General features: G+C 37.2%; 4 protein-coding genes across 5 annotated transcripts; 3 read left to right on the forward strand and 1 right to left on the reverse strand.

Moving 5' to 3' along the window:
- The first annotated feature begins 8,977 nt into the window (after positions 1 to 8,977).
- On the forward strand, positions 8,978 to 10,376 carry LOC111889953 (uncharacterized protein At5g19025). Its single transcript, XM_023886107.3, has one exon. It carries the CDS (start codon positions 9,469 to 9,471, stop codon positions 10,195 to 10,197), a length of 729 nt encoding a protein of 242 aa, XP_023741875.1. The 5' UTR covers positions 8,978 to 9,468; the 3' UTR covers positions 10,198 to 10,376.
- A 3,755-nt stretch (positions 10,377 to 14,131) lies between these two features.
- On the forward strand, positions 14,132 to 20,045 carry LOC111889945 (glucosidase 2 subunit beta). Its single transcript, XM_052764663.1, has 15 exons — positions 14,132 to 14,501; positions 14,607 to 14,732; positions 15,095 to 15,190; positions 15,328 to 15,567; positions 15,645 to 15,835; positions 15,923 to 15,991; positions 16,093 to 16,411; positions 16,486 to 16,590; positions 16,832 to 16,933; positions 17,039 to 17,096; positions 17,204 to 17,272; positions 17,369 to 17,456; positions 17,539 to 17,600; positions 19,606 to 19,657; positions 19,809 to 20,045. The coding sequence occupies exons 1-15, from the start codon at positions 14,396 to 14,398 to the stop codon at positions 19,869 to 19,871; spliced, it is 1,746 nt and encodes a 581-aa protein (XP_052620623.1). The 5' UTR covers positions 14,132 to 14,395; the 3' UTR covers positions 19,872 to 20,045.
- A 9,482-nt stretch (positions 20,046 to 29,527) lies between these two features.
- Positions 29,528 to 31,973, forward strand: LOC111889921 (pyruvate kinase, cytosolic isozyme). Its single transcript, XM_023886066.3, has 3 exons — positions 29,528 to 30,122; positions 30,366 to 30,827; positions 30,936 to 31,973. Exons 1-3 carry the CDS (start codon positions 29,871 to 29,873, stop codon positions 31,752 to 31,754), a joined length of 1,533 nt encoding a protein of 510 aa, XP_023741834.1. The 5' UTR covers positions 29,528 to 29,870; the 3' UTR covers positions 31,755 to 31,973.
- A 95-nt stretch (positions 31,974 to 32,068) lies between these two features.
- Positions 32,069 to 34,130, reverse strand: LOC111889929 (E3 ubiquitin-protein ligase SIRP1). 2 transcript variants are annotated; one of them, XM_023886086.3, is made up of 3 exons: positions 33,837 to 34,112; positions 33,635 to 33,741; positions 32,069 to 33,452 (listed from the first exon to the last, which is right to left on the reverse strand). In XM_023886086.3, exon 3 carries the CDS (start codon positions 33,450 to 33,452, stop codon positions 32,262 to 32,264), a length of 1,191 nt encoding a protein of 396 aa, XP_023741854.1. In that variant the 5' UTR covers positions 33,635 to 33,741; positions 33,837 to 34,112; the 3' UTR covers positions 32,069 to 32,261. The 2 variants fall into 2 exon arrangements, with proteins under 2 accessions (XP_023741854.1, XP_023741844.1); XM_023886076.3 differs by lacking the exon at positions 33,635 to 33,741 and having other exon boundaries at positions 33,837 to 34,130.
- Between the last annotated feature and the right edge of the window lie 37,959 nt (positions 34,131 to 72,089).

Consider the following 72,089-nt stretch of genomic DNA (forward strand, 5'->3'; position numbering starts at 1 on the left):
CTTGGAGTACGGTTCTCACCCTAAGTACAATCATGGCAGTGTTTGTGTGAAAGACTAGTTTGAGAAGCATGGGTTGCATGGGACTTGTGAGAGCTTACTTGAGCTATAAGAAGTGATCTTGGGCTCTTCATTTAAGCACCAACTCACAAGGTATTAATCTCTTACTCTCCCCTCTCCATTCTTATTCTCTCTCTCTCTCTCTCTCTCTCTCTCTCTCGGTTTAGAAGCATCACCGGGAACCACCACTGGAACCACCCATCTCCACCTGTTTTGTCAAGAAACAACAACACCAAACACCCCTAATCACAACACCTTGCCTCTCTCCCTCCCCCCCCCCCCCTCCTCGCTCATTGCTGATAGAAGAATTAAGAAATGGCGGCAGCAAGGGTGCTAGTGCAATTGTGCCAATGTCAACAATCCACAGCCACCACCTCCTTATCCCACTTTATGTAGCAAATATTTGGTGGTATTTTCCTAGTTAAATACCTGATTTTTAGAGTATAATGTGGTGTTATTTCGGGTCCAATGCGGGTTAAAAGTCATTGCTATTTTGGTGCTAACTCGTCAAGTTGAAATCTGAATTCACATATCTAAGGTGAGTGCTTACGTCCAATTTTTGTAGTTTTTATTTATTTTTGGGAGCAATACATGTGCTCACATAATCCGTTTATGCAAAAACACTCTTGAAAAACATACTACAAAATGCTATGATTTTATGTGAAAAATTATGGTCCATTCAAGACCTATTTTGCCCATCTTAAACCCTATGGTTTGCAAAACTATTTTGCATGAAAGTATTTCAGATCGATACCTTTTCAGTGACTACTCACACACATTCATACGATCTTTATATAATTATTATTCCCTCCATCCCAAAATTATAGTCCATCTTTCCTTTTTGGTTTGTCCCAAAATAATAGTCCACTTCTAAAAATAAATAACATTTTTACCAAAATACCCCCTCATTATTACTTAACCAACTAAGCATTTAATTGGACATTAAATGCAAAGTAAGGGAAAAACTATCATTTTATTATATAAAGTTAGTGGTAATTAATGCTTTTCTTAATCTGTGTGTTTTTTGTCTATGGACAATAATATTGGGAAGGAGGGAGTATTATTTTTACAAAATTGCATATCTGTAGTCCTTTTCGGACCAGTCTGTAAAAATGTTCATTTTCACCTTAGTTAGGGTTCATATCAGGTTAGGGAAAAAACTAGGGACAAATTAGACTCAATTTCTAAACCTTGAGAGTTTACGGATCCAAATTGTGACTCCCGATGAATTTTGTAGAATTTTTCTAAAATAGGGACATAATCAACATTCTAAATTAATTTTCCTATTTTGTCTTTCAAATACATACAGATTATAACATCGTGTTTTGAGGTATTTTCATTTTTGACCCTTATATTGAGATTTATTGCATTTTGGTCCTTATAATGAAAGACTTGTGGATGGGAGGGGCTGTTATTTCCACTTTTGGATTGTTGCGGGGGAACCACGTATGTTGGGTGTACGCATTGTGTGAGCAGGGCATATGCGGTAAAGTCCCAAACCCTAATCTTTAGGGTTTGGACCCTATTTATTCATCATTAACTCCCAACATTGGCTCCTTGCATCAGCCTCCATCCTTTCAAAGGTCCTTGCAACCCTAATCCACCTTGTGAAACATTTTTAAGCTTGTGTATGTTGTGCCTTTGAAGAAGGAAGGAAGGAAGTAGAGACCATCTTGGAGGAGTAAAGCACTTTAGATCTAGAAACACACCATCATTTGGCATCACTTGGAGGTATAAAGTTCTGAACTTGGTTACGTTTCATTTAGATCTTGTTTTGGGCTTGATTTTAGGTTCTTTTGTCCCAAATGTTGTGTTTCTTGAGCATAGAATGTTATTGACCCAATAAGTCATCCCTTCAGACCTTTAGAGGGGTCTTAAGTCATAAAAATGTAGTATTGGGGGTTAGTTTCACTCCATGCATTCCTTATAAGGTCTAAATGCATTAAGATGTTGAGTTAAGAACTTACTGAGCATGTAAAGTCATAAAGTTGGAAACTTTATGACTCATAGCAGTATTTTGGCCTTGGATCTGAAAAGATGGATGTGAGAACTTAATGCATTAAGCTCTTAATGGAGATTTGAGAGGTCTGGACTTACGCCCTGCGTAACTGGAGTACCCAGCATGTACAAGGTCAACCATCCCGACTGCAGTCAAGGCTTGAGTACGCCCATCGTACCTTCAGAGTATGCCTCGCGTATGCTTTCTGTGTTGACTTGACTAAGTTGACTCGGTTGGGTTGACTCAGTTGACTTGTTAGCTTTGACCAAGTGTGACCAAGGTTAATTTAGGAAATTATGATCATTTTTATTAATGGGAAATGTTTGGACATTTAGGACTTGGGTGGAGTCGGTATTCGGGATCAGAGTATTGATCAATTTTCTTTGTCAGAATGTGAGATGTTTCTTCCTCACTATACTGCAGGTTGAAGGCACCAAGTCCGGCCCGATAGATTGTATATCCTGTTACATGATAGTACGTTGTTATGTTGTAGAGATCTGTTAGATCGGTATCCTGTTATATAGTATGTTAGCATGTAGTAGTGATTTGTGAATCTGCATGTTTATCTGATGCATGGTTATATGTTTATTCGCTATGTGTATGACGACATGTTAAGGTTGGTTGGTTTGAGGCGATCCTGCTTTGTATTGAAGGCCAAGATACCCAAGGCGGTCCAGATAGACTGTAGGCCCCACGAGGCGGTCCAGTCAGGCTGAAGGCCCAACGAGCGGTCTGGATAGGCTGTAGGCCCTGCGAGGCGGTCCAATCATGTCGAAGGCTCGGGAGCAGTCCATATGGGCTATAGGCCCTGTAAAGCGGTCCAGTCAGACTGAAGGCTCAATTATGCATGTTGTTGTTTGATATGTATGGTATGTGGTATTTTAGGGAACTCACTAAGCTTTGGCTTACGGTTTTTAGTTGTTGTTTCAGGTACTTCTGATAATCGCGGGAAGGTGAAGGCGTGACCGTACACATCCTATGTTTATGGCTTTATGATTTTGGGATACTTTGATATGGATAAACAGTTTGGAAACAATGATTTATTAAACATTGTATGACTATGGGTTGCTTTTAAAAGTTTAAATTTTTTGTGATTTTTGGGATGCTACAAGTTGGTATCAGAGCCTTGGTTTTGAGTGAATTGGAGGAACACCCGTGTGAATCCAGTCTCAAACTAAAGAAATGAAAAGGTTTCAAAGATTATTTTCAATTTTTTTTTTCAAAATAATCAAGAGAGGATGCGATGTGTACGATCAATTGGAGCCAATAAGTAGACCCCAAATTACCACCCTATTATTTGATATTGTGATATGTTAAAACAACATGCTAGTGATAGGCTAGGGATCTTCATGAATTGCATGATAGAATTGCCTGATTATATAATGCCTGCTAGCTTAGGGTTTTCCTTATATGAAATTGACATCATTATTGTAGTTGCTTAGTGTATGCATCAAAACTGTACATAACTAAGATTTTATATCCTGAGAATGTTTGATTTATCCTTATTTCATGTTCCTTGTTTGGTTGTGGTCTTAGGATAGAATTAAGTATTCAACTGTCTATAGGATCCAGTGTTGTGTATGATTAGCATACACGAGTGCTGCAGGGTTGTTGGAAGTTTCATGGATGAGTTATGTGGGGTCAGCCGTCCAGTCGACAGATGTCTAGCCTTTCTCTAAGAAGTGATAATAGGGTGTATGTGTATTTCCATGAGTGTTGTTAGGGTGGTTGTGATGATCCTCTGAGACAAATACGGGTAGGTGTAGAAGGTAGTATGGGCACGTAATACTAGAAGCATAGGACCTGCACGCGTAGCAGGGAAGTCACAATCCCTAGGGTTTTGTTGGGAGTTGGTTCCTACGGTATGATATGTGTTTATCTGATATCTCCCTGTTTTATTTTCAGTATGGTGGTTACGAGGCGATTTGAGTCAGGATCCGGATCAGGAGTCAGGATAGGTGGCCAGGATGGGTTGGGTTTGATTGAAGATCTGGTTAGGGAGATCATTCGGGAGGAGGTCGTTTTTATTGTTCGGGAGCAGATACCAGAGCAGTCTGGGTCTATCAAGAATGCTTTGATTGAGTTCTTCAATAACCGATACGTTGCACTTTCTGAGGCTGCTGCTGCTACAACCACCACAACTGTTGCTGCTGTAGGGATTGGCGTTGGGAGGGCTTTTTAGTACCGGGACTTCGATAGTATGAAGTCCCCGGTATTTGACGGAGTTCAGGATACAATCGTATACATGAGGTAGCCGTCTGACATCGAGGGATGTTTCTTTACATGCTCTTGCCTAGCTAACCAGAAGTTCAAGTGCGCTCTGAACCTTCTTTAATTCAGAGCGAAGGATTGGTGGAGGTTAGTTACTAGTTCATACACAGTAGAGTTGCGGGATGCAGTTTCATGGGAGAAGTTCTCTGATATGTTCCGCTCAAGATATGTTCCTTTGGTAAAGCTGGAGAGGCTAGCCTAGGATTACTTGGATTTGAGGCAAGGGGACTGAGTCGGTGATGAAGATCACCAAGATGTTTACAGAGAGAGCTATGTTTTGACCCGAGTTTACTGCTTTTGAGCAATCTCAAATGACTTGGTACTTGAGCATGCTTAAGACGGACATCCGCCAGTTCGTATCTACTCAGCTCTATGGATCAATCCTTAATTTGTAGGAGGTCGCGAGGCAACGTTAGATTGAGATGGAGCTCCAGACAAGGGAGCAGAGACAAGCCTCGATGCAGTCGCAGCCTGCACCAAAGTGGTTCAAGGCCGCTGATGTTAGATCTTGGAGTTAGAGGGGCCACACTTATGGTAAGTGTGGCAAGGTGAGTGAGGGTTCTTGTCGACTTGTTTCTGGATGCCACAAATATGGCAAGGATGGCCACTATGTGAGGGATTATCGACAGCCGGCTCTAGTATCGAGTGCCAGGATTTGCTACCACTATGATCAGGTTGGTCATATGAAGGTCAACTGTCCCTTGCTTGTAGCCAAGCCGGCGCAGGCCCCAACGCCAGCCACTTTGTGGATTACTGATGGGCGCCATGGGAAGGTGGAGACCCAAAGGGATCGGGGTCATGCTTTTCAGCTCACTGTCGAGAAGGCCAGGGCAGCGCCAAACGTTGTGACCGATATGTTTCTATTTATTGTCTGTTAATTATTTTTATGCTATGCTTATGGTTATGCTTTTAATAGGTACATTCTTAGTGAACTGTTTGCCTGCTCTTGTGTTATTTGACTCGGGCGCGAGTCAGTCCTTTGTGTCTCGATCTTTTAGTAGAGATTTTAGTATGCCCATTGGTGAGTTGTAGTGTCCATTGCGGGTTTCTATCGCCAACGAACATGAGGTTTCTGCATCCAGAGTGTATCAAGGTTGTGTATTGGAGATTTTCGGGGTGTCTTATCCGATTAATTTGATCCCTATCCCCATGGGGGATGTGTACATGATAGTGGGGATGGATTGGCTAAGCAGGTTCTGTGCTATGATCGATTGTGAGGGTCAGCGAGTGGTAGGGCTAAAAGTACATTACACTTTTACGTATATACCAAACATACTCGACTTTTATAAACTTCATACAAATCATTATGCCTAATGACGTATCCATATATATGTTAGGGCTGATAGCCACTCTCGTACCATAATTAAGGGCTTTATAGTGAGACACTATTCATTAGCTAAGTCTAAACACTTAGTATACCCATACTACTATAACCGTTAATTCTCAGAGCGAGATACATATGTATAGATTTATACAGGGTTGACATCCCCACCTGCGGTTGCTAGCTACAACTTCGACCGATCAATCGAAGCGGGTGATAAGTATCTACAATCGTTACTACAACGTACAATGAAGCATTTTAGGGGTACATTCAGTCACATAGCTCGGTTATAGGACTCACTATAAATATTAACTAGAATCTCTCTCTCTCTCTCTCTTTCTCTCTCTCTCTCTCTCTCTCTCTCCCTCTCATTACAAAACCATGGATTTGGTTTCTCTCAAGCACATTTTTAAGTATGGATTATGTATGCGAAGAATTTTTTTGGTTTTCAGTAGTTATTCAAAGACTCTTTACAAACACAATTTTAATTATGGATTTACTTATGCAAAGACATCTTTTGGTTTCCAATGGTTATTCAAAGACTCATTATAAACACAGGCTTAAGTATGGTTTTACTTACAAATAAAATACATTTAGACTTTTTAAAAGTATCACTACTGTTACCAGAAAACCTGTAACTCTCACCAACCTTGTGTTGACCCTCAAAACTACATGTATTCTCAGGGAATCAATAATCAAGCAATTCAGACGATGGATTAGTCGTGGATTCCAGGCTATCTTGTTTACTATTTTTGTTATGTCTGCCTATCTATTTAAGGTAATTCATGTACTATACTATTATTTGTAAGAACAATGTATTAAAACATCAAGATGAAATACAAATGTTGTTTTGTTTATTGTTGTACTTGTGCTATATATTCAGTTTATCTGTAATCCATAAACTAAGTGGCACTACCCGACATGTTCCACCGCCTCGGCCGGGGGTGTGATAATAGGTGTTCAAAAAATACCATTATTACCAGGTATTGAAGGTTTCTGGCGAGTATGTCATTCTGATAGTCTTCTCCAGCGAGTTTCTAACCACCGTGAGTTTTCTGGCCAAATGTAGATAAAGAAATGGGTTTGTTTCAGAGGCTCAAACATGTTTGTGCGTTCTTCATCTGTTCAAGAACATATATTGATGAACTCAACTCAAACACCAAAAATTTGATGAACTTAAACAAGATAAGATAAGAAATCTGATGAGCTAACACAAGACCAGAAATCTGATGAATTTGCCTTCATCTTGGAACGATTTTCAAAAACGTTTTTGTTTGAACACAAATCTTCAAGTTGTTAAGAATTTTATCGTCTTCATCTATGTTCATCAAAACCCATCTCATATTTTTAAGGATTTAAGGATTTCCATGGTTTTTTCAAGTTTTGAAGTTCAAGTTTTTTTAGTTCAAATGTGCTCATCGTGTTTGTAGACACACATACACACACTAAATCTGAAAAACGAAAAAAGTACTTGAAGTTGAAAAACAAAAAATAAGCTTGAATCAGATTTGCTCATTCGTGTGTGAGACAAACATACACCCATACACAAATGAAAAACGAGTTTGAATTTGAAAAACGAACCAATAACTTGTTCTTGTGTTCATATGTAGAACCCAAAAAAGCCCTAAATCAATGGTTTCCTTTTCCTAAAAAACCCTAAATCGAGATGTCTCCTTGTCCATTTTGTATGGGAGAAGAAGGATAAAGCCTCATATTAGTTCTGCAAAGGAAATCAATAGTGTTCATGTTTGAAATCTGCAAAGGAAATCAATTGTGTTCATGTTTGAAATCTTCAAAGGAAATCAATTATCTTGAAAAGAAGCTCGAAATCTGAAATGAAGCTTGAAATTTGAAGCCTGAAATTTGCATGTTTTCATGTTCCTGATCATAATACCCCCCTCCCAAAAAATGTTCCTGTTCATATGTAGAACCCAAAAAATCCCTAAATCAATGGTTTCCTTTTCCTAAAAAACCCTAAATCGAGATGTCTCCTTGTCCATTTTGTATGGGAGAAGAAGGATAAAGCCTCATATTAGTTCTGCAAAGGAAATCAATAGTGTTCATGTTTGAAATCTGCAAAGGAAATCAATTGTGTTCATGTTTGAAATCTTCAAAGGAAATCAATTATCTTGAAAAGAAGCTCGAAATCTGAAATGAAGCTTTGAATTTGAAGCCTGAAATTTGCATGTTTTCATGTTCCTGATCATAATACCCCCCCCCCCCCCCCCCCCCACACACACACACACACAAAAAAAGGCTGAAAAAGGTGTGTCCTTCAAGAAATTCATTCGTCGGGAAAACCATGTTTAGCCGGAGAAGATGACCGGAAAATTCATATTTGGTCGGAAAATCGTATTTGGCCGGAAATGATGTCGGAAACAGGCAAAACCCACTATACCCGGTCATATTGGTATTCTTTTTACAGTTTCAACAACTTCAATGGTATATTAAGCATACAAATAAATTTAGTGACTAAATGTATAAAAAAACCAAAATTAATTACCCATACAAGTCATTATTTGAATGACCAACTTTAACGCCTTGTTCCCGAGTTCTACTTAAGGAGAGAAATGGGAGGATACTGAGGGAAAGTGAGGGGTGTCGAAAGAAAATCGTGTTCTCGAGTTTCATTAATGGAAGGAAAGTGAGGGGAGGGGAAGGATTTTGAAGTCATATTTTCCTCCCAAATTGGGCGGATTTGGGAAGAAAGTGAGGGGAAGAAAAATTTTAAGTTTTATTTTCTTTTTCCTTCTAACTCGGGAACACAAAAACTAAAAATTTTCCTCTCCTTTCCTTTCATTTCCTTCGAACTCGGGAACACAAAATACTGAATATTTTCCTTCACCTCCCTTTCTTTCAGTCAAAATTTTTCTTCCCTTTCTTTTAATGAATTTACAAAAAAAACTCGGGAACAAGGCGTAAGAACTAATTTAAAGGTGTTCCGTTCAAAAACTTATTCTGTGTTAGTGCATGTTCAAATGTTTAACATAAATTAAAGAAGCAAATTAACAAGATCTAAACTACCAACAAAATGATTATGGGCGGTTTTTAAGGTGCACATGTGCAATGTTTTAGAATGACATGACATATTTCACTTTATGCATTATAAATGTGCACGAATGAAGTCTATCATCAGAATGTTAAAGAAATCAGAATATTTATCCTGGAATAAATTTTCACAATGACAATAAAAGCAAAAAATAAAATAAAAATCAACATGATGCATTGATGTATTGTCATTTTCATATGTAATAAAAGGAAATAAAATATTTACGAGGCAAAAATGTAATAATGGTACTTTAGGGGCCAAATATGCCATTTCAAATTAGTAACTAAGCCACGGATTATTCTTCGCCGTGTTTATATCTCCCACTGAATGTCATCATCTTCATCGTCATTAATCCCTTCTTCGCAATCACAATCACAATCTCGCCTCATAATCCACGCCTCACGTTTTCTAGCTCAAATTCCGCTGATTCCGATCGTCCTCTCGTATCTCGATTCAGTTAGCGATTGGTTTGTATGGTGGTTTTTTCATCCCCTTGCCCTTTTGGTCAATCATTTCACCGATGATGGCGAATTGTTATCTAATCGATTTGCGTTCATATTCGGCTCTGTTCTTTGAAGATTGGCCTGTTCTTCGTTGATTGGTTTGGCGTCTGCCCGTTATAGATCTCCATTTGATTAGTCAAATTAGGTGAACTTGTAAATCTCGAGGTAGATTGGAAATTCTTTATTGGCGCACTAGTACGGATTTGAGATTGATCGAGATTGAAGATATAAATTGCTAAGATAAAAATAAATAGGGATCGGAATCCGAATGGCTATGAGATTACCAATGGTTGATTGCCGTAGCTTGATTGAATTTTGCCGAGCCTTCGAACAGCACAAAAATATGACACCGACGATGAATAACAACAACAATCACTCTCGGAACAATAGGAAGTATGGTTCCAATTCCAATTCTAATTCCAATTCCAGCTCCAATTCAATAAACCCTTTGTATCATCCGTTTTGCGAGCGATCCCCCTTTGCAGCGCTCGATATTCTTATGCTGATTCTCGTATTAGGATCACTCGGATTCCTAATCATACCATACATGAATACAATCTATCATGAAGCAATTGAGATTCTCCCATTGGTTTTTGAAGTGATCGGAGATATAATATCAGATGCACCAATTGCATATGTTGTTGGTTTGGTTGCAGCTTTCAGCGGAGTGATAGCTAGTATTGCCGCTTGGGAAATTCTCGAAGTAAAATCAAGGAAATGTGGAAAGCCAGATTGTAAAGGGTTGCGTAAAGCTGTTGAGTTTGATATCCAGCTTGAGTCTGAAGAGTGTGTCAAGTATTCATCATCAGGAAGAACAACAGATTATGGCGTGAAGCCATTGGAACTAGGAAAAGATCACAAGGAGCTGGAAGCCGAGTTGAAGAAGATGGCACCTCTTAATGGTCGAACTGTTCTTATTTTCAGAGCACCATGTGGATGTCCAGCCGGAAGATTGGAGGTATGGGGTGCTAAAAGAATCCGTAGAATCAAGAAATGATTTTCTTTTTTTTTAATCTTATGCTAGATTTCTCTTTAGATAGAATAAACATGAGCTGATATTATTATTTAAGTCTCCTTGTTCACCTACATACATAATAACAGATCCCTGAAATCTGCATCTTTTACTTGTTATACTTATCAAATTTGATGAAAAAAAGTAAGAACCTTTGATGTTTATATTCAGGATTCAGGATCATCTACCTTGAAACTATTGACATGTATAACTTTATGGTTAATTTTTATGTGTAGTCAGTAATCGTAGTTTACATACGGATACCACAAATTTTAAATATTCTGAGCTTGAGAGCCTACTCATGTATGAGTATTTATTTTTATAACACAATTAACATTGCATTCTCGAATTATTTTTGAAGAAAAAATGAGTGAAAATCATATTATTGGTGTTCTTGCTTGAAAAAAAGAGAAGGCTGACATCTTTACAATATTGTCCTTGTAATCATGTGATAATTGCAAGAAGGCATATACAGTACATTACTATTTACTATAAAGAGGACGGATATTTATATTTTTATAAGATTTTATAAAATCTTTGCTTTCCCTTTCACAAGCTTTTACGGCAAATTGCTAAAAATATATTTTGCAATTTATGTTTTAACGTATAATCAAATAAAGGATCTGATTTCTTATGTGATTATGAACTTATAATATAACCATTTAAACATTAAAATAAAAAGTATGTTTTTAAAACAGAAGCGACTAAAAAATATATTATTATATGTGCGGTTATTATAGTAATTTACTTGTAAGTTGTAATGTTATGTAATTTTAATACACAATCAATTGAAATTTTTTGTTTTACTTTTGTCGACTGTTGATACCCTTTTGTTTGTTTTGTTTGTTTTGTTTGTTTTTTATTATGCAATAATAGTGAAACCTATATCTTTATTTCATTTTAAATGAAAAAAACGCATGATTTGTTTGACTGAGATAAAGATCATAACAGTGATGCATGACAAATATGGGTGAGGGGCTGAGGGGTTCCATCTCATATCCCCCATCCATACAGAGTAGGGACAGCCCACGGTTGGTGTTTGGTTTTTCTTACCGACCTTGGCCCATGACTTTAAAGGAAAAAAGAAATAGAAACAAATTACAATCATCACAAACAACATGATAAGATATTAAGAGAGAAGAGGGTACAATGATAATCGACATAGATTGCGTATGATACTATCTTTATGTAATATTTGGATACTTCTATTTCGATACTTACTTCTTAGACAGGTAGACCCGACAAACATGTTGTGTCGCGTCGAGTTTGTATCGAGGTGATATTGAGAGAACTTTACCATAGCCCGACCATTTCATTAATGTGTCATGTTATATCAACCCGTTTATTTTTGTGTTGAGTTCGTATCGGGTTAATGGGTTATGATGTAGACCTTGTAAATGTGTCGTTTCATGTCAGAGAAATACTAACCAAATTGAAATAGTAGGAGTTGGGGAAACGGAAAGCAAAAAGTGAAAAAAAATGGAAACGGTGGGAGTTGGAGAGGTGAAAGGACGATGTCATAAAGAGGAGGGAGTTGTGGGATGGAACTGTGGAATATTTGAGAAAAATGAAAAACTAAAATAAATTTTTGACCTGGATAGCTAAGTTGTTTTCACATTATGATTTTGGATTTGGATCTATCCAATTTATATATGGGCGGCTAAGTCGTTTCCATATTGTGAATTTTACAATCGTCTCAACCTAAAGCTTTTATTTTATATATGGATTTTGGATGAGATTGTTCAATTTATCCAAAAGATTAAGAAAACTTGCATATGAATAAACATGACGCTTTTAAGTTACAAAGCCTATAGAGTATCTTGACTTTGATAAAATTTATGAAAAGATCTTACAAGACAAAAAAGAATGAGACTATTTAAAATCCGTAAATCTAGAAAAATGGTCAAAGGGTATATATATATTCCATGGTCTTCGTTATAATCATATGACATTAAACAATATAGAGTCCATCAACAAGTTATCGAGAGATGCGCGTCGTTAATGATGCTTGTAGAGTTTTTCCGCATGAGAATGGAACAATGATGTCGTTAATGATGCTTGTAGAGTTTTTCCGCATGAGAATGGAACAATGATATTTTGAACGTTACAACCAGGGATAAGTAGTTAGTACCAAATCATGATTACGTACTGGAACCAATATTGAACCGGTACCCGGTTTTATATACATGGGATGATATTTGGGACTTGAATTGGCAAATAATCGATACTCAGTACTCGCTACTTGGGACACGGTGCCAAACTTGTTAGGTCATTTATCAGACCGACCCAAGTAATTAAAGGGTTGTGCATCTAGCCTTGGGGAAAGGATTCGATATGTTATCTTCATGTACATGCCAAAATATTAGTTGTATCTATTAATTTGGACAAATTTGCCCTTATGTTTTTGTTAACATATTTGGTTGTATGAATGCTTCATGTGCTTCCTTAACTTAATGGCAAAATATTAATTGTTGGATAAATTTTCCATTCAATGTTCTTTTTTCCGTTCCTTATTTGTTCGTTGCATACACCAACAGAGATCCCTTCGTAAGTTGTTGCTTAATTCTACTTTCTTATCGTATCATATTATAAAATGTATCCATATAAAAAATTATAAAATGACAACTAGTCTAATATAACAAGTTTTTCTAAACTTGACTTGGTCATGTCTTTCTAGTTCTATTTGCTTTCAATTTAAATTTTAACATTATTTCTGATTTCATTCTGATTTTTATTGTATTTTTTTTTCTATTTCCACATTTTTTTTTGAAATTTGCAATAACAATCTAACAAAAAAATTAATGTTACATTTTAGTATCATAAAACAAAAATATTTTTAATAAATTTATGGGATAAATGTTACCTTTATCAGGATCAGTTCTGAAAGTTCTTGTAGATGATATATAATTTCTTCGTCCGTAAAATCTATTTTTCAGCAACATCCATGCAAATTGATTAGGTGCATCTTGAAACGTATTTGTTTTGATTTCAGACTAATTTGTACATATCTGGTTTAATGCAAATGAATATTACTTCTTAATTTAAAAATATCAAGAAAAGAATTTCGGACGGACATTCTGGAATTATTCTTCGTCTTTCAGACAAGATTAGTTTTACGAATTTCAAACATTTCTTCATTCCGTAATCATATTCACTACGTAATCTACACTTATTTCCTTTATACGAAGTGTTATTAAAATATTTTAAATTCTTATATGGTCCAATGGTTGAAAGTAATAGTAAATTTACATGCAATATGACATTTCAGACATGTTCAATGAATTTTGGACATGTTATATGCAATATGGAGTTAATAAAATCGATTAAAAACTTAAATGCAACTACATAAATCTGTACAACTAGTTTGGTTTGATGAATCCATGATATGAAATGTGACAAGAACTTCAATATTTGGTTGCCAAAAGTTCGTAATGAATACTTTCTAGAATGGTATATCCGATATGTGAATGTATGAGACTCACATTTATATAATCGAACTATACAGTATTAGGCTTGATTAGTTTATGGGCGTGTTCAACAAAACTAGCTGGTAACGGGTAGCTAACATTTGATATTTGAGCGTTTTGTTAAAAGCTATTCCATGTAGCTTTTGATTTTGAAGCGTTTTATTTAAGTTAAAAGCTAAATTCTCCAATCGCCGAATGAAAAATTTTCTTTTTTACTAACGTTTTCTTAAAAGCTAGAAGCCAGAAGCTCCCAAACGCTGCGTGCCGAACACACCCTTTATCTTTTTGAATGCCCATTCCAAAGAAAATAATTATTTTTGAAAGAAAAAAATAGTTATTATATATAAAAAAAACCTTCTAATTTTGGTTAGATTATTCAATTTCCTTCCTTTTTTTTTGGTTATTCTAATAAATTTAGATTTTTTTAAATAACTTTCACTTTACTGAGCCATGTATAAAACGAACAAAAAGAACGACGGCGTTATGCTGTCTCCTCCGTTCACCACCGCAACACCGTCACTCTTGTATCCAAGGACCCGTTGGGTACCGACTCTCCTTAGTTCGAATGTACCAACTATTTCACCTCTGATCTTTCAGCGGATGATCTGAAATTGGCGTCCTCAGGTTCTGTTTACGCTTCCGCAGTGCTCACATTGAGTCCGTGTACATTACGAGATTAGGTCATTGTGCTTCTGTAATAGCAGTGGAAGATCACAATGAAGATAAAGTCACCAGTCTTCGTGCTCTTCGTATTGAGCTCTACGTTGGTTCTCAGATCGGCTGCTATTCCACTAAATGATCTCCTCGGAATTGCTCCTGAAGGTCCAATACATGTTCTGATGTGCGCGTGTTTGTAATTGTTGATCTATCAGTCGTAATTTTAGTTTGTTGTGTAATATGCTCTGAGTTCTGTTTTTCTTTTACCAGATGAGAAATATTACGCGGGATTATGGTCTTCAGGAACGATTAAATGCAAAGATGGATCTAAAACATTCACAAAGTCACAGCTTAATGACGACTTTTGTGATTGCTTTGACGGCACCGATGAGCCAGGTTTAGTAGTTTATCATCAGTTAATATGAACTTAACTCATGTCCTGAAATTCTCTACTTGAATGTAGTTGAATATATTTCTTATTGTTCATTGGGGGAGGTGTTTGATAATCTATATGTAAGGTATAGAGGCTACAAATTCAAGCCCTTCTTGTATCCATATGCTGATCACGTTTTGCCTTTAGTTTGACTATAATTGGGGGTTGATTTGTTGACTAACAAGAGAGAAAAAGATCTTTGAGCCTTGAGGACTATAAACTTGATAGTTGATACTTACTCTCTTACCAGTCTATTGAAGTACATCATTTTGAAAGTATGCACTGTTATCTTAACATTAACATAATAGCATATTTGGCCTTTCAGGAACATCAGCATGTCCTGCTGGGAAATTCTATTGCAGAAATGCTGGACATAGACCCCTAACTGTATTTTCTTCTAGAGTAAATGATCGTATCTGTGGTAAGAAATGTTCTTACTCAAAACTCTCATCATCTAGTCTTTACCAGAATTGATAGTTGTTAAATCCTTCCATGTTCTCCGTTTCACCACCAAATTTTATGCTCCATCTGAAAGTTTAACCTTTTTTTGTTGAACAGATTGCTGTGATGGAAGTGATGAGTATGATGGTAAAACCAGGTGCAAAAACACCTGTTGGGAAGCTGGAAAAGTTGCAAGAGATAGATTAATGGAAAAGATTAAAATATATGTGGAGGGTGTTTCCATTAGAGACAATGAAGTTGAACAAGCAAAACTATCATTCGAACAAGACAAGGAAAACTTGTTGAAGCTCAAGCATGAGGAGAAAACTCTCAAGGGAATTGTCCAAAATCTTAAGGGTACTTCTATCTGTAATTGTTACATATACTTTTCACATACTTCATTAGGTTACATGAATTTAACATGGATTTTGTAGACCACAAGGACCGAATAGAGAAGGCAGTGAAGAAAGAACGAATCCAGAAAGAAAAAGAAGAGCAACAGAAGAAGGAATCTGAATTGAAGGAACACAAAGGTGAAGAAAAAGTTGATGTTGCAGAAAAAGAATCCACAAAAAGTAAGAAAGATGATAAAGATGGGATTCTTAATAACTCTCCTTCTGGCCAGGTTTGAAATGACTGCAAACTTGAATTTGTTAATATATAAAATGTTTAATTGTGATACTTAAATCTCATACTCAGATTCTTCTATTAGAATCTCAACAAAGACCCTGCTGCTGATGTGGCACAAAATGCTCATACATCTCATGACAATGTACAACAGGTAAATGTTAAAAGTACAAATTAAACTCCCATCAAGAACTTTCCATGTAAGCTAATTACATATTTACATGTTTCAAATGCTATTTATCTCTCTTTACATAGCATGCTGCAAAAGAAGAGGAATCTTCTGATGTTACACATGCAACCGAAGACATTGATTCGTTATCAAAGGAAGATTTGGGTCGTGAAATCGGTTCACGTTGGACTGGAAAAAAAACTGAGCACCAAAATCATGATGATGAGACACCTGTTAATGTCCACAATGAAGAAAATAATGGAGACAATACAGAAACAGATGATGATGATGATGATGAACATTATGAGGAAGATTTAGATGACCATAGGGATGTTCAAGAAGACACTCATGATGATTCCAGTTCTTCACATGACTATGATCCAGATGAGTATGAGGACATTTCAGGTCTGCAGTTTTACTATTTATTTTTTTGTGTCATATTATTTTATTTGCTGATAATTATAATTTTTATGTGAAAGATATTGAAAGCGCAAGTAGCCCATCATTGATTGAGAAGATTCAACAAACTGTCCGGAATTTTCTACTGGCTGTAAATCCATTCCAGACTCCAGTAAATACATCAGGTAGAACATGACAGAACAGGTTGTACTGTGTTAGATGTACATTGGACTGGGACTGAGACTGATGTTGATGTGATAAAAAGTACAATTTTTTAATCTACCAAAAAAGATGGACATGGGATTTGCTTTTGCTCTAGATCTCTCGTCTATGCAAAAAGACGTAAATACCCTCCTGAGCACATGTTCACTCCAGTGTCTTTTCTTTTTATGAATTATTTTATTTTTGTTTTTTGTGTTTATGTAGAAGCTGAAAGTGTACAAAAAGAGTATGATGAAGCGAGTGAGAAGTTATCCAAAGTAAAAACAAAGATATCTCGCATCACAAAGAAGCTAGCAAATGACTTTGGTATTTTATTTTATTTTATTTTTTTAATTTGGTTTTATAAAATAGGAAAAGTACATTGCTATTCTTGTTATTTATAGCTTCAAGTATCTATGTTTGACATTGCAGGACCAGAGAAGGAATTCTATTTGTTACATGGTCGATGTTTCGAGACTAAACAGAACAAGTTACAACTTTTCCATCTTTTTTTTATTTTTTATTTTTTTCCTTTTTTCAAATATTGATCAAGTTTCTTTTTCTGATTTTGTATCTTTAATTTTTTTGTGATTTCAGATATGTTTATAAAGTTTGCCCTTTTAAACAAGCTACCCAGGAGGAAGGATACAGTACAACCAACTTAGGGTAGGTATTCACACGTTAACTATTCACAGGAAACTAATATCTACGCAATTGACCCTTTTTCTTGAATTTTCACTTACTAAAGTTTTTTTTTGGCAGGAGGTGGGACAAATTTGTGGATTCATACAGTGTGATGCTCTTTTCCAATGGTGACAATTGCTGGAATGGTCCTGATAGAAGCTTAAAGGTATATATCAAACTTTATTATCTCATTTAACTCATTCTGCTTTTTTAATACCTTTTTTTTTTTTTTTAATATTCCATGACAGGTCAGATTAAGATGCGGATCGAAAGTAGAGCTTTCTGACATAGACGAACCTAGCCGTTGCGAGTATTACTCTTTTTATTTATTTTTCATGTTTCCTGCAATTATTAATCCTAAATTATCAAAAATCGTCCATGTGTTTTTCACTTTTTTATAGATACAGTCCAATAGTTTAGTTTTTTTCTTTTTCCGTTTGTGAAATGGCGTTTGGTCACGCTTTTTGTTCCTGGGAAAATGACCAATTTGCCCCCTCGAAAACTCAAGAAAACAAAACCTCTAAAGATGATCAACTCGTTGTCCTTTTATTTCAACCACAGTAGAAACCTTTTCCAGATTCCTCTTTTTAGGATATTTCAAGAAGAAGGTGAGGGCAAAATGGTCATTTTTATGGATGGGCCGTTTACCAGGGAAAAATAATCGTGACCAAATGTTGTTTTAGGGTTGATAAAGCAAAAAATGGAACTATTGGGTCATATCTGTAAAAATGTGATAAACCACAAGGACTGTTTTTGTAATTTAGTTGGTGTAATATATATATATATATATATATATATATATATATATATATATATATATATATATATATATATATATATATATATATATATGACAAAACTGCAAAAATGGTCCCTGTGGTATGCAAAATTTTGGGGTTTTAGACCAAACCACGACTTTTTTGGATAGGTGGTCCTTTTGACCTAGTTTCTTTGCGTTTTTGGTCCCTCTAAATAGTGAAATGACTGTAATACCCTTAGGTTATTTATTTTTCATTTTTTTAAAAATCTAAATACTTATTTATTTATTTAACCAATTAAAAAAATAAAAGTCTCTCTCTCTCTCTCTCTCTCTCTCCCCCCTCTCTCTCTCTCTCTCTCTCTCTCTCTCTCTCTCTCTCCGGGTCGTATACCCATTTCTTTCTTTCGTTTCCGATTTCAACGAACAAGAAGGGGCTGCTACCTCCGACAATCTGGAGATAGCCACCGCACCACCTGCTAGCCTCCATTCGACCACCAAACTCCACCGTGAACCGCTACATCTCCGCCCACCATAGAACCATTCCAGCCTCACCCCATCGCTTTTTCTTTTCTGTTGATTTGAGAAACCCCAAACAAACCCCAATCCTTGCTCCTTTTTTCCTCTTCGATCACCCTTGTATTGGGAAGACGGAAGCAACGAAGCTATTGTGCAACCACTACTCGCCGCCGTTGCTGTGGTGGGCAGTCCCCACCACCACCTGTCACCACCCACGAATCCAGATGCAGGTATCCGGTGGGACGAATTTAAACTCAAAAGAAACTTGAACAGACTTACCAATGGCAGCAAGGCGATGGTGGCGGACTGCAGTGGCGGTGGGATGTAATGGCGGTCGACGGTAGCTCTGACTGCTTCGTTTTCTTGCTGCTCTGGTGAGTTCGACGAGGGGTCAAGAGGAAGCAGCAGCTGACGACGGCGGAGCTTCACAGTAACGGAGACGTGGTGGCACTGAGTGATGATGTAGGCGAGTGGTGGACTTCCGGTGGCTTCTGTTGCTTTGTTTACGGCTTACCCTCTACGGGGATTGGTGGTGATCGAATTCGGTGACTAGTGATGGTTGGAGTTCCCTGACAACAGCAGCTTGGTGGTGGCGGTGATGACCGGAACTCCACAGCATTAGCGACGGTGGGTAGTCGTGGGTGGCTGCCCTTAGAGGTTCTTGTTCCCTTCTTCGTTTTATGAGCAGCAGGTCTTCAAGAGGAAGAGTGTAGAAGGATAACGTTGGATGAAAGAGAGAGAGAGAAGTGGGCCCCAAATTAGGTAATTATTTTATTTTTCATTTAAATTAAATAGAAAAAGCATAAAAAAATATATCAGAAGGGCATAATAGTCTTTTCAGTTTACTAAGGGACCAAAAACACAAAGAAACTAGCTCAAAAGGACCACCAATCCAAAAAAGTCGTGGTTTGGACTAAAACCCCAAAATTTTGCATACCACAGGGACCATTTTTGCAATTTTGTCTATATATATATATATATATATATATATATATATATATATATATATATATATATATATGCATTATTTTGATGGCAGATATGAGGCAATGTTAACCACCCCAGCTCTTTGCCTAGAAGAAAAACTAAAGGTATATATATATATATATATATATATATATATATATATATATATATATATATATATATATATATATATATAACACTATTATTATTACTTCACTATTTTAGTTTACTATTATTATTATATATTCGGATCTTGAGGGAGACAAAATGTTTTAGGAACTAGAAGATGAGCTTGAATTCATGGACAAGGACAAACTACAATTTCATGATGAGCTTTGAATCTTTTCGCCTACTTCTTCTACAGGGTAAGTGTTCCTTGATAATCAAAATGACGAATTAGTCTCACTTTTCATCAATTTTTGTATTGAAATGTGCTAAAATAGGATCAACACTAGACTTTCATGAAATATATTATGGAGGTATATATTATTCAAGAACTTTAATTTTGCGTCATGTCATGTGTTAATATATCACTAGTACATCTTATATAAACAAGGAGCTAGAAAGCTTAGACATTAAACAAAACAAAAACAAAAGTTTAAGAATACTCTCTTCATTTTGTGACGATCTAAAAATCTTGGTTTTTATATCTTTTATTTATTTTGACAACTGGAATAGTTTTCTTAAAGTTATTTCTTTAGCAACCATTGAGCTGGCTCACATTGTAGTCCATATCGGTATTGAAACTAAACTCACATACCGAACTCTTTGACTATTTTTGCAAGTATACCATCTCGAACAAATTCTGGTTTCTTTGAAACTTGAAAGAACACCGAATATGATTGTTACAAATGTTAATCATCATTTATTAATTTATATATATTATAAGACTGCTTATTAATTTTTTTTTTCATATCAAGCCATTGTACTGTGCAAAAATGGTCCCTATGTTTAGCTCAAAATTGTCATTTTGGTCCAAAAAGTTTTGGGTTGACACATGTGGTCCAAAATACGAATTTTATTGCGGTTTTGGTAAGCAAATAAAAATAAAAATTAAAGTCTTAAAATGACGATTATGCCCTTACTTTTTTCATTTTTATTTTTCTTTTTCATTTTTGTATTTATAAGAAAATAAAAAAATCCCACCACCCTTACTATTCTACCACACGCACCACATCTTTAACACATTTTGCTTCTTCATCTCTCTATCTCCTCTCAACACTACCACAACAGCCGGCTGGAAAAACAGAATGCCGTCGCCGACACATACTAGAAAATTGCAATACCACCACCAACACCATTTTAACGTCACCTTCGGTAACCCTATTGCCATCTTCTCCAGAGCTCCAGCTCCCTACGAACATCGGCCAAGCTAACGTTGCCACAAACAGATTTCTCCAACAACGAACATATATCTTCGACGAACAGATCTAAACCAAGAAGGCGACAAACAGATTTGAACCGTGAAATTGGTGAATTTGGAGCTAGGGTTTGCAAACCATGAACTGGTGATGGTAAGAGCGAGGCAGCACAGAAAAACCATACCAGTTGGCTTCGTCAACGATCGAGTCGGAGAAGGACGACGATAGGACAACATAGAAGAAGGATACCGATGAAAGATAGGGTTTTCAACGGAGAAAATGGATAATGAAAAAGGATGGCAGCGATAGATAGGGTTTTCATTGGATCTTCGACGACGACAAACTTTAGGATTTTCAGATCGAGCGATGTTGCAGATCCAACTAGATGGAAGTGGTTCGAATCTACGTCATTGAATATTTGGATCTACGTTGTTGGAGGTGGTTTGGGTGGTCCGACGAAAAAAAGAGTCTCTGATGCCTAGCATAGGCCGACAAGCGGTGGTGATGTGGTGTTGGTTCTGCAACGAGGGAGAAGGTTGTATTTTTTTTTTATTTAATTTTAAATCTAAAAAAGAATAAAATTATAAAAGAAAGAAAAAGAAATTAGTAAGGGCAAATCTTTCATTTGAAAAAAATAACCAAAATCGCAACAAATTTATGAGTTTTGAAGTGGTGGTGCTAAACTTTTTGGATCAAAATGACAATTTTAAGCTAAACATAGGGATCATTTTTGCAATTTTGTCTATATCAAATTAAAGCATCTAAACTTATTTTATAGCTTATTACTATTACTATTCCTATTCCTATTTATTTTTATTAAGTGGTTAATATCATTGGAACATACAACTTATTTGTTTTTTTTATTGACCATTCAATATATATTGAGTCGTCAATATATTTTCATACTTTGTACATATAATTTCTTCTATTTTAATCATATTCATTTTACTCCCTTAGTTATTTTCTAAATATAAATATTTATTATTTTTTGCTAATTAATTATTTCTATTAAATGTTTAATAACATTTTATTTATGAAATATAAATTATATAATGATCATATTATATTTCAATCTTTTCTTTTTTAAAACGATAAAACAATAATATAATTTCTTATTTTATGTATAAAAACCCTAACATAGTTTGTATTTATACTTTTGTTTGTCGTAACATTTTAGATATGATATATGTTTAAATGAACTAAACAAACTGAGGGGTTTTATACAACATCTTAGATAAGTGGGGATAAATTGTTTAGTTTTAAAAAAACTATTGGAAGATGTTAACCATTGGAGATGTCATTTAATTAGATGTTAAAGATAGTGAAATGATTTATTGACAATTATTTTTAGTTATGACATGTTAACTATTGGAGATGCTCTTGTATTTTGAAAAGTATATATTGTTATATAGCATCTTAAAACTTTTTTAATTTTGGTTAACATTGTCATAGATTTTCCAAAGAGAAAATTACAAAAATGGTCCTTGTGGTATAGTATAATAAGCACATAAAGTGCAACTTCAAGAAAATGGACAAACTCGGTACTTATGTTTTGTTGATATTATATGGATCGTCCTTAAGCCGTTAAATCTAACTACAAAGTCTGTTGAGTGTAAAATTACCTTTTTACCCATTCTTTTGCTTTTTATTAATATTTCTCTATGCTACGGGGACCATTTACTAATTTATCCTCTCTCTTCTTTACGAATTCGTTTCCTCATTCCAGAATTAACTGTCACAAACACAAATCTTTAGCCATAATAAAGATTGTTGAGTCTTAAACCATGTTTGACACATATGTAAGGGATGTGGCGTTTCTACATCGTCGAAGGTGTATCAAAACTCGTTGAAAGATGATTTGACCTCGTCGGATTCCACCAACAACTTCACTTAAGAATATCATGACCTGTGGAACTTCTATGCTTGTAGAACTAATTGGAGATCTCGCATTCACCTTACATTCCTCATCTTCTCTCACCTTCGTCTTCCCATATTTGAACTCACCGAAGATCTGATATTATCCACCAACATCTCATCACCAAAACATCACACCACGGTCACTCGTATTCTCCATAGAACCTGCTTGAAAAGGGACCAAGTCCCACTGTCACCTTCTGTCTCAATTTGTAGTCACCAAAAAAATTGTCCTCATTGTCCTCACCCGAGGTCTTTCTCTTAACAATTGTTTCCATTTAAACCCAAAGTGGAAAGATATAAGGTGATCGAGGGACCGTTTTATTTTTGTAGGCTGGTTCGGCCTATTGCTCTTTCCTTGTGCCTATTTCGTTGTAGGGGGTTGGTTCACGGGCACAACATTTGTAACTTCATGTTAGTAGAAGGGAATCGGGAAGTCTTGCTTCGACCATTATAATAAAATCTTTCTTTGAAATTTTAGATTGAAGGATTTACAATCTTTTACAAAATCCCCATAAGAGCTGATTAGAATCAACCAAGTATCAACAATCGCCTTATCTGTTGGGTAAAATTTGGATGATTTATATTAGCAGATAATAAATTTTGTTTCGTTTGTTGATGAGGTGGCACCCAGATTTGAACGGGGAAAAAGGATTTGCAGTCCCCTGCCTTACCACTCGGTCATGCCGCCAAAAACGATAAACAATAAGACAACTTTTTTGGTTGGATTATTAAACTTTAGTTTATTGTATTTGCATCCCTTTTATTTTCTTCTAAATTTATAAAAATTCTAAAAGAAACCCTTTTCCCCTTTTGTTTGACCACCCCTTCGATTGATTGTGTAGTATCTCAAAACAAAAAATGTCGAAAAACTTCCCCTAACCCTTTATACACATTAGAACAAGAACAACCAATCGATGACATCTCTATATGAATCTGCATCGTTGGAGAGGATAAGCTAAAACAAATTGACCAACACCTTTCTTCTTCGTTGGGTTTCATTGAAGGTTCAAATATGAACAATGTCACCATAATTTTTCACGATCTGGGATTGTTTGTTTGGTTGACTGGAGTGTTCCTTGAGGGCTTAATTTTCATGTATGTATCTTGCATCTGGTATCATGCTTCTTAAAATCACCGAAGAAGATGTTGGTGATGATCGTGAACGAGAAAGACATTGGTGATTTTGTTCCATCTCTGTCTCATTTGAATAAATGTTAGGGTAAATTACATAAATGGACCCTGCAATTTAGAGAAATAATCACAAAATCCAAAAAAATGTAAAAGAAAAGAAAAAGGATAAAAATGTCATTTTATAGAAATTTAACGACATTGTTTTGATGCTGTGTGTCGGAAGGACTATTTTTGTAATATCAACAACATACAAGGATCGATTTTGTCCATTTTTTTGAAGTTGGACTTTATGTGACTATTACACTATACCATATAAAAAATTTTGTGATTTTTTCTTTTTCAAAATACAATAACATGATAAAAAAATGTAGTTGATTCTTGTATACAACCCTAACATGGATATACATTCATCATATAAATTTGAACATTTTAAATAAAGTGTGTAGATATAGGTGTGTTAGATTAATTTCTTTTGTAGTTATTGAAAGTTAATAAATTTGAACGATGTTTGTGTAGATATAGGTGTGTAAGATTAATGTATTTTGTAGTTATCGAAAGTTAATAAATTTGATCAGTTTAAACATATCAACTACCATAAATTATGTCAAATTGAAACTGTTATTTTTCAAAGATCAATAGATAATCAACATATGTTTATCTGTAAACAAAACGAATGTTTACCGTAATTGTTCATGAACCCTTCCACATAAAGTTTTTATGTATAGTAAACAAACAAATAAACAAGAACAATGTTTTTTGTTTGTTTAGTCCTATGAATGAACACAGACAAAGGTCTAGTTTGTTTATAAATGATCGTTTATGTTCGTAATGCTATGTTTATAATGTTAGTAAATTATTTTTGGATTTTTGGATCTCATGTATTGTAGGATTTGCATATAATCTTTTATTTATTTGTGGTTCTTCATTTGGTTGTTTTCGTGTATATGAATGTTTAATATCTTAACAAACACCAACTTATTATTTTTTTAAAACAAACAAACACGGACAAGAATGTCCATTCGTTTAAGTGTTCATATTCTTTTGTTTGTTCGATCAAACATAAATGAATGAATATGAATAATTCTTTGTTCGTGCTTGTTTGATTTACAATCATAATCAGACTTCGAACTTCAAACTTTTTATCGACTAAACAATCCAAACACATTTGAAAAATGTTATAAATAGCATGGGAATGAATTTTCGAAAAATTGGATTCAACATTGAGATTAACGTGTAGAAAAATGATTTAAGTTTTGCAAAGTATAACTATTCTTATTCAAAAGTAAGATCCAACCTAGATCCGACTTACCATTATGACAATTCATTTTTTGCCTTTCTAATATTTGAATAAATGAGCATTAATTTTATCAAAAATCTAAATACACCATACAGGCCTATAAAGGAGTTCTTTAGGCCATGGGTTGTACTTCCCATGCCATCTCCTTACAATCATCACCTTCTCCTCACAACCTCCCCACCTTCTCCTGAAAACTTCACTTCCTTCTTCCACACCAACAATGGTGTACCTACAACATAGCCGTCTCCTATTGATCGTGGTATGTCGTGTCATATACAATGATTCATCACGATCACTGGACAATGGAAGAATAGGGATTATGTGCATGGTCATGGTGGCGTTGCTAACTTGGCCACGAAGCCTTCTCGTGGGATGTATACAATTTGGTGCAATTTAGAAGTCTGTCTGCTTTGGTGGTGTTTTGGCATTTCACATATACAAATCAATATTTTTATATTTTTAACTTTTAAGTATCACTTCTAACATTTTTCTTTTTGAAAATTTACATAAAACCCTTTTTATGTTTTGAAATATATTGGTTATTTGTAAGTTTTTAAAAAGCTCACCATGGCTTCGCCATGGTGCATCATGGCTCCAAAGTCTGTACTTGTCGTCTGGACACCCCCTCTAATGAGCCCACTATGAATGAGCCTAACATCCCTACAATCTAGAAGGTGTACAAGAGGAGGAATAAGTATGAAGGACGTGTGGAAGGCCATGCTTAAACAAGTCGTTACGTATTGAAGAGAGATAGAGGATATGAGAAATATTATTTAGTTAGATTTGCTAATGTATGCATGATATGATTTTTGCTATTATTCTCTGTCATGGTTGTTCCAAAATGAATTCAGTTGTAGGATTGGGTAGAGAGAACATGAAATTTGGAGTTCTTTTATGAATCATCATTTAATGATCTTTTCATTTTTAAGGTCATTACATATTTTGAGGTTTCCTTTCATTGTTCATTGGTTTACCCTTGGTTGGTTTTATCAAATTGGTTCCATTTCCACTCACCCCTCTTCTCCTACATGAATCATGGTACAACCCTCTAAAGCACAAGTTACCACTTGTCTCTAGTCGAGAATGGACACACAAAATGGGAAAATTGACCTATTATCCAACCAGATACAAGAAATGTACTCCTCCTTCTTGTCTATGTAGGATCTCATGGAGAAAACGATGCAGAGTATCCAAAATCACTCTAGGAAGAAACCCCACTCTAAGGGTGTCATTGAAGCATCATGTCCTCTATTCTCTCACTCTATCATCGTTTTCGGTTCTGATAGCCACCCCCGTTGACCACTAGACCGCCATTACCACATCGATGAATCTCTTTTCTCTTCCTAATGTCAAAATCCACATTTTTTAAGGTGTCGATTCCAAAGGATGGATTACTAAGGTTGAATTGTACTTCTAAGTACACCACACCCCTCTTGTTCAGAAACTTTACCTCTCTCATATGTGTATAGACAGCCCTACTCTACACTAGTATACTAACCACTTGATTAAACACCTCAACACTACTTAGGATCAATTTCGAATCAAGCTTCGTAACTGAATCAAGCTTCTTAACCTCTTGGTTAAACACCCCATGAAACTTTGGGTTCTCCTTTACAAGAGGATGGCATTGAGGACTATATAGAGGAATACATGGCTCTTTTGTAACACCAGGTATGTACTTCTTTGTGTTCATAACAATAAAGATTTCAAATATGGAATTTTAGGTGACCACAACGTGGTGGTAAAGGCACCACGACGTGGTCTCACTTGATAATAAACACACTTTTTTCTTTTGGACACCATGACGTGGCAAGATCCTAGCTACGACATGGTGGCGGCCAGTATGCAAAACCCTAATTTTCTGGGTTTAGAGCCTTATTCAAGGGATGTGATGGCTAGGATTTGCTCACACTCACCCTCCATCACTCCTAGTCTAGAATGAACCCTAACATCCCTTGTTGATATCTTGAAGCTTTTTGTGGTGTTAAAGAGGAAGAAGGTGCTCTTTGTACAAAGATTCAACAAGCAAGTCTCCCCACCACCTTCTTGCACATATTCTAGACCCTTGTAAGTCCTCAAGTTCATACCTTTTGTGTGCAATCCTTCTAGAACTAGACTTTTAAGCACTTTTCTCCATGTTTAAGGTGGTTTGAGTGGATGGATTCAATAAAATTGGTAATTTGATGGATCCTTATGGCCCCTTTATAGTCTCACATTCCAAATTTGAAGTTATATAGAGTTTTGGTTCCATACATGGGTTTTGACCTTATTTTTACCATTTTGACATAACTAGAGTTTAAGACACGCAATGGACATGCATGTCAATAGAGCAATGACTTTTATGATTCTTATGGGTGTAAGGAAGCCTTCTGGAGAATTTATATGTGTGGCTTAATGGATTAAGGGCTTAATCCATTAAGTTGTCCAAGACAGTTCCCACGACGTGGCGACATGCTCACCACGACATGGTGGAGGGTTTCTCATGACTGTTTGTCGCGAGACTGCCACGACACGATATATACTTGGCCACGATGTGGTAGCTAACTGAGTGACTTTGACTGTTAACTTTTTAACCAAGTTGAGTTGAGGGTTCTAGACTGTAGATTGAGGTTTTGCAAAATTAAAGTTCCCAACAATATTATTTTCTTCAAATAAAACTGCCAAAATTAAATACCGATTTGAATGCCATACATTTAAAAAATGTGATGAATGTCAAAAGTTGATTTCGTAAAATTAAATGTAGCAAATGTCTCAAAGTTATGTTAAAATTAAATGTCAATATTGATTTCTTGAAATCTAAATTTGCAACAATAAATTCCGAAATTAGTCTCGCCAAACTTTTTTTTAACGACAATTATATCAATATTTAAAATAAAAAAAGACAATTCTATTAATATTTAAAATAAAAAATAAAATAAATAAATGTGCTTGTTGGCTCTAATTTTTTTGCGACATAAACAATGCATATTATTCATTGTTATTATTTAATAACTAATGTTTGTCATGATTATTTCTTTGAATCTATTTCCAAATTTAATGTAATATCTCTATTATATGTCATTTACAATGATATGAATATGTTTATTTTGTCTTTTTTTTTTTTTTTTTTTTTTTTTTTTTAATAAATACATTTTCAATGTTTCTAATTTCACTAGTTTTCTAATTTTAACAGTCAAACACATTCATTAAACAAATGTATATATGTTATCCGTAACCCAAATATATGATGTGAATATCAACATACAAATTTCCTATCTAATTTGAATTGGATATCAAAAGTCCATTATCCAGCAACTCTAAAAATAGATAAAAACATAGGAAAAATTATTTAGATAATAGAAGATCTAATAATATCTCCGTCACGCCAAATGATATTATGGTATATGTATCAAGTTATTATCGACTTTTATACATAAAATGATATTTAAACTAATTTATGAATGTATTGTTTATTTTTTTCTGTTTGTTTATTATGAGATAAGTATTGCATATTTTTATTAAATAATGTTTTCATGACATAGGTAATGTGGGTCGTGCTCAAGAATTTTTCAAATCTAATCTACTTTCGCTTTTAATATAAGAACTTTGTTATCTAATGGTTCCAAGATAGCTACATTTTTTTTCTTACTTCATCTGTTAGTTAAAATATAATGCACATACTATATTTCTTTCAGGTTTAATTTAATTCCCTGCCTATTATAATTTTATTACTAATAGACAAATATCATCATACGAAATAGATATTCTATATTGTCTAATGACATGAGATTCATCATCAATCGCTCGAGGTTTTTCTATCAATTTATCATCCAGAAAATAAAATTTAAGAAGGAAGACTACAAATATGTCTTATTCACTCATTTTTGACTTAAAATATTAATATTAGACAATGACGATAACCTTAACGGTATGACATCTAATGTTGTATTCAAATAAGTTTTTGAAAATTGTGATTTAAAATAATTTTTAAAAATATGTGAATTGTTTGTTTTATTAGTATAAATTGAATTACTTATTCATTATTTCGTTGATATTTATTTTGAAATTTTATTTTAAAAAATACTAAAATTTAATGCGAGCTCATTTTACCATGAAACGTACCGTCACTTATTCACTGACTTTTTTTCTTATTCACTAGCTTTTTTTCGCAATTATAATGGTTGTTTTGTGATAAAAATTGACTATTTGGGTATATTGGCCCCAAATATGATCACAATATCTATAATATTAAATACAAAACAACATATAAAGTATAAAATGTGACAAAAGTTTAAAAAAGAAAGGACTAGAAGTAAAACATAATAGCATAAATGTTGATTTCGCATCCTAAAACGGGAAAATATTGAAAATTTCTGTAAAAAAATAAACAGCACCATATTCGGAATATAGTTTCAAAGTTCGCACATTTTTTGTGAAAACTCCCAAAAGACCAAGCCCCGCTTCTCATGCCAGTTTTCCAATTCAGTTATGCATCCCTCTCATTTCGTTGATCCACAAATTCTGCAAACACCTTCTTATTTCCTACTCTCGACAATTCCCCAACTTCCATTTGCTCTTGAATTCACATAAATTCATCACCACACTCTTCATCCGATCAATTGATCGGAATACTGTTGTTCATCGGAGACAAAAATGGAACACATCACCACTCCTCAGGTCCACCCAGAAGTAGGTTGGAAGAGGCCCAGAACGAAGATCGTCTGCACTTTGGGACCCGCTTCTAGGTCGATTCCAATGGTTGAAAAACTTCTCAAGGCAGGTATGAATGTCGCTCGCTTCAATTTCTCTCATGGATCTTACGAGTATCATCAGGAAACCCTCGAGAATCTCCGTAAGGCCATGGAGAACACCGGTATTCAATGTGCAGTCATGCTCGATACCAAAGTATGTTTCCTTCTTCACTACCTATCAATATCATCACTCTTTCGATTTCTATATATGAATGTCATACAGATCGCGTATATAAATCATTGTTACAAAATCACAATGTTATTCGTTTTGATCCATCCGCATTTTCGTTTTGTTAACGTCATACGAGATGGAAGAAATGAATCGTATCCATTTTGATTGAATTTTGGTATAACTAAGCATAGAAACCGTTGATTTTGTTTCCGATGGATAAATTAGGGTCCAGAAATTCGAACCGGGTTTCTGAAAGATGGGAAACCGATCCAAGTGACGCAAGGTCAAGAGATCACAATCTCCACCGATTACTCGATTGTAGGTGACGAGAATATGATATGCATGAGTTACAAAAAGTTGGCTCATGATTTGAAACCAGGAGGCACGATACTCTGTTCAGATGGCACCATTACGTTTACTGTTCTTTCTTGTGATACTGAAAAGGGATTGGTTCGTTGTCGTTGTGAGAACACCTGGACTCTTGGTGAGAGAAAGAATGTTAATCTTCCAGGTGTCATTGTTGATCTCCCAACTTTGACAGAAAAAGATAAGGAGGATCTTCTCAAATGGGGTGTTCCTAATAACATTAATTTGATTGCTTTATCTTTCGTCCGCAAAGGTTCTGATCTTGTTGAGGTTCGCAAAGTCCTTGGTGAACATGCCAAAAACATCGTCCTTATGTCAAAGGTCCGTTTTCTTTATTTTATCTCTCACTAATTTCATATCATATTTACTTATTTAGTGGGGTCGGTTAACAAACTCTGTATCATGAAAACTATTATTTATATTTTCTAGGTTGAGAATCAAGAAGGCGTTTCCAATTTCGATGAAATCCTAGCCAACACCGATGCATTCATGGTGGCTCGTGGTGACCTCGGAATGGAGATCCCAATCGAGAAAATTTTCTTGGCACAGAAAACCATGATTTACAAATGCAACGTAAAAGGAAAACCAGTTGTGACCGCGACCCAAATGCTCGAGTCCATGATCAAATCCCCAAGGCCAACTCGAGCAGAGGCCACAGACGTGGCCAACGCGGTCCTCGATGGCACAGACTGTGTCATGCTGAGTGGTGAAACCGCCGCCGGGGCCTACCCCGACATAGCAGTCGCCACCATGGCTAAGATTTGCATGGAAGCTGAAAACACAATCGATTATCCGCTCCTTTTCAAAAAGATCACTTCAACCGCACCCGTACCTATGAGCCCACTCGAAAGCCTGGCATCCTCTGCGGTTCAAACCGCCAACGCATCACAAGCTAGAATGATTTTGGTGTTGACTAGAGGCGGCACCACCGCGAAGCTGGTGTCCAAGTACCGGCCTCAGATTCCTATTCTGTCGGTGGTGGTTCCAGAGGGGAAGTCTGATTCAGGTGGTGGAGTGTCGCCTAGCGATGAAGCTCCGGCGAGACATAGCTTTATTTTCCGGGGTTTGGTTCCGGTTTTGTGTCCCCCGGGGTCCGCTAAAGCTTCTACTATGGAATCAACTGAAGAAGCATTGGAGTTTGGATTGCAACATGCTAAGAGTAAAGGCCTTTGCAAGGAGGGAGATGCGGTTGTTGCTTTACACCGAGTTGGATCCGCATCCGTCATCAAGATTATCAATGTCAAGTGAAAGTGAAAGTGAAAGTGATTCCTCCCACGCTCATCTCCATCTTTATTTCCAAATCGTTTTCTTCAAGTAATAAATCACTTCGTACTTGTTTTTCACCGAGTCAACTCGGTTGGATGTTTTGTTGCTATGTGTTTGGTATAATCAAACTAATTTTTGCATTAAAGTTGTGTTGATACGATGGAATCATGAATGGTTCATTCCGTAAGAGTTGAAAAATAACTCAATCTATTACTTTGCTTTTCGTTAATATCTATCTAGTAGTAGTATCTATGCCACATGATTGAAATGTATTTTAAGAAGCTAAGCTCCAGAGGTAATCTAGAAAAATGTTGGAAAAAAATTTGAAGAAGGCGTAAACAATCCTTCATAATTAGGTTTACATAAAAGAAGACAGAAACACGATATACTCCTGTCAATATTAAACAATATAATATCCGATCTCTGTACACGTTTCTGTAACGACGGCGTATACACAACATGAAGGAAAACTTACAGCTGAGCTGCTGTTCATTGATTATCATCATCCCTCCGACCACCTCCGCTTTCCGGCGGACCTGACCCTGAGTCCGACGATCCTGTGTCCATTATCAAACGAGGGTTTGTGATTTGAGTGCCTGAAGCTGATGTTGATGAGAAAAGGCTGTTGAAAGGCCAAGGGAGAGTTACAGAAAGTCGCCGGGAGGAACCGGAACCGTCTTCTCCGGCGATCTCAGATTCTCCGGCGATCACGTTGGTGTTGACAGTGATAGCACGGGAAGCTTCACGGTCTCGTTCGAGTTTGGATTCATCGGAAGGTAACTGATACCTGCAAACTGGACATGAACTGTGAAGGTCTAGCCATGGCAGGATACAGTCACCGTGAAACCTGTGTTTACATGGCATCTCTTTTGCTTCATCTCCGATCTGAAAATCTTCCAAACAAACTGAACATTGAACGGAATCTTCCTGGATTTTCACTATCGGCATGGCCTCCACCGCCTCTTTTTTGGCCGGTGGTGTTCCGTACCGGTTTGGATCATTCTCCGCGAGATGCTGGAGGAGTAATTCCAGACCGGGGCCCACAAAGTAATCGCCTAGGGATCCGATTGGGTGGTTCTGTGGGCCGCCGACGCCGGAGGAGTCAAATGAATTTGCACCACTGCCACCACCCTGGACAATGATTGTATTACTAAACGGATTAATCAGAATAACACGATCTCGATCTCTGTTACTCTCTCCGCCCTCCCTATCAGCGTTATTCTCCGATTGCGTTATCATCCCGGCGCGAATCCCCTGAAGGAGTTGAACGATCGCGGCGGAGCTTCGCCGCCGCCTTCTCATAATAGACTCCAACTCCCTATCCAATTCCGACTCTCCTCCTTCACGGTGGTAACGACGGTAGCGTTCTTCGGAGTCGTTATGATCTTCATTCTCATCGTTTTCCTCGTTGTTCTCAATCTGTCTTAATCTACGTCGCCGGCGAGGGTTACTCATCATTCCAAGCAAAATTGGAGCCCACAATGACATAGCACGGTCAGATTCCGAATCTCCGGCGAGTTGGTGTTGGTGGTTGTGATCATCAGCCCTTACGCTATCATGTTCCTCCACGAATCCGCCGTTACATGACGAACATTTGATCGTCTCAGCCTCCCTGAACGTTTCGACTACTCTGTTGCATACATGACACCAGTATCTCGTTGACTCACTTCCTTCTTCCATCTAAAAAATATAAAAACTCAATTAGAACAAATCATATACAGATCTAACAAGATCATTAAACCCTATTCATCTCCATCATAGTCCTACTCAATGCCTAAATCACATAGATTCCAACTCTTCGAAATCAAATGACGATCATAACAAGAATAAAAACACAAAAAGAAAAGAAAATTTAGTCAAACCTTAAATAACAAGATTAGTAGAGATCAAAAATTTCGTCAACAAGATGAAATTGGCGAACGCAAAAGCATTTTTCGATCGTAAATTCTTAAAATAAATTTCATCCTTCCTGGAATTCATTTGAAACGAAATTCAGTTGTTGAAAGAAGGAAAAACCCCAGAAACGGGTTTAAAAAAATGAGAAGAATCTGCAAACAAACTAACCTGGAATCCTCCCAAGAACCGAAGTGGGGAATTGAAAAAATAAAGTGGAGAATTTGTTAAATTATTTGTGGGGTTGTTCTTGGGATGTCCTTTTCTCAAACAAAATTTCCCCTCTTTCTCTTGTGTGAAATTGAGGGGTTTGTGTTTGGTGGAAGGAAGTGGGAATGGGAATTTTGTAGCTCCGATGGGGGGTTTTCTCTGATGGAGTAAAAATGATTTGAAAATGGGTGGGGGAGAAAAGTAGAAATCTCACCATCGATATCGATAGCCCAGTTTCCTTTTTATTTCTGGAATCACATGTTCATGTTATGTCAACAACAAAATATTTGTGACACAACATCAATTAAAACAATATTTAATTTATACAAAAATAAAATATCTTTATATCAATAAAAAAAAAATAGCTAACACATCCCCTATAGTTATTCTTAAACCTATTTCAAACACCACTCGGAGTTTCAACGAGTTGCCAACATTTTTTATATTGATAAATCACATGTTTGGCGGTTAAAATCATGGTTGCAGAAATCGGAGATTAATTGTTTGGTGTTTTTCAACCGTCGAGGATTAGAGTATTAATCGGACATTTAGGATTAATCGGGTTGGCGAGATTAATCGGTCAATAAAAATCAACAAAAGTCAAAAAAATCGAAAAAAGTAAAAAAATGTCAAAAAAATTTAAAACAATTTAAAAAAAATTCAAATAATCAATTTTTTTTTGCTACAAAATTTTCAAATTTTTCAAAATTTCAAATATTACACTAAAATGTTCATATTTTCCAAAGCTGTAAAAATCGTTCGACGGTAGCTCGACAGTCGACTGGTGTTAAGTGATTAATCGGTCTTGGCGGGGATTAATCGTGGATTTATCGGTGACCATAGATTATTAATAAAATATTAAAATTAATTAAATATTAATATATCTTAAGAAAAACAAGTACTTCAAAATTAAAAAATAAGAAATTTTGTAATTTGAAAATATGAAAATATGAATATTTTGGTATAATATTTGAAATTTTAAGAACTTTGGAGTAAAAAAAAATCGATTTTTTGAATTTTTTTAAAAATATTTTAATTTTTTTTTTACTTTTGTTGATCGATTAATCCCGCCAAACCCGATTAATCCTAAATTTCCGATTAATACTGTAATTTTCAACGGTTGGAGAACGTCAAACGATTAATTTACGATTAATCGTCGACCAATCCCGATTTCTGCAACCATGATATTTTCGTATTTTCAAATGTCCAAATGTCCAAATTTTATTATTTGTTAATTTTGAAGTACTTGTTTTTCTTAAGATATATTAATATTTGATTAATTTTAATATTTTATTAATAATTTATGGTTCCCGATTAATCCCCGCCAAGACCGATTAATCATTTAACATCAATCGACCGTCGAGCTACCGTCAAACGATTATTACATCCTTTGTTAAAATAAATAACCATATAACAACAAATCAATGATACTTTAATAAATAACATCATGTTTAAAATGTTTACATAAATAACCTACTTTTCAATATGTAACTTTTGAAATGTGAGCATATTGGGTAATTGTTTTTTTTTTTGGTAATTCGTTATGCTTTATAACATTATTATTTCTAGATAGTGGTTGCAAAACTTCATACCTACATCTAAAATGTTATTATCGTTGCGCGATTGATCTACTAATATACTAAATAATAAGACGTGTTCAATATAGATTGTTCAAATCGTGAAGTTTAATATTGTTTATAATCTCCAAATTTACCTTGAAATATATATATTTTTTCAATGTGAATCCAAGATAAAAAACATATATTAAAAAAAAGTGAATTACACTTTATGTTGATCATGTTATCTTCTATTTTGCTCTAATCATCGAATTGATAATGTTAACAAAGAAATTGTATATAGTGATTTGATGCATTTTACATATTGTATATAGTTCTTTTTTGTTCTATATTGTTTTTTTTTTTTTTGTGTAAGATTTAAAAGATTATACAACGATGAAACTAAGATCTATAACATAATGTACTACTTATTTATTTATAAAAACAAAATTTTATTAACTTCTATTTTACTTTTACTTTTTTGGGTGAATAATTGGTTTGATAGAACCGTATACTCCCTTATTTAATAATGATAAATTTCTTGCATTATATAAGAAGTAAAATCAAATCATTTGATAAAAAAAATCACACATTTTTTATTTTTATATATTTATGTTGAATTTTATTTTTATATCTTTTGATTCATTTGTTTTTCATCGATAAGCTCAATAGTTCCAGGCTTTCCTATCATTTTTTTGGAGTCATGTATCATCAACAAATAACAAAATTAAATATCATAAAAATCAATATAATAGTATAGATAAAACACACATTTTCAACTTCCATTCTCATTCCTCTTAGCTTCCTAGAACACCCGTTAAGCTGCTAAAAGGATGTGGTACCTTTTTTTGCGGATATTGATAAAAGGGTGTTATATAGAAGCAACATAAGTTTTTGTAGTTTTTATATTTTTTTACCTATAAGTTAGGGTGTGATGATGTTTTTATCTATCACTTTTTAATTCAAAATCTAAATAATCACATAAAATTTAAAAAACAAATACTAATTAAAATAACATAACAATCCATTAAAAATTAAAAACATTACTTTTGATTTAATAATCATAAAACGAAAATGAAATTAACTAACTTAATAATATATAATCATTAATCCAAAGAACATAAAATATATCAGTCTGAATATTTACCATATCATTGTCAATTGGCTCATTTAAATCAATTTCTTTAACCCGATATATATGTTTCGTCAAATTGTTGAGAAGCTCGTGGTGTTTTGATTGTCACGTATCGCCTTTCTTCTTGCATGTCATGCGTGGAAACCAGCTGATTGGCGCACTTGAGGATGCATTGTCATTTGCTTGAAACTGAAAAATTATTTTGTGCTCGTCTTCCAAAATCATATTATGTAAAATGATACACACATACATAATACGAGAGAGCTTTTCCACCATTTGAGGATGTGTTGGATGTTGTAGTATGAGCCAACACTTCTTGAGTCCTCCACACGTTCGTTCAACATTCTTTCTAGCCTTTTCTTGGAATGTTTTATACTTTATGCGTTTTGGGTCACCTGGACATGTTAGCATTTTCACAAACACAACAAATTCATGATATATACCATCAACAAGATAATACTCATAATCATACGTCGTTTCATTCACTTGAAATGGATAGTCAGGTGCAGACTCATCACAAAACTCATTGAATATGGGTGACATGTCTAAAACATTAATATCATTGTTTGAGTCGAGAGCACCAAAAAATGTATGCCAAATCCAAAGATTATGTGACGCAACAACTTCAAGTATGACTGTGGAGTGACCCTTATCAACCTGTGTAAATTGCCCTTGCCATGCATTAGGACAACTACCCTAAGCCCAATGAAGACAATCCAAACTTCCAAGCATACTAGGAAATCCATGAACACTAGTATGATGAGCATATAATGATTGAATGTCAGTAAAAGTGGGTTTACACAAATACCTTGGACGATAAATAGTGACAACGCATTTCTACAATTCATCCAAACTGACTCTAGTTATCCGCTCAGACATTTGAAAATATTCATCCCATGAATTAGAAACATAACCGTAAGCTAATTGACCAACCGCAACTGCGCATTTTTGTATTTCCAAAAACACATTCGCACCACTTGCATCTTGACGTTGTCTCATATAAACATAAATGTTATTAACGTCACCTACTATACTTAGAAATAAATGTTTCACCATTCGAAATCGATGTCGAAACTGGTGTTCCCCGTAAACAGAATTTTCATTGAAGTAGTGTGTAACATTCGTTTTCTTGGATGAATCGAATTAGGGTTTCAAGGAGTCAAAAGGTTGGATTTTGGAAGGAAAGGAGCCTCACAACGTGAGACATAGAGGCTCACAACATGAGATGGGGTTTTATGAAAACTTTGTTCGGGACTAGTCGCACGACATGAGACATAGAGGCTCATGACATGAGATCTAATGTGCCCCAAGCCCATGATATTTTAGGATTTCCTTCGTATTTAAGCACATCTAAACTCATTTTAAGGTTTCTTATTAGCCTCCAAACCCTCTTTCATCTCAGAAAAACCCTAGTCTTCATCCTTTCTTGGTCTTTGGTCATTTTGGAGCCTTTCTTGGTTTGGAAGAAGAAGAAGAAGAAGGTGATCTTTTGTGGATGATTGCAAGGAATCATCACCATCATCACCTTACATTGTTTCTGGACCATTTTAAGTGTTAAAGTTTCCACCTTTATTGTTATATGAGGCTAGATCTAAGTTGTGTCCCACTTTTCTTCTTGGTTGTGTAAGTTTGAATGAAAGGAAATCATAAAGTTGGCAACTTTATGGGTTATAAGGGTCTTAAGTGTGTTATGGAGTTCAGATCTTGTGAATGGTTGAGTTTTGGGATCCTTACATGAAAGTTGGAGCTTTTGACCCAAATGAAATCTAGACATATATTTGGATATACATGTCTTAAAAGCATCGACTTTCCAGTGTATTATGGAGTTATAAGTGTTGGATTAATGTCTAAGTCCATAACTATAATTGGTAAGACTTGACCTGACCCGACATGGTCCATTTGGGTTGCATGGCATCATGCATTTGGATAGACTATAATGAGAGAAATAACACTTAAGGTTGGTTAATATATTATAAGTTCTAATATATTAATAAGATTATTTAATTAGTATTGATCAAGAATTAATCTAGGATTAATTAAGTGATCCAAAGAAGACTAATTAAATATATGGGTTGATTGTGTAAATCATCCATACTTATATATTGGGCTAATGCTCCATGGATTGTCAAGTTGGGCTAAAACCCATAAGATGCTCCATGGTGTATTTGTACCCATGGATCATGGAAATGAAAGGCCATGAAAATTAGGGTTTACATGGTGTAACCCTAACTATATAATGATCTTATTCTTGGAGAAAATCGGCCACTATGTATGAAAGAAAGGGCTAGCCGATTTTTCATGAAGTGTGAATTCCTCTCAAGTCATTCCATGTGTATTTGGTGTTATGTGAACCATTTGAGGTGTCACACTTAGGGCACTAGGCACTCAAGCTTCATGAAGACAATCTACATCAAAGAGGTATGTAATTCTAACTTGATATATTCATTTGAATCAATGTTATTATGCTAGTTAGGATGAATACCTTGGAAAGTTCATATTTGAATGTATAATAGAGAAAACATAGATCCAAGGTATTTAGGGTTGCATGTACACTTAGGAGTGTTAGAATGCTCAAAACCCAACATTGGTATCAGAGCCAAGACTTGTTTTCAATTATACTTGATGCAAATTGCTGAAAAATGCTGAAAAAAATCCATTTTCTGGCTTTCTGGGCACTGGACTCGCCGAGTCCACCGATGAACTCGCCGAGTCCAAGGCAAAACTCATCCTACTCTTCGAGTAGCTTGATACACTCGACGAGTAGGAGCCCCAGACATCATATTTTCGAGTCTTTTGGCTAGAAATGGACTAGGAACATTACCCTAAGCTGTTTTTGGACATATAAACTTGTTTTTGATGTGGTATTGTTCATGCTAATCCAATTTCAAAGATAATTGTCAATAGATTCATGTTTTGTATTAGTTTAGTGATTATGCTAATTACATGAAAAAGTTTGATTTGAATTATCTTGTTCTTATGAGTTGCTTAGATTAATAGAAAATTTAATTGATTATGTGTTTTCAATCTATTTTAATCTAAGAGTTGATTCTAAAATGTGTTTTTGTAACTTGTCCTCAAGTTATATGAAAAGTCATATTTAAGTTTCATAAAACTCATAAAAGTTGGCAATGGTTACAAAAAATGAAGAGTCTTGTCCTCAAGTTATGGAGGTTCAAGAGTCACTTCATTAAGTAATAAAATGTGTAACCTTAATTAATTCCATAAGTTAAATTTAAGAAAAAGTACATTCTTTTATTAGTTTAAAGTCTTCCATAACTTGTCCTCAAGTTATAGAACTTGAAGAGTCTAATATTTAAAACTACTTTAAACACATAAGTTATGGAATTAATTAGTTTTGAATAGTTTCAAAACTTGCCCTCAAGTTTTGGAATTTGAAAAGTTTTCACTTATGAATACTTTAATTCCAAGTTAGCCCTTAGAATTTTAAAAGTTAAAATTCAACCCTTATACTTTATAATATTATAAGTTAATTATATATATATATATATATATATATATATATATATATATATATATATATATATATATATATGTGTAAGAGCAAGTCGGTCTTATCGTTAGTAGGCCTCATTCACGAAGCCGGTCTATAAGGGGGTATAAGGTTACTGCCTATAAAATGGCGCGCAGTTTAATGGGTGTCCACTCTCACCCACCGCTTCCTTGACTGGTGGAGGGTCGTTAGCCGAACGGGTAGGACAAGGACTAGAATTCTCCTTTCATTAAAAGTATTAATGAAAAATACTAAGTAACTAAACTCTTATTAATACCCAATCTTAGTTACTTAGGAAAAATGTGAATAAGGTGCTAACCCATGAAATTACACTTTGCACTTTGTTTAAGCCATTAGTGGAGCGTGTGTGGTTAACCGGCACACTAACCTGGACTTAACAAGGTAGGAAAACGTAACTTAATATTTATCATAGTATCGGTGGAGCGTGTGTGGTTAACCGGCACATCGATTAAGGGGTAAATATTAAGGGTACCCAGTATATTTGCATGGTTACTTCACACCTTGTTTTGTGATCCTCGGCATCCCAGTCACAAAACCTGAAGGGCGCACTCGAGATTGAAACATGTCATTGAAAAGTTCAATGAATCTCAAAGATCTAGGAGTTTCAAAACCAATTAAAACCTAATAATACATTTCGTTTATCTTGGTGGAAATTGGTGAATAGTGTGACAACCCAAGTTTATTCCGTTACATTACCCCGTTACCATTAACGGAATATTCCGATGTATAAAAGTTCTGTTAATTTGAGGTCGTAAAATAAATAAATGTTTTATTTATTTATATCTTATGTCGTTATTCATCGTAATAAGATAAGTACAAGCATGTAAATTACATTTCCATATTATTTTGGAAAAATGTTGAATTTTATTACGAGCACCCAACCGGCACCTTCGTCGGATCCACTTATACCAGGTGAGTTCATACCCCTGAATGAACCTTTTTATATGTTTTTACATGTTTTATAGTGGGGAATACAAGTTAAACATGCCAGTTATCATATCAATCACTTGTGATTGATAACCCGCATGCACAAAGATTTACCACACTGTAAACTGTTTTACCAAGTAGGATACTATAAATGGTTTTCTAAAAGGTTTTCACTTGTTCAAACTCTTAATTATACCGTTTTATCAAAAGACAATTTAAACTAGTTTATGAAAAGTTTCCAAAGAATTTCTAATGGTTTTTCAGACTTATTTTACCAAAGGACACCAAGTTGGGATTTTCTCAAGAATAAAGGGTTTCTTCCATGTTTTGATACTCTTTCTTAGTTAAACTCCTACTTGATAACACTTTCACTTCGTGATACGTTTAAACTTGTTAATGCCTCTAGTTCGCTTATACTTGTAGTCGCTTATACCTGTTAGACGCTCTTACTTCACTTGTTGTCGTTTCTACTTCGTGATACACTTATATTTTATGCTTGTACATCACGATTCAGTTATTCCACACTGTACGTTTATACATCACGATTCAGTTATTCCACACTGTACGTTTATACATGATGATTCGGTTATTCCACACTATACGTTATACATCACGATTCAGTTATTCCACACTGTACGTTTATACACCACGATTCAGTTATACATCACGATACGTTTCCACTTGTTACACACTCAGTCGTAGTTAGATGTATGTATGTGCTTGTATGGGTACATATAAATAATGATTGAAGGACTTAGGAGGACTCGTCCACCCTATTTCCTTTTCTTCGTTGAGATGTGGTCTGGTGGGAGCGGATGACCGTCCGAAGGTCGTTTGATTCATTAGTTATATATATTAGGTATACGAGCATAGACATACAGGTTTATTCAAGTCAGTCCAGTTATGAGTCTCTACCTCTAGTTCAGCACTTATACACGAAACCCACTACCCACTAATTGGGGTGCATCTTCGGGACACGGCCTTCTCCGTCGTCTAGTTGGTAACCAAAGTCTCCTGTAGGGAGAGCGGACATTGTGTGTATAGATCTATACGGGATTGACACCCCCGCACCCTGACTACTAGCTACAGTCCACGGCCTACCAAGCCAAGGGGTGACAAATGTCATATTTTATAGACGCTTGTAGGGCGTCAGGTACTCTAGTGTCGGTTAGAATTGTTACGAGTATCCCAGGTTACCTTATAATTCATGGCCTTAAGGTAGCGGTATTTCACCCACAATTTACACTGTATGCTGGAAACCCACTCTCAGAGTCACACTGTTTTTAGACCTTGCTAGCCGTACCTTTCATTTGGTACCGTCTGGGGTCTGTGTCTCCCTTTGTTAGACTGAGCCAGGCGTGTCGTTCGTTCGATACTCTCCTGGAGTCCATGATTCCTCCTGTCTTAGTCAGCAGTCTTCACTACTGAGGCATATGTTATTTTCCCTGATCTCTCCTGCTTTCTTTAATAATCAAATTCTGTATTTTGATAATGATAGCGATTAAGGGAAACTACTTTTTACCACATAACACCGTCCAGTCTTGGTAGAAGACTGCTTTTATTAAAGAAAATATAGGATTTTCTGGAAAAGACACTAATGTAATGATTACCCTAAAACTACCACTTTTATTTAAGTTATTTGAATAAAATGCCACTAAACACTTATGAACTCACCAGCATTTGTAAAAATGTTGATACTCGCTTTTCAAATAACTTGTATTCTCAGGTCAGCATTAGACAGGTACATTCCCGGAGCTTCTGACGAAGACAGTTTAGTACCAAGCTGCACCTATATATTTACTTGTATTACTTTGATATATTGTAATGTAAACCATGTAAAACTATTACTATTAATGCAATGTTTTGTTGTACTTTGATTACTATAATGCATGTGTTGTGATACTTGACATGACGTCATCCACCCCAGAACGTTTCCGCCGTTCCGGTTTTGGGGTGTGACAGATTGGTATCAGAGCATTGTTTATAGTGAGCTAAGTATATCAAATCATAAAAGATATACAGCCTATAAATACAAAGGGATAAAACACTCTGACCAAGAATTATACTTTAAAATATAACCATATTTTACCAAAGTATAAGAACATCCAGAATCTAAACACTCGAACACAAGTATCACAAGAGAACGATAATAAAAGTCTTCGGATGTTGAGCATTGCCGTCAAACCTGGGCAGTTATGTAATCGTAAGCTGGAATATATGTAACCTGATCAACTACATATATTCGAGATGCGATGAACATGTGCTTGGGAGTGATAGTGGTGCGCAACAGGTCTGAAACTTACCAACTAGGAATGCTAGAGCCAAACATAAAGTCAAAATACTATAGGAGTATTTTGGGACACTAAAAGATTCACACTAATCCCAGAACTACATTCAGAAAATAAGAAAACCAACAAGAAATTAAAATACCATAGGGGTATTTTAGGATCCATAACTAACCTTGTGTGAAGAACTAAAAAGATCCTTATTGATATACCTACAATTACAGAGAGCGTACTCCCAAGGTTATATATAATAAGGATCCCATAGGCTAAGAATGTGTGGTTTCGCTCTACTTCCTTTTCCTCATTGGGATGTGGATATAGAGTAGTATCACATATTCGAAGGCCTATCAGATCTAAGTTATATATGATTTGTATACCCTTTGTAATTGTAGCAGGACTCGATATGGATCACTTAGTGAAATGTTAATAATCTCTTAGGATTCTTTAGATATTTCCATTCTCGCACGAACCCTGTAGACAACCCTATCCACTTCAGTGCTTGACAGAAGAGTTGATGCAGACCTAGAAGAGGTTCATTGAGAAGATTTCCTGTTCGGAAATAAATGAATTGGGTCGAGACTATTGGATTCACCAAGTGCCTATATCTTTTAGGGACATCGGTGAGAAACTCGCCTAAACTTCCGAGATTTCCAGTCATCCATCATGAAGTGATGACACCCGGAGTCGGGTTCGGAAGTAAGGTGGAGTAGAAATTTAATGTGTCTTCATGAGAAAAGAACCCTAGGTAACTACCCGAAGGAGACCAACACCGATTCCAATCAAAGACACGAGGCAGACAGAGGGAGCCAGTACATGGAACCCGAGAATTGTCTTTTCCTCGTGTTCGTCACACTAATACACCCTTAAAATAATACAATTTAGTGAGTTAGTGGTTACACTACTCACGCTATGTGTTAGGTAAATCGTCGTTTCCCGATGCAAGTTACACGATTAGAGCAGATCCCTGCACCTCTATTGAGAATGTTTAGCCATAAGCCTTCATAAGCCTCTCTTTCTGCGGTTTCGTTCCGAACCGTTCTCAAATCTCTCCAGGCCGGAGAGTGAAACCTTCACAGTATAAAGGTAACGTAGTAGGAACGACTCGCATCTTATGGCCTTATCCGATATTCATACTCCTACCTTGCATACCATGACTACATCATAGGGATGTAGGTCGACACTCAGACAACCAGTACCCGAGGCACGGGAAAAATTTATGCCTAATATAGTCGGGACAGATATGTCCAGGGTTAGCCCTCGTCTCTCATTATCTTGTATTCATTTCCGTGTAGGAAAAACCATGCCACCGAAGAAGCGTAACCAGTCCGCAAGCAAGAAACCTCCTCTCTTATTCGATGAAGCTACGTTCCAAGCTGCAGTCTCGGCAGCCGTAGCAGCCGTCATGGCTCACCTGAATGCTAACAGTGCCAATGTTAGTAAGAGCCCTATTGGAAATTCCGATCCTAGTAGTGGACAACAGCAACCAACCTCTACATACCCAGCCGCCCAAGAACCTCACTCAAATCCACTGAAGAGAAAGATTAAGATCGAGGAGGGAAGTACCTCGGCTCAAGGACCTTCCGAAGGGCAATGAGCTGAGGCAGTCAATACCCCTGCCAACCCTCCCATCCCTACACCTAGGAGACCATACTTAGGAAACCTTCCCCATTGTAGCAAGTGCAGCTACCATCATCATGGTGTCTGCCGGGAGCTCTATTGTGCTAGGTGCCACATGTTGGGGCATACTGCTCGCATCTGCAGAACCCCGGTTAAGTTCATTACATCAACCACCAATGTGACGGCCAATCCAGTTTGCCGACTATGTGGTGAGATTGGACACTTCAAAAGAGATTGCCCAACTGAAGGAAACAACAAGGACACTGGAGGAGCCTAACTCTACTGCTTAAGGAGAAGCATCAAGGAACCCGATAGATTTTTGGTACGTCTCTCAATCTCAGATAACTAACGCAAAATATTAAAAGGCTAATTCAAATGTAAATACTTCCCCATTAAGGCAAAAGTCGCAACACTGTTATAAAATTTAAAACTCATTATGTAAAACTATAATGGCTAAACGTATGTGTTACGACCATGTATAGTTAAGATGGATAGACCTAGAGTGAGTGAATGTCGCCTCATTTCCTGTTCCTCGTTTGGTTGTGGATTTAGGGCGGAGTCGCTCAGTTAACAGTCCTCCCCACCTTAACTATACATGACTAGTATATGTTAGGCGATTATAGAAATGCCTCGTGAGAATCCATTCATGAAAGAGGTACTCTACTCGGAAACACTTAGGACTCTCTATAGTTCCGCGTCGACTCTATCGGTCCAAGTATCCGCAAAAGTGATACACAGGACGAAACCCAAGATGCCTAGAACTTGTGTGCCTGTTCGGTGCATGACTCTATCGATCTTCGTTTTATGTCATGTCGAAGTATGCAAATTTCGAAGACTCTATCGATCATGGTTTGACGTAGTGCAACCATGTGCACATCCCTAGTGCTGTGTAAAGAGAACTTTCTTCGTAGCCTCATCGGCAAATAAAGGTTCTTCTGAACCTAAAACATAACATAAATAAACAAACCTAATGCAATCCGTCAGTCGACCCTCTTACCTCAAACTTTCCGAAGTACCCAGAGAAGGGTACCGCGTGCTGTTGACCGACCTCTCTTAGTCATATGGATACCGAAGCGAAAGACACTGCAAGATACTCCAGAAGACAATGACCATCCGAAGCATACTTCGTAGATTTCCCAGAAAGACCCTTCGCACCTCGCACATCAGGTTCGTGAACCCAGAGGATAGAACTCATGGGAATGACCACTATAACCAGGTATATGCATAAAGGAGGTATATAGTTGAGATCAAAAAGATTTAAGATGTGTGCTTCCTCCCTACTCCCTATTCCTCGTTGGGTTGTGGGTCTGGGGTGGAATCGCACAACTGAACGTCCTGCCGACCTCAATTATATACGGCCTGCATACACCAAGTATTAGTGGTTAAGCCAAGTGTGAGCTCCACCACGAACCTCATAGTGAAGCCCTTCATCCTATTCCATAAAATAGGAGCTGGAGTCAAGAGAACCACTGCGGGTTGAGCTACTATAATGACTACAAATCCGAAATTTGTTGTCATACCGATTAAGCCCACATAGTAGCTAACACCCTCAGGTAGTAAAGAGATTAAAGTTTTGAATGATGGGAACCTATACTCACTATATTTGACCTAGACCGGGGAAAACATAGAACTTTCGGAAGAGTAGTTGCAGTAGATGCTCGCACTACTCAGGCACTTCGTCCACCCCGTTACCGACGAGTAGTGCCTAGGATCCTCCGCTCTTTCGCATGGAGGAAATCGTCGTCGCCCTATAGATGATAGACTTCATTCTCCGAAGTGAACACTAGAATACCGAGAACCACAGGATAACCTATGCAGCCAAGAATACTTGATCAAAGTGCGAAAGTAGTTGCGTTAAGCCTCATGACCCAGATCCCGAAGAGATTATAGACTTAACACCAGCCTTGGTGTTTGTCGAGGGATTATGTAGGAGCATGCGCTTTCCGCACAAAAATAAATCAAAGTCTTAGAGATTCATTGGACTATTAGGTGTTCCACAACTACTATCTCACGCAGAAATAGTAGAACCACCTCTCGAGATAGTTCAACACTCATCTGGTGAAACCCTATCTCCCCGACCCTGAGGGTTTCCGTACCTCAAGATTCGTTAGTGCAGGTTCATTTTGCACGAGCTTGAGATAGACACTCTACAACAAACAGAAAACCGTAGTCACACAACCCATTCGATGACCTAAAAAGCCTCTAAAAGCCAATTGACAGGAAAACGCGAAACCAAGGACAACTTGAGCTTCTTAAGAACCAACCTGAAGGACTACACTACCAGTATGAGAGAGAATGTTAGGAACTTCGGAATGGCGATCACGCCAGTGATGATCTTGCCATAGAAGTACACTATGTTCTAAGTACTGAAAAGCCCTACCCTTCCGAGAGCTTAGGACCATCTGAGAATCCTTTACGGAGATTTGGTCCAACCCTTTTCAGACCACTACTACTTTCGGATATTCCACAAGTTTCATACCCGATCGATCCACTCCTTAGACTTGATATGTGTTTACCCGACATCATTCTTCGTATCCCACTCATCCAGATAGAAACCAGTGAGAACCCTAACCTCGTAGATACACCAGTCGGAACCCACTAACTACAAGAGACGGAAACTGCATCCCGTAGGTGAAGGTTTGTTGGAATGACAAACACAGACCAGAGCTCACTTGGGAATGCGAGGACAAACCGAATAGGAAGTACCCTCCTGCCTCTACACGGTCATTCATACCTACTACCTTGCTTAGACCAGAATTTCGGGACGAAATTCCCTCTAACGGGGGGATGATGTGACAACCCAAGTTTATTCCGTTACATTACCCCGTTACCATTAACGGAATATTCCACTGTATAAAAGTTCCGTTAATTTGAGGTCGTAAAATAAATAAATGTTTTATTTATTTATATCTTATGTCGTTATTCGTCGTAATAAGATAAGTAAAAGCATGTAAATTACATTTCCATATTATTTTGGAAAAAGGTTGAATTTTATTACGACCACTAAATCGGGTGCGACCAAAAGCCCCGTTTAACGACAGTATTGGGTAATTTCCCACTGAGCCCCAACTCCAACCCCTATATAAGGGTGAGTGGAGTCCATTAGAGACTTTTTACACTCTCCCCACTCTCTCTCTCTCTACGACTTAAATTCGAGCCAAAAATCGTCTGTTTCGAGCCCCAAACGAGTAGGTAAACTATCCTAACTTGTTGTACAACCTATCTAGCATGCAAATTCGTGTTTAAATCATAAAATAGGGACAAAATGATGTGTTTACGGCCCAAGAACACTCTTGGACCGTAAACACCATTTAATGGGGGGTTTTTAAGCCCCAAATCCCCTCCAAATTGCCCCTAAGGCTTAGATATGACTTTTAGGCTTACATATTCGGACTTAGAACACCTTGAAATGGGTTTTTGAAGAGTAAACATGAGTTTAATGCCCAAGAACATGCTTGGGCTGTAAACTCCTCTTCATGGGGAGTAAACTCATATTTGTGTGTTAAAAATGTCCTTAAACACATCAATGGCCTTGGATTAAATTCTAGAATCAACCACAAACAAGCTAGGGACCTTAAACTCAATTAAAACAACTCCATAAGGAGTTCACGGCCGTAAACCCCTCATGAAAGGGTACCTGGGCCGTAAACTCCTATAAAGGGGTTAAATGGTGCCCTAAACTCCCCATTTGACTTGGAAAAATGCTTAGGATTTTATCCTCTACCATTTAAGACTTAAAACATCCAAGGAAGAGGTATTTGGGGAGCTTACGGCCGTAAACTCCCATGATTGGGGCCGTAAACTCCCATTTGGTCCCTTTAAATGCCTTAAACCCATTCATACCTTTTGGATTTGGACCTAGCAAAATTCCACGATCAAGATAGAGCCTTTAAACATCCTACAACACTCTCACCATGAGTTTACGGCCGTAAAATCATGGGGAGTTGTCCCAGGGCCGTAAACACCATATGGAGAGTTTACTCTTGGAGAGTAAACTCCATTCCTAAGTCATTCAAGCCCTTAAATGTTACCCGGGACACCCCAAACACCTAACCAAAGTGTTTTCCGCCCTTTAGGGTGCGTATACTTGTTTAATTAGTATTATATATACTAATGGTATGTAAACATATGTTATCATATGTTAAATAGGTCACTAAGTGTGTCCAAGTCTTTACTTGACACCGAGCACCCAACTGGCACCTTCGTCGGATCCACTTATACCAGGTGAGTTCATACCCCTGAATGAACCTTTTTATATGTTTTTACATGTTTTATAGGGGGGAATACAAGTTAAACATGCCAGTTATCATATCAATCACATGTGATTGATAACCCGCATGCACAAAGATTTACCACACTGTAAACTGTTTTACCAAGTAGAATACTATAAATGGTTTTCTAAAAGGTTTTCACTTGTTCAAACTCTTAATTATACTGTTTTATCAAAAGACAATTTAAACTGGTTTATGAAAAGTTTCCAAAGAATTTCTAATGGTTTTTCAAACTTATTTTACCAAAGGACACCAAGTTGGGATTTTCTCAAGAATAAAGGGTTTCTTCCATGTTTTGATACTCTTTCTTAGTTAAACTCCTACTTGATAACACTTTCACTTCGTGATACGTTTATACTTGTTAATGCCTCTAGTTCGCTTATACTTGTAGGCGCTTATACCTGTTAGACGCTCTTACTTCACTTGTTGTCGTTTCTACTTCGTGATACACTTATATTTTATGCTTGTACATCACGATTCAGTTATTCCACACTGTACGTTTATACATCACGATTCAGTTATTCCACACTGTATGTTTATACATGATGATTCGGTTATTCCACACTATACGTTATACATCACGATTCAGTTATTCCACACTGTACGTTTATACACCACGATTCAGTTATACATCACGATACGTTTCCACTTGTTACACACTCAGTCGTAGTTAGATGTATGTATGTGCTTGTATGGGTACATATAAATAATGATTGAAGGACTTAGGAGGACTCGTCCACCCTATTTCCTTTTCTTCGTTGAGAGGTGGTCTGGTGGGAGCGGATGGCCGTCCGAAGGTCGTTTGATTCATTAGTTATATATATTAGGTATACGAGCATAGACATACAGGTTTATTCAAGTCAGTCCAGTTATGAGTCTCTACCTCTAGTTCAGCACTTATACACGAAACCCACTACCCACTAATTGGGGTGCATCTTCGGGACACGGCCTTCTCCGTCGTTTAGTTGGTAACCAAAGTCTCCTGTAGGGAGAGCGGACATTGTGTGTATAGATTTATACGGGATTGACACCCCCGCACCCTGACTACTAGCTACAGTCCACGGCCTACCAAGCCAAGGGGTGACAAATGTCATATTTTATAGACGCTTGTAGGGCGTCAGGTACTCTAGTGTCGGTTAGAATTGTTACGAGTATCCCAGGTTACCTTATAATTCATGGCCTTAAGGTAGCGGTATTTCACCCACAATTTACACTGTATGCTGGAAACCCACTCTCAGAGTCACACTGTTTTTAGACCTTGCTAGCCGTACCTTTCATTTGGTACCGTCTGGGGTCTGTGTCTCCCTTTGTTAGACTGAGCCAGGCGTGTCGTTCGTTCGATACTCTCCTGGAGTCTATGATTCCTCCTGTCTTAGTCAGCAGTCTTCACTACTGAGGCATATGTTATTTTCCCTGATCTCTCCTGCTTTCTTTAATAATCAAATTCTGTATTTTGATAATGATAGCGATTAAGGGAAACTACTTTTTACCACATAACACCGTCCAGTCTTGGTAGAAGACTGCTTTTATTAAAGAAAATATAGGATTTTCTGGAAAAGACACTAATGTAATGATTACCCTAAAACTACCACTTTTATTTAAGTTATTTGAATAAAATGCCACTAAACACTTATGAACTCACCAGCATTTGTAAAAATGTTGATACTCGCTTTTCAAATAACTTGTATTCTCAGGTCAGCATTAGACAGGTACATTCCCGGAGCTTCTGACGAAGACAGTTTAGTACCAAGCTGCACCTATATATTTACTTGTATTACTTTGATATATTGTAATGTAAACCATGTAAAACTATTACTATTAATGCAATGTTTTGTTGTACTTTGATTACTATAATGCATGTGTTGTGATACTTGACATGACGTCATCCACCCCAGAACGTTTCCACCGTTCCGGTTTTGGGGAGTAACAAATAGTCATTCACCTACCTTCAAAAATTTTATAGCTTGGATTATAGAATCCCTCTTCCAAGTTATAAAAGTATTGTGTTGGGTCCTTGCCTTAATATTTTATATTGGGTGTTATATTAAGGACTTTAAATCAACTATCTTGAACATCTCCCGAAAAGATGTCTGGTTTAGACATTTATGATCTTCCCAAATCTCTTGCAACAAGCTTTCCTAAATGAAGATGATGTCCCATGGAAATCATACTTCTTTCATCTCCTCCAATTATTCTCCTTAACCCACAAGTTCTTGAAATGTCTAAGGTCACTCAAGCCCTATTGGCAAGCAAAGGTCTATGTGTGATCACATCTTGGAGATGTAGTCACATATTGAAAAGCCGGAAGAGTTAGGTGTCAAAGTCTTGAGAAAGTTGGTGGGTCAACTACTTTCTAAGTCACATAGTGAGTTACTTTGGGACTCCTATGAAACAGACTATGACAAGACCCTTAATGATCTTATCTATTTGCTAAGATCAACGTCCTAAAACTTGTGGACATTGACAATAATGACATTGGATATCCAATAAAGCTCTCTCTTCCCAATGGAAAGGGATCGGCCATAATCAACTCGGTTGACCAAATGGTTAAGGGAAAGGCTAAGTCTGTGATAGTCCCATGTTCCATTACCAAAGCGTCCATATGTTAAATTGCCAAAGGAAGGGGCATTGGTTGCGAAGCTGCCAATTTACCTAAGGGTGTTAAAGTCAATAAGTTTGACTCTACTTCAGGTAAAGTCCATTATCTAACTCTGCTATATTTCTACTCTGAGATTCTTGATACATGATGTGACTAGGTCACATGGTGATGTTTTAAGAATCAAACAAAAGTGAAGAAACTTAAAGAAAGAATATGTTGAATTTGATCACGTAGATGGATTTCTATCGCATAGTTTGAAGATCGGATTCTTGAGCTACTTCTTAGGAGTTATGAGATATTGCGTAGGAATAGATAACAACAAGTTTTCATATGGATTGTAAGGATAAGTTTTTCTGCAAAGTTTTTAAAAATAAAAGGAAATTTTTTATTTTATTTATTTTATGTATCCTTACAATGGCGTTTGTGAAAAAATTGTTGCTTATATGATTCCATTAATATCAAGAGTGGAAATATGAAATTGATTCTTTCATCTGTGGTAATGTCTAAATTTACCAAATAAGGAAAGATCCTCATCACCCAAGTTTCAATTGGACCGGAACTTGGAATCATGCAAGTTGTATAGCATGATGAATGAGAACTTTCAAGCATTGGAAAAATTAAGACTAACTACTTGTTCACATGGATGTGTGAGTCAAGTAACAGACTAAGGGATTGAGTACACATTCTTGTGCACTGATTAAGTCCACCACAAAAGATCGATAAGGCTATTCGTCATGATTTACTTAAGTTCAGAAAATATGGTTATACTTACAAGTTTAAGTATAATTCTGAAACATTGGAAAAGTTTCAATATAAGACAGAGCGAATAAGAAGAATCAACTTAGGCAGAAAGATAAAAGTTTCTCAAATCTAAAAATATGGGAGAGTAATTTAGTATCAGTTTTTGTGATCATCTTAATGATTAAGAAACCATAGCACAATTAGTTCTCTAAGGAAATCTTAGTGCATTCGTATGACTAAGAATAGGAATCTTGAATTGTTGAAATGGTTAAATCAAGAAGATGGGTCATACTGCGTTCCAATACAAGTCTTGGAGTCATACTCCAAGATTGTAAGTTGCGTGACATGTCTTAGAGAAGGTTTAAAACACATGTCAAATGTAAGAGTAAAAGTTTTCTACTCTTATACATTTGAAATTGGTAAGTTGTGATGTTTTGGATAAAACAAAGACCAACTAAGGCCAATTGTGTGAAGTGTTTGTTTTGATTAGAATCCACACTATCTCTTGAATATCTGACAAGAAAGTCTTATATGTCAAGAGGACAGTGGGAGTCTTAAAGGTCTTGAAAGTCTCAATAACTAATCAAGAATAAAACCTGAAGTTCTTCGCTAGCACACGACTTGAGGTTCATAACCTATCGTGTTAACATATTTTGAGCCCATTCCAATTAAAGTTGGTTTTGCATATGAGTTCTTAGAGTTCTCAATTGGTTGCACAACAACTTGGAAGCAATGGAAGGCCCTTGAGCTGCCAGGTGGCAAGAAATTAAGATTGAGTTCAGTCCATATGAGCTTGGATTTGTCATTATCCTTGTCTTGTGACTATGGTTTTGACAATTCACATGGATAAGAACACATACACCATTAAATCTAAGTGTCATAAGGTTTCTCTCCGATTCATGAAAATGATGGTGAGGAAACACTTTCACTAAGTAGATTTTAGCTAGATAGCAATTGTGATATTTGCATTCTCAAAGTTGTTAGTTGAGCATGTGTGGTTTACCGGCACACTAATATAGACTTGTGAGAAGTGGAAAAGGTCTAAACAATCAAGGTTATGATTACAGCATCCATTTTCATAGTTCTTACAATTGTTTAGACACACCTGTGAGCTATCTAAGATAAGGTGTATGATTATGATAAAGTTTTATCAAATCAATCTAGTATCAGAAATCTGAACTTTGGTAAGAAAGTCAATAAAGTATTGATTTCTAGAAGTCCATATGATTTCTGAGTACATGTCAAAGCTAGTGGGAGCATAAGTGTTATGCTAATAATCATCATGTTAGTGGGAGCATGATAATTATGATAACTATTGCAAGTTAGAAATGTTAATTATAGAAAACAAAAAGTTTCAATTGGGAAAGAGTTGTTTTGCTATAATTAAGGGAGAGGAAATTATACTTCATCTCAAATCTAAAAGCTTAGATTGAGGTTTTAATCGTATTTAGTCAAGGATATATATATGAATTTCATGTTGGAATGGCTCAACATAAGGAAATTATGTATATGGGTCCATTATTTGCGTTCTAAAATTCGATTATGATTACGACATCCCTTTTCATAATCTGAATTATGAGAACTTGGCAAATAGAAATGGAAATGTTATAGCAAAAGACTGGTTTAGTCTTTATGTGAGACATCATGAATCGTGTCCCATATGCTTCGGATATTGGATCGATTACATGTGTTATATTCATCATTTCTAAAATTTTCCAAATGCCTGGGGCATTAAGAAGGGGAAAGGTCTAGAATTGGATATGACTAAAAGGATTAAACAATTATCGAAGACAATCTAAGGTTTACCAAAGATTGGTTGCTCAAGGACAATTGGATGTATAGTGATAATTCTGGAAGGACCATATTGACATAATCTGTAAGGAGGCAACTCTTGTTCAGAAGTGATAGTCAAAATGGAATCTGGAAATGTTTTAAAGTTAGAAATTATTAAATCTGTGTAAGATTAAGAAACTTAATGCAAGAAGGATGTTTCCAAGGAGCTAATCTCCTTTGGAATGCTCTGTAATGGTTGTTGTCAAGTCTTTCTGACTTTGTGCATAATCATTACAAGAGGATCAATGCATATAAGTTTAGAATCTAACAGATTTCAGTAAATGGCATGAATTTGGAATTCTTGCATTTGCAGTAAGGATTTGGGACTGTGAAAAGAGGATCATTGGAGTTATGTTTAATTGATCTATTTCACAAAGTAAAGATCATAGACAAACATAGTATGCATACTTGGTGTATGGCATGACTAGTGTTTAGAAAACATAGTGTACATGCTTGGAGCATGAGACAACTATTGTTTTAAATTCAAGAATAAAGTTGATAGTTGAAACAGTATACAATGAATAATGTGTAATCATATGGTGATAAATAAAAGGTGTTTTATTTATGTTCATAGGTTTTGATACCATATTGTATTCAATTATTATTGTGTTTCACTTTGCATGTTTTAACTTCCTGAATAACTAGGTCATTGTTCTGGATGACTAAGTTATTCAAACCATCCACAGTCGGTCATATATTGGAAGTAGATATGAATTAAGATTGTCATGGGTTGGCTTGTAGAGGTCTAAGATGTTGGACAAAGGGCTACAAAACTCATGAGTGCTCATAAGTTTTGAGTATTGGATTCAACCCGCGCTCATTGGAATCACTTCATGGATTTTATTACGAGTGATCATGAGACGATAATATCTTACATTCTTCAAACCTAGAGATATGAGTTGTTACTATGAGTTGATTGTACATTGATTGCATGAAAATGCATTCAGTAACTCGATGTTATAAAACGTGCCTTTATGTATGATTCAACAAGTAGTAGAACAAGCCATATGAGTCGAAGTTTATCCATTCCTTTTACCTTCGGGATAAAAGCAATATATGTGGGCTCCTCGATGATTTGGTGATGACAAATGTAAGTGCTCGGTCGGGCCTGGACTGATTTGATTTGTTCAATTAGTCAGTCGTCATAAATCGGAAATCGGGAAACAACAAATGGACATAAAGAATGATTATAATCCATGTCTCAGTCCATATGACATCTAGAATGGAGGAATATATGATCCCTTAATTAATGGACAAGTCATTGATAAAGGTCAGAGTTCATCTACAAGGTCAGAGTTCGACAGAAGCTTTTGAGAGCTACGATTGCCAGTCGGTTCTTGAAGTCATACGCAATAATAGTTTTAGACTTGTCCAAGTGGGAGACTGTTGGATTAATGTCTAAGTCCATAACTATAATTGGTAAGACTTGACCCGACCCGGCATGGTCCATTTGGGTTGCATGGCATCATGCATTTGGATAGACTATAATGAGAGAAATAACACTTAAGGTTGGTTAATATATTATAAGTTCTAATATATTAATAAGATTATTTAATTAGTATTGATCAAGAATTAATCTAGGATTAGTTAAGTGATCAAAAGAAGACTAATTAAATATATGGGTTGATTGTGTAAATCATCCATACTTATATAGTGGGCTAATGCTCCATGGATTGTCAAGTTGGGCTAAAACCCATAAGATGCTCCATGGTGTATTTGTACCCATGGATCATGGAAATGAAAGGCCATGACAATTAGGGTTTACATGGTGTAACCCTAACTATATAATGATCTTATTCTTGGAGAAAATCGGCCACTATGTGTGAAAGAAAGGGCTAGCCGATTTTTCATGAAGTGTGAAATCCTCTCAAGTCATTCCATCTATATTTGGTTTTGTGTGAACCATTTGAGGTGTCACACTTGGGGCACTAGACACTCAAGCTTCATGAAGACAATCTACATCAAAGAGGTATGTAATTCTAACTTGATATATTCATTTGAATCAATGTTATTATGCTAGTTAGGATGAATACCTTGGAAAGTTCATATTTGCATGTATAATAGAGAAAACATAGATCCAAGGTATTTAGGGTTGCATGTACACTTAGGAGTGTTAGAATGCTCAAAAACCAACAATAGGACATTCTGGAAAGTTAGAGTTCAAGGCTTAATGGTTTAAGGACTTAAAAGTTGGAGTTTTTCTTTAGACTGTTCTCACGACATGAGACATGGGGTCTCATGACGTGAGGGTTGAATGACCTCGTTTCCTAATTAACTTCTTGGAGATCACGACGTGAGAGGAGGCTTATCACGACATGAGGAAAGCTTCGTTGACTTTCCATGTCTATGTTGATTAAGTTGAGTCGGGCTGAGTTGGAATCGGATCGAGTGAGCTCTCACGACATGACCAAGGGTTGGTTACAATGTAAGGATATATAATTGACATATTGGGTTGTTGACCTTGACTTTGACCGTTGACTTTTGGCTTGGGTTGACTTTTGGTCGAATTCTATTTTTAGAAGGTAGACTCAGGGTTTGCCTTGTGTGGATTGATAGTAGGTGTTAACCACCCATCTTTTGGCAGGAGAGAAGTTAGCTGTGGCCGGCACAGTTTTAAGCTGAGTGTTAGTCGGCTTTGTAATTCAGGTGAGTCTCCTCACTATACTCGTGGGTCGAAGGCACCAATATCATACCACTAGGATTTGTTATGCTAGTTGTGTTTGTGACTCATGCACGTATTGTATGTGTTTGTATGTATACCGGGTAGGGCCCGGTGATAGGTGGGGCCCATCGCATGTTACTGACAGATCTGTTCCAGGCAGGGCCTAATGGTTGTTGGGCAAGGCCCATTGTATGTATGGCATGAAGTATTTTAAGGGAACTCACTAAGCTTTGTGCGTACAGTTTTATGTTTACAGTTTTAGGTACTTCCAGTATGAAATGGAAGGTCCCGACATGGCTGCACAGCGTCCCCCCAACGTTTTCTGCATTGACAGTTAATGATATTACTATGATGTTTAAATAATATAATTACTTTGATCGGTTTTGGACCAACTCATTTGTATGAATGATTGTTTTAAAAATGAAAATTTTACTATGAACTTTTGGGACGTTACAAGTTGGTATCAGAGCCTTGGTTTGAGGGATTCGGGCACACTTTCATGTATGTTTGAACTCAAACCGAGGAATTGATAATCTTTTTGAAATAAAATGAAATTTTATAAAGATTTTCAAGAAGAAAGGGGTGGGATGTGTGCATTTAGACGAGCCCAAGTAAGTGATTCCCAGAATACCAATACTTGTTCGTTATGTTACATGTTATGAGAATTGCATGATAGATTAGGGCTAAGGATCAGCTCAGGATTTCATGCTAAGAGAGATGCCTTTATATATCTAATTGTTTGCGCGTCTAGAATTGCATGCTAGTATGGATTTCAGATGATTGGATGGATTGTCCTGATATGTGATGCCTTGTAGCCTAAGGGGAATTGGATGTTGTATTAGATTTGAAACCTTTATTTGTAGCAAGTGAACTTGAGATGTCCCCTGTTTGGTTTGTGGCTTGGAGTGTTACTGCACGAATGTTGTTTGTTGTGTGCTTTTGTGGGACTCTTGATGATGTGAATTAACTATTAAGTGAATATGTTAAGTCACATGTTGCATAGGTTAAATAATCTTAGAGTGCTTGATTTGACCCTACTGTGCAGCTCTCATCTGAGTCTAACTGTTGTAAGGTTGAGACTTTTACTCAAAGGATTATCAAAGATTTGTTGCATGTGATTGTATTTATGAAGTAGTTAACTAACTTTATTAGGAGTTGTTCAACAGCTGATGGCATGGTAAGGTTGGAACCTAGGAGAGCCTAGGAAGTGTTTTAGTGGGTTAATTGCGATGTTTAGTTAGTACTTGGAGTACCAGTTTGAGAAGGTGATCTGGAGGATTCGGAATAATTCTTGAGGAAAGTATGGATAGGTGTGGAAGGTAGTATTGGGCCCGTACTACTAAAAGCACATGATCCATACTCGACTTGAGGAGAGTCACAGAGAATCTAGGAAGCCGGTACGAAGAGTATTATTTGGGTATGTTGTGATCATGTGTATGTTTGCTTTTTAGAATGGTTGTGAGAAAGCATGGAGGAGGTTCAGGTTTTGGTTTAGGCTCAGGTGTAGGCTCTGGTGCCAAGCCAATTGGTAGGGGGATGTATGGGTCTTTCACATCACCCGCTGACATAGCTGCATATTAGCCCCTAGGGATTGTGGGAGGACTACCAGGGTTCTGAGTTTGCATTGGATTGAGGATATGGAGGGTGTCTTCCGCACTAGTGCCTATTCCATAAGAGCCAAGGTTTAATTTGCTTTGGATTTATTGCACCATGCGGCAAGGAGTTGTTGGGAATTGATTGCATAATCTACTACGCTTACTGAGTTGGAAGCTATGTCTAAGGAAGAGTTTGTGACTCGGTTTATGGCGGAGGTTGCGCCAGCTATCATAGTGCAACCATTGGCAAGGGAGTTTGTGAGAATATTAGGGTGCAAGACCCTGAATGATGTTATTGCTAGAGCATATGAGCCGGAGACTGATTTGGAGCACCTACGGAAGAGGAAGGCATAGTAGGTTTAAACCACAACGGGCCAGGCGAAGAGGCTCACAACTCAGGATCATCAAGTGAGGGGTAAGCAGGGCCGTAGTCAGCGCAGCACGTGCGGTGAGGAGTCGAGCATTGCAGTCACAGGCTGAGGGGATCCGAGTTCCATTAGTTGATGTCGTAAGTATGTGTTGTATTCAATTCCTTCATGCTCTTTTTAATTGTGTTTATGATTGTATGATTGTGTGTGAGACGCTACATGTGGTTTATCTAAGTCTCCACCTAGAAATTAGAGTTCTCTTCATGATGGTCTAGACATTTTATCATGAGAATTTTCATATGCCATTTTGCATACCGAGGGCAATGTTTAAGGGATTTAGGGTAAGCCAGTTTTGGATTTCGATGTTGGAGGCACCGGCCATCATCAGAACAAGCTTAAAGTGAGAAAATATCAGCGGTTGATTTGATATAGTGGTATCAGCAAGAATTCAAGGAATCTGCAAGGTGGGAATGTTGAGTTTGAATGCAGGATATGTAGGGGTTCTTCATGGTTTCGAGGAAATAAGGAAATGGTTTGATCATGGGTGTGAGATCAACAGTCGAAAACTTCATTGAAACTCGAGCCAGTGAAAGTCTGTCATGATTGATAGGTGAAAATGATTGTTTAGAACACAAGTGTCGGATGAGTAACTGCCAAATTCATTTCTTCAGGAATGCATGTGTGGTATTCGCATTAGGGGCTTTTACGAAAAGATCTCGTGGAAGCTGGTTGTCCTTATCTGGGACGGCAAAGTCAGAATTCAGTAAGGCTTGTGTCTCTCGAAATGGATGTCAGCTGGTTGTTGACAGGCTTGACCCGATTGCTACTGCTGGTGGTGCAAGAGCAGTAGTGAACCATCACGCTAGAGTATGGACGATGAATTGATCGCATGGGTTTGTACTGATGTTTGGATTGTCGAGAGGATTTAAATGGACTTTGATAGATGTATAGAGTGCATCAATATTTCAATAAGTGGGTAGTTGGATTTGTGATTCGTCTGTTTCGGTCAAGGGTTATAGTTCTTTTTCCTGAGCTGAAGTGTCTTAAGGATTTGGAGTTGTTTCTTGGGATGTACTTGGAATTATTGTGCCCGTTGAGATTTCAGGAAGTGTGCATTTGTTTTTGGAATGTGTGTGATCGCTAAGACTGGTTAGTAATGGAATGCTAGTTCCTGTGAGCTCAGGTTGTTGAAAGCTTGAATTATACAGTTGTGAGATTGATTAGGAATCCATAATTTTTTGTGGATTGGAATAGCGCCATCGAATCCAAGTGGGGGAGAATCACTTGGTCTAAGGGTTGCACAAAAGTGGATATTCATGTTTCATTGCACATCAGTAGTGACGCATGGTGGGTATGTGGACAGGAACAATTTAAGGGTTGTGGTAGGGCCTATCTATCTGTTCTTGTCAGATTAAGACTTTGGGGTTCAAAGCATAACCCAAACACTTGGTCCGGGTATATTTGTATGCACGTTCAACTCAGGATGATTATGGTTGGTATAGTAGATGGACGGTAAGGCCATAGGTGGGACCATGGTAGTATGGAAGTGTTGAAAGACTGTGGGGTAGCTGTAGCATAAACAAGGATGATAGGCTATTGGGGAAGTGTTGTAAGTCTGTGATGTAGTCGTAGCATTCACCAGAATGAGGTAGACCATTGTTAGAGTGGTCGTTGGGCTGAAAAAGGAGCAACACATGCCTGGATTGAGGTGAACAATATTGTTGGAGGACTTCTCTTTGTTTTGGTATGAGGATCGTTGGATCCGAGGCGAGTTTAGGCTTGTATAACACTCGAATGGATGAGACCCGATGGAAATTGGCTTGGGCAAGGTATTGAATCACGTTTAGAGTGAGATGACTCTATGGTTGGTGGTTGGTATCCATGTCATTGTTAGACGAGGTTAGCCCTTATCAGTTAGACTTTTAGTCGAAGCCTTGTGGCGGGACTAGGTGTGAGATTTTCAGTTTTCATGATTGATTGGGGAGTTTACATCTCAGTTCATTGGGAAGTCACCATGGACGCAAGAGATCTCAAATGGATCGAATTTACAAATTCCTTTGGTTATCAGAATGTGAGTTTTAGTTTGATTAGACGCTTAGGGGTGACACTTGCATTGGGTGTCAACCTTGATCTCAAATAGAAGGTTTCAATAGTGATGAATGGTTGGTTATGTTATCCTTGGTTGGAGTAGGAGGGTTGTTGTAGCCATTAAGGCAAGCATTTCCAAATAGTCGCTCGTTTAAGAGTCGTGTGGTGCGATTATGTGAGGTTGTCAGCCTGAGCAACCAGTTGGAAATCTGGTATGTTGGTTAACTGGTAGGTAAGTACGAGATCAGGGAGGTCTCGATTACATCATAATTATAGTTATGGTGCAACAAGCTGAGTCTGGGATGGTACCCATGATTGAGACTTGTGTTAGAAGTTGCCTCATTATCAAGTGAAAAGTTTTCGGAACAATGAATGATCAAGGATTCTGTCTCCCATTGGAAACAACAAGATAGTCCAGGGACAGAAGGGTTTATGCTCAGTTTGGATTGTGAAGTCGAGTCGATTTGGCAGTGATTCTGACCAATCTTTCTGTCGGGAAGTCAAACAAGGTTTTGGGATTTGGATTTGTAGAGTAGTGATAATTATTCTTCAACGATTAACGTTAGTGGGGTAAGGATTCGTTTGTTATCAGGATATGTGTTAGGGTGCAAAGTCAAGCTTGGATGTAGAATGTTAGGCTTACCCTCTTGTATGTATAAATGGGTTGAGTCTTTCCTATAAATAGGAAGTGAGTGACTCCCATTATGTAAGGAACCACTTTGAGAGCATTAGTTTTAGAGTGAGGAACTAGCATACCCATTTGTTTACTCCATGTGTTCTTGATTTTGTATGATGATTCATTAGATCTTTCATATTCCGCATTTGTCATCATAATCAACACAACTACAATATGAGAGCCCTGCTAAGGCTGGGTTCAATTATAGTTTTGGAAGGTCATTGTATGTATGAGTCGACTTCTCAGTTCGTATCAGAGTTGTGGAACAACTGTCTAAGTTGTCTGGCATAGCTGGAAGATAGTAAGGAGTGATTTCGAGGAGCGACATTCGGCAGTTCGTTAGCCGATCCAGCTGCAAGATGCCAGAAGACATGATAGCGAGGGCTAAAGAGAGGGAGCTCGACTTAGAAATGGATAAGAAGGGGAAGCCAGATTCTGCTATGATGTTGAGCGTTCGGGCAAGAGGCCCAAGGTATCTGATTCTAGACCAAGAGTCCAGTAGGGTCGTAGCCGCTGTGGAAAGTGCAGCAGGATGCACGAGGGAACGTACAAAGGGATGGGTTATGGCTGCTTCAAGTGCAGTCGGACAGGTCACATCAGCAGAGATTGTACTGCTACCACCCCCACCACTCCGTTATCTGATCTGATTTGCTTTCAGTACAATCAGAGGGGCCACAAGAAGGCCCATTATCCGAGTTTGACTATGGCAGGACCGGTGTCAACACCTGCTCCTACGACATTGAGGATTATTGATGGCCGTCAGGGCCATGTAGATACGCCGACGGCGAAGATCAGTTCATTCGAACTGATGGAGGAGGAGGTGTGTGCAACTCTCGACGTTGTGATGGGTATATATCTTCTCTTTATCTCTTTATTTATATTGAATTGTTGCTTATGTTTATGTTTTTTATTTTAGGATCATTCCACGAGAACAGTATCTTGTTGGGTTTTAGCCATAAGAACTTTCCTATGTGCACATGCAAACCCTAATGCTTGGATCTAGGTTTCTCTAATTGAACATGCATTGTATCCAAAACTTACAATCCTAGATCTAATGTAAATAATTGAATCTTATCATATGAAATCGGATCTAGAACAATACCTTGAATTACTTGCTTGATACTTCTTCTTCTTGGAGCTTAGAGTCACAATTGTCACTCCTCTAATGGCTTACAAACACCAACTAGCAAGAGGATGATCTTGAGAGAGAGAGAGAGAGAAGAGGGTGAGAAATTGGCTTTAGGGTTCCTTGCCTTGCATGAGTGCTGATTTCCCTCACCCAAGGGATCTATTCATACTATGAGCCACTAGGGTTTCACCTTTAACTCTAATTGAATAACTTAGGCCCTAAGCAATCCAAGATCCTCCTAGATATTAGGCTTGGACGATTTTATGGTCTCCCAACCCTAAAATCTGTCCACGCATATATCCATAAGGATACATAGCCCAAAACACTACTATCACACATTTGACAGTTTATGCCCCTTTATTCAATTAATCTCTTTAAGTCACCAAATTAATTCTCAATTAATATATGACATATATTAATCAAATAACATTATTATTCCTTTAATATATTATTCTCATACTATATTAACAATAATATCTCTTCTCTCTTAACAAATCATCCTGTTAAGTTGCTATGGTGAAGGCAACCCAAAAGGACCATGCACAACTGGGTCAAGTACTTACCAAATATAGTTACAGCCTTAGACACTAATCCAACAGTCTCCCACTTGGATAAGTCTAGTAACTATATATGCAAACACAATCCGATTAGCAATCGTAGCTCTTAAATACGTTGTCAAACTCTGATCTTATCAGTAACCTGTCCTTTAGATAAGGGATCGTACAGTCCTCTGTTTGGATATTGAGCGGACTATCTCATGGAACTTATTGTCCAGCAGTTTGTTTCTCGATCTCAGATTCATTTGACATAGAACTTAATTGAACACATCAATTCAGTCCTGACCGGGCCCGGCACATAAGTCAAATCAAATCATCGAGGTGACCTGATATCGCTTTTACCCTCTTCGGATAAAAGTAACAGATAAACTTCGACTTATATGCATTTACTATTTACTAATCAACTACACACAACAACGCATTTTACGACATCAATTTACTGATGCGGTTTCGCATTGTCAATGCACAACCAATTAATAAACAATAAACCATATATCTTGGTTTTAAGACCATATGATATCATCGTCTTGCGATCACTTACGCTACGTTCCATAAAGTGATTCCAGCAAGCGTGGGTTTATTCCAATGCTCAAAACTTGGTCATAAGCACTCATGAACGTTGCAGCAAACCTTTGCTATGTCTAATACCATTTAGACAATCTACACACCAATTCATGACAATCTTCATTCATACCTACTTCCAACATATGAACGATTTTGGACCATTCGAATAATCCGATTATTATTAATAACTCAATTGTTCAGGAAGTCAAAACATGCACAGTGAAACAATAGTTAAACAATTAACATAAGACAGTAGCTTTACTTATAAATAATACTCCCTTTATTTAATCATCAAATGTCAATTACATTTATCTATTACATGTTCCCAAAACTATCTAATCTAAACTAATATCGTCTCTCAGCCCAATGCTCCTAGCGTGCTGCAAATGCTTAGCCCTACTCAGTCCCTTCGTAAGCAGATCTGTTGGGTTATCCTCTGACGATACCCTCTTTACTACGAGGTATCCTTCTAGTCGATGTCTAATAAAGTGATATTTTCTGTCGATATGTCGAGATCTACCATGATCCCTCGGTTCCTTGGTCAAGGCAACCGCTCCTTCATTATCAAAAAAAATTTCCATAGGCTCCTTTATGGAGGGCACAACTCCAAGGTCACCAATGAAGTTCTTCAACCACATCGCCTCCTTTCACGCTTCGCTCGCTGCAATGTACTCTGATTCGCACGTTGAATCAACTACAGTTTCTTGTTTGGAACTTTTCCAAGTCACTGCTCCTCCATTAAGGGTAAAGACCCAGGCCGACTCCGAACGGTAGTTGTCCCTGTCGGTCTGGAAGCTGGCGTCACTATACCCTTGCACTTTTAAGTCTTCACTCCCTCCGAGGACTAAAAACCATTCCTTGGTCCTCCGAAGGTACTTAAGTATATTCTTTACCGCAATCCAATGAGCTCTGTCGGGGTTCCCTTGATATCTACTGACCATGCTCAAAGCAAAGGCCACGTCAGGGCGAGTACAAGTCATAGCGTACATGATTGAGCCAACTGCAAAAGCGTAAGGTACTCGACTCATCTCAGCTATCTCAACTTTTGTACTCGGACTTTGAGTCTTACTCAATTTGACATTACTCTGTATTGGTAGTTCTCCCTTCTTCGAGTTTTCCATACTAAAATGTTTTAGTACTTTATCCAAGTAAGTATTCTGACTAAGTCCTATTAATCTCTTACTTCGTTCTCTCACTATCCTTATTCCCAAAATATAGGAAGCCTCTCCGAGGTCCTTCATAGCGAAGCACTTCCCGAGCCAGGACTTAACCTCCTGCAAAGTCGGGACGTCGTTTCCTATGAGCAGTATGTCATCAACATACAAAACGAGGAAGCTAACTATACTCCCCCTGGCCTTGACATATACACATGATTCGTCTTCACTTTGTACAAATCTAAACTCTTTGACTTTCTCATCAAAGCAAAGATTCCATCTGCGAGATGCTTGCTTAAATCCATAAATGGACTTCTCAAGCTTGCACACTCTATTGGGATGCTTCGGATCGACAAAACCTTCTGGCTGAGCCATGTAAACATCCTCAGCCAACTTCCCATTAAGGAAAGCGGTTTTGACATCCATTTGCCATATCTCATAATAATGAAATGCAGCAATGGCTAGCATCACCCTAATAGACTTGATCTTAGAAAATGGTGAGAAGGTCTCATCATAGTCAACTACGGGAGTTTGAGTAAAGCCCTTCACCACCAATCGTGCCTTATACGTGTGCACATTCCCATCCACATCGGTCTTCTTCTTGAAGATCCATTTGCACCCAACCGTCTTACGTCCGGGCACATTATCAACCAAATTCCAAACTTGGTTGTCATACATGGACTGAATCTTGTTGTCCATTGCCTCTTTCCATTTTGCGGACTTTGGGTCTGTCATGGCTTCCTTATAGCTATTAGGTTCATCTAGATTTATTAGTGGACCATCATTAATATACGTGTCCCCTTCGGTAGTAATATGAAAACCATAAAACTGGGGTTGAACTCTAACTATTTCGGAACATCTAAGAGGTAAGGACTCGTCAACCGGTTCAACCGGAGTTTCCTCCTCGGGTTGAGCGCCAACGTTAGAGGTTCCTTCATCACTCGACTCTTGAATCTCTTCAAGATCGATTTGCCTCCCATTGTCCCCTTGGCTTATGAGTTCTCGCTCTCGGAAAACCCCTTTCCTTGCAACGAAGACAACATTGTCACTCGGTCTATAGAAGAGATATCCAAAGGATTTATGCGGGTAGCCGATGAAAATACATCGCTCACTACGAGGCTCGAGCTTGTCGTGAGTTTCTCGTCTTACAAAAACTTCACAGCCCCAAACCTTAATATGTGCCAACGAGGGAGCTTTCCTTGTCCACATCTCGTGAGGTGTTTTGGCAACCTTCTTTGTAGGGACTCGGTTAAGGATATGGGCGGCAATCTCTAAGGCATACCCCCAGAATGAGATAGGTAGTGAAGCACGACTCATCATAGAACGGACCATGTCTAACAGGGTTCGATTACGCCTTTCTGCCACACCATTCAACTGCGGTGTTCTAGGTGGCGTCAATTGCGAAACTATTCCACATTCCTTGAGATAGTCATGGAATTCAAGACTTAGGAACTCTCATCCTCGATCGGATCGAAGCATCTTGATTTTACTGCCCAATTGATTCTCCACTTCATGCTTGAACTCTTTGAACTTTTCAAACGTTTCTGACTTGCACTTGATTAAGTAAATATACCCATATCTACTATAATCATCGGTGAAATTCACATAGAAGTGGTTCCCATCCTTTATGGTGGATCTAAAGGCCCACACACGTCGGTGTGTATTAGATCCGATAAACCCTCACCCCTCTCACAAGTGCCAGTGAAGGGTGACTTGGTCATCTTTCCAAGTAAACAAGATTTGCACGTGTCATATTCCCTAAGGTCGAATGACTCCAACACTCCATCCTTTTGGAGTTGGGCTATGCGCTTCTTGTTGACATGTCCAAGACGACAATGCCACAAGGATGCTCTATCCATACTATTGGAAGAATTCATAAACAACACATCATTTCCTAGGTTATCTACAACCATAACAGTTTCATAAATTCCATTACAAGGCATTGCTTCAAAATATAAAACACCATTTAGATAAGCATAAATCGAACCATTCTCATTATTAAACGAATATCTAAATCCTTGTCTAAATAAACCATTAAATGAAATGATGTTTGTTGCCATATCTGGCGAGTAGCAACAATTATTTAAATCTAAATTCAATCCATTACTAAGCACTAAAGAATACACTCCAATCTTGGTAACAGGCAACGATCTTCTATTCCCCATGATTAGATTTATTCTTCCAAGCTCCACATCCCTATTTCTTCCTAGTCCCTACAAATCATAATAAATGTGGTAACCACACCCTGTATCAAGAACCAAAGAAATAGCATGAGATGAATCATTAGATTTAATTGTGTAAATACCTGCAAAAGATGGCTTGATCTTCCCATCCTTGATGGCTTGTAGATATTCCGGGCAACTTCTCTTCCAATGCCCTATTTTGTGGCAATGATGGCACTCTGCCTCCTTTGGGTTTGGGTTGGGCTTAGCAGGATCAACCTTGGTCCCACTAGAAGAGGAACCATCTTGGGACTTTCCCTTGCGGTGGTTCTTAGAAGAAGCCTTCCTCTTCTTTCCCATTCCCTGCCTAATAGCCAAAACAGGAGTAGCGGGTGGATTGGGAGTTGGTGCAACAGAGTTGTCCTTGAGGTTGGAGTTTGCTTAGGGTGACCTCTTCCTTGTTCATGTGGTAGGTCATCCTAAATTGGTTGTAGCATGAGGGAAAGGAGTGAAGAACAATGTTGATAGCCAAATCTTCCCCAAAATTGACATTCAACTTGTGAAGACGATCAACATACCTTTGCATCTTTTGCAAGTGCACGGTTAGAGACTCTCCACTTCCCATTTTAGCAGTGATCATATTCGTTATGATCTCATAGCGCTCTTGCCTCGCGCTTTGGTGATATCTCTCCATCAAGTCTAGATGCATCTCATAAGGATACATGTCCTCATAGGACTGTTGGAATTCGGAGTTCATTGTGGCTATCATGATGCAATGGACTTCCGTTGCATCATGCTCATGGGTCTCAAAGACACCCATTTCTTCGGGAGTAGCAGTTTCTGGATTGATCTTCTCGAGCTTCTCATCGAGAACATACTCTTTGTCCTCGTAACACACGATCGTGTGAATGTATCTTATCCATTTGCCAAAGTTTGATCCATCAAAAGTCACTTTTTGACAAAGGCTCATTAGCGTGAATGAGCTAGCAGCAGCGTTGTTTGCGTTAGACATCTACAAATAGAAAAGAACAAAGTTGATTAGAATTAAGTCCCTAATTAACACCCAAAATGAAAATTTAGGGCTAGGACCCAACAACATTATTTACACATTAAAAAAGGGATGTCGTGATCCAACATGCAAATAATTTGGAGGTAAGTGAGTGACAATTCACTAATACTTCACCATGAAAAACATAAGCCTAAGTTTTAAATGTATTGAGAATTCCTAGATTTTCTTTGAGATTCATTGAACTTTTCAATGGCATGTTTAAATCTCGATATGCCCCTCTAGTTTGTGACTGGGATACCGAGGATCACAAAGCGGGTGTGAATAACCATGAAAATCTACATGGTGCCTTCATTGTTACAATCACCTATTCGATGTGCCGGTAAACCACACACGCTCCACCGAACTATAATAAACAATGAATCACCCTTTGCCACCTTTGCTTAGAGCCAATTAGTGTGTCGGTTAACCAGACATGCTCCACTAACATCTTAACAAGGGTGCAAAGTGTAATTTCATGGGATTGCATCAATTCACTTTTCCTAAAGTAACTAAGATTGGGAATTTTATGAAACACGTTTAGTTACTTTATATAGATTCATTATACTTATTAATGAGAACAAGTTTGCCCTATCCTACCCATTCGGCTAACGACCCTCCACCAGTCAAGCAAGCGGTGGGTGTGAGTGTACACCCATTAAGCGCCATTTTATAGGCATCAACCTTATACCCACCTTATAGACCGGCTTCGTGAATGAGGCCTACTAACGGTAAGACTAGCATTTTTAATCATATATATATATATATATATATATATATATATATATATATATATATATATATATATATATATATATATATAAAGCTTGTAATAATATATTAGTATAGTGTTGAATTTTAAACTTGTAAAATTCTAGGGTTTGAAATTTAAATTATTCAAATTAAACTTTTAATCACAAAACTTAAATTTCAAAACTTGAGGACAAGTTTTAACCTTTTCAAAACATGAGGATCAAATAGAAAATAATATAAATCAACTAATTAGATTATCTCAATTTGATCTTATTCAATATTACTTGCAAGACAATTCACCAATCCAATTCAAATAATCAACTATTATCATATAAGGAAATTATTATTCAACTAATTGGTAATTATCTTTTGTTTGGTCAAGAATATACTCATATATTTGATTAAAATCAGATTTTAATGACCCAAAATAGTTAAGGCAAGTAACCTCAAGTAAAACAGCAAGAAATCCCAAAACTACCTCCTTCTGACGCTCGAACTCGCCAAGTTCCACTATGGACTCGCTGAGTTGAAGCTACTTGTCGAGCCCACAGTGGGACTCGCCGAGTTCATCAGGCAGAATCATAAAAATCGAATTTTTCAAGCAACAAGCAATCAACCAATGCATCAATTCAATATAAATCAATTAAAGCTCTGATACCACTGTTGGGTTTGAGCCATAAGAACTTTCCTATGTGCACATGCAAACCCTAATGCTTGGATCTAGGTTTCTCTAATTGAACATGCATTGTATCCAAGACTTACAATTCTAGATCTAATGTAAATAATTGAATCTTATCATATGAAATCGGATCTAGAACAATACCTTGAATTACTTGCTTGATACTTCTTCTTCTTGGAGCTTAGAGTCACAATTGTCACTCCTTTAATGGCTTACAAACACCAACTAGCAAGAGGATGATCTTGAGAGAGAGAAGAGGGTGAGAAATCGGCTCTAGGGTTCCTTTCCTTGCATGAGTGCCGATTTCCCTCGCCCAAGGGATCTATTTATACTATGAGCCACTAGGGTTTCACCTTTAACCCTAATTGAATAACTTAGGCCCTAAGCAATCCAAGATCCTCCTAGATATCAGGCTTGGATGATTTTATGGTCTCCCACCCTAAAAGCCGTCCACCCTTATATCCATAAGGATACATAGCCCAAAACACAACTATCACACATTTGACAGTTTATGCCCTTTTATTCAATTAATCTCTTTAAGTCACCAAATTAATTCTCAATTAATATATGACTTATATTAATCAAATAACATTATTATTCCTTTAATATATTATTCTCATAATATATTAACAATAATATCTCTTCTCTCTTAAAAAATCATCCTGTCAAGTTGCTATAGTGAAGGCAACCCAAAATGACCATGCACAACCGGGTCAAGTACTTACCAAATATAGTTACAGCCTTAGACACTAATCCAACATATCTCTACCTTGATATTATTTGATTCGAGGGCTACCCGATCTTTTATATCTCTTGTTCTTAGCAGGAGATTTGTAGTAGCTCCAGGGGAGCTGGATCGTCCTCTTGATGTAGATATTGCTGATGATAGGACGGTTAGGGTCGTGAGCGTTCATCGGGATTTTACCCTTCAGTTTTTCAGTGAACGATATCCGATTGATCTAGTTCCCATTCATTTGCGTAGGAACAAGGTCATCATGGGCATGGATTGGTTGAGCCCTAATGGGGCGGTGATTGACTTTGAGCAGCAGCTATTGTGGGTTTGGACCCCAAGTGGTGGAGAGTTGGTGTTTCAGGGTAAGAGACCACAGCGTGGGCCGATTATGTGTTCAACATTGAGAGCTAGATGTTATCTTCATCAGGGATGTTCGGGTTTTTTCGCTTATGTCATGGATACCCGAGATTTGGGTAAGGCGACCTTGGACGATGTGCCGATTGTGTGGGAGTAACCGGATGTAATTCCAGAGGATTTTCTTGGGGTACCACCAGAGAGGTATGTGGAGTTTAGGATTGATTTGATTCAGGGTGCGGATCTGATAGCCAAAGCACCATATCGATTGGCTCCCCATGAGATGTTGGAGTTGTCTACACAACTGCAGGAGCTACTGGACAAGGGATTTATTAGGCCGAGCAGTTCACCTTGAAGAGCCCCGATTATGTTTGTTTGGAAGAAGGATGGGTCTCATCGGATGTGTATCGACTACCAGGAGTTGAATAAGGTAATGGTGAAGAACCGATATCCCCTCACGAGGATTGATGGTCTTTTTGACTAGCTTCAGGGTGCATCTTGGTTCTCCAAGATCGATCTGCGATCGGGTTTTTATTAGATGTAGGTCAAGGACGAGGATGTGCAGAAGACAAATTTTTGGAATTGCTATTACCATTATGAGTTAGTGGTGATGCCATTTGGGCTTACCAATGCTCCCGCCGCGTTCTTGGATCTTATGAACCATGTGTGCTAACCAATGCTAGATCGATCTGTGATAGTCTTTATTGATAATATCATGGTCTATTCCAAGACGTATGAGTAGCACGAGGAGCACTTGAGGTAGGTGCTTGAGACATTGAGGAAAGAGATACTTTTTGCAAAGTTCTTCAAGTGCGAGTTCTATTTGCGCGAGGTGCAGTTATTGGGGCACCTAGTCAATCAAAATGGTATTTTGGTCGATCCGTCCAAGGTCGAGGCCATGATGCAGTGGGAGGTTCCGAGGTCTCCATCTGAGATTCGAAGTTTTCTTGGTTTAAATGGGTATTATCGGAGATTCATCTAGGATTTCTCCAATATTGTTGTTCCATTGACCCGACTGACCAAGAATTCGGTGACATTTCGTTAGGGTTCGGAGCAGTAGACAGCTTTCGAGACTCTTAGACAGTGATTGTGTTAGGCACCGATTCTGACCTTGCTAGAGGGTGTCAATGTTTTTATGGTCTATTATGATGCTTCGATCACGTGTTTGGTGCAGTTCTGATGCAGCGGGGTCGCATGAT

The sequence above is a fragment of the Lactuca sativa genome, chromosome 6, assembly GCF_002870075.4.
Source record: "Lactuca sativa cultivar Salinas chromosome 6, Lsat_Salinas_v11, whole genome shotgun sequence".
In the NCBI taxonomy this organism is placed as follows: Eukaryota; Viridiplantae; Streptophyta; class Magnoliopsida; order Asterales; family Asteraceae; genus Lactuca; species Lactuca sativa.

Excerpts from the sequence above, each read along its gene's own strand:
- LOC111889953 (XM_023886107.3), top strand. The coding sequence starts at position 9,469 with ATGGCTATGAGATTACCAATGGTTGATTGCCGTAGCTTGATTGAATTT.
- LOC111889929 (XM_023886076.3), bottom strand. The coding sequence starts at position 33,452 with ATGGAAGAAGGAAGTGAGTCAACGAGATACTGGTGTCATGTATGCAAC.
- LOC111889945 (XM_052764663.1), top strand. The coding sequence starts at position 14,396 with ATGAAGATAAAGTCACCAGTCTTCGTGCTCTTCGTATTGAGCTCTACG. Across the intron at positions 16,412-16,485 it reads TGAGTATGAGGACATTTCAG|ATATTGAAAGCGCAAGTAGC; the intron begins GTCTGCAGTTTT and ends TTTATGTGAAAG. Across the intron at positions 16,934-17,038 it reads GAAGCTAGCAAATGACTTTG|GACCAGAGAAGGAATTCTAT; the intron begins GTATTTTATTTT and ends TTGACATTGCAG.
- LOC111889921 (XM_023886066.3), top strand. The coding sequence starts at position 29,871 with ATGGAACACATCACCACTCCTCAGGTCCACCCAGAAGTAGGTTGGAAG. Across the intron at positions 30,123-30,365 it reads CAGTCATGCTCGATACCAAA|GGTCCAGAAATTCGAACCGG; the intron begins GTATGTTTCCTT and ends TGGATAAATTAG. Across the intron at positions 30,828-30,935 it reads ACATCGTCCTTATGTCAAAG|GTTGAGAATCAAGAAGGCGT; the intron begins GTCCGTTTTCTT and ends TATATTTTCTAG.